This window comes from Anguilla anguilla, chromosome 10 (assembly GCF_013347855.1).
Source record: "Anguilla anguilla isolate fAngAng1 chromosome 10, fAngAng1.pri, whole genome shotgun sequence".
Lineage (NCBI taxonomy): Eukaryota > Metazoa > Chordata > Actinopteri > Anguilliformes > Anguillidae > Anguilla > Anguilla anguilla.
In genome coordinates this window covers 34112997-34177787 of record NC_049210.1, presented here as the reverse complement: position 1 = coordinate 34177787, position 64791 = coordinate 34112997, and the positions used below count along the sequence as shown (strand labels likewise).

Below are 64791 nucleotides of genomic sequence, written 5' to 3'. Positions count from 1 at the left end.
GAAAGATATTGCCCTACTGCCCTACAGTGCCCCTATTTCAGACTGACTCATCTCCATCTCCCCAAGATTCATAAGCCACAATTCCAGAAAACACCAAAACTGAAAAAAACAAGTGAAAACTATTTCCAGAGCCACTTACCTGTGTGCCAGAAAGTTCTGAAATGCAGGCCACACTTACGAGAAACCTTTACAGAGATAGAATACACATCAATGTATTGCAAATATATGGAATATTTTATATGTATATGCACACACACATGCACACATACTGTATATATATTTGTGAGTTGTACTGTATTTTCCATAATTTTTCATTAAGACCTTAATAATGAGAATTTGTGCGTACTGAAGGTGACGTAATCCGCAGCAATGGGTGGCTTCTAAACTAAGATGGTGGGCCTTCCCAAGATCTGGGTGGCTGGCTCATTTGCTGTTCTTTGAAGCATGTTAACTTACCTGCCCCCCACCCCCCCCCCTTCCCCCGTTTGCACTCTCATCCCTGAAAAAGACAATTCAGGCCCCCCGGTGCCGCCGTTCAGAAGCAAAATATTGAATAGTGAAATTGGTCAGCTTTGGCCTCCTGATAGCTAGGAGAGGGCATGCAGATAGGAGAACGTGCCCTCTCATCTGTTAGTAGGGTCACATCTTGCTGTAGCACCCCCCCCCCCACCCAAACTTGAAGTTCTCTTTTATTGTCCTGGAAAATCCCCCGCAGCTCTGTGGTTTAAAACAAGTGGAACGCATTCAGCCTTTCAATTAATACGCACCCCACAGCATCGGCCGTGCACCCGTTTCTGTGGGATAAGGCAGGAATGAATGCCAAGACCATTTCACCCAGTTGAAGTGCTCGCATTATTTTCTCCATTTCCAAGCCAGCGGTTCTGCTGCTGCTTTCACTGTTGAACCAATTTGACCATCTGGTGACATCACTGATCAGGTGTGACAGTTCAAGAGTTCATATATAGGGGGTCATGGTCAAGGTAGGGTGGTGTTTGGAAGGGGGTGGTTTTTGCATGGTTATAGCATTGAAAATATTAGGTACTGTACTGTACTGTATTATGTACTGAGTATGATTATATTTGCAGGGTATTTACATTCTGATTGAATTACACATGCAAAACCTCTAATTGTACCTCTGACAGATCTTAAAATGTAATTTTTTTCTGTGATTGTGCATGAAATTTTGGAATATTACTAACTGGAAATAAAAAGGTTTTTGTTCTTGATTTTAAGGGCCTAGATTCTATGTGTGTATGATACAAGTATTTGTGTGTGTGTGTGTGTGTGTGCGTGTGTGAGTGGCAGTGTGAATGAGTGTGAATTACTGTGAGTGTGTGTGAGAGAGTGAGTGTGTGTGTGTGTGTGTATGCGTCTGCATGTGTATGTGAGTGTGCATGTGCGTGTGTGCGCATGTGTGCATGCATGTGTGTGTGCGTGTGTGAGTGTGAGTGTTAATGAGTGTGAGTGTGTGTGAGAGAGTGAGTGTGTGTGTGCGTATGCGTTTACGTGTGTGTGTGTACGTGCATGCGTGTGTGCGTGTGTGTGTGCATGTGTGTATGAGTATGTGTGTGTGCATGTGCGTGTGTGTGTGTGTGTGTATGTGTGTGTGTACGTGTGCGTGTGTGTGTGTGAGTGTGCATGTGTGTATGAGTATGTGTGTGTGTGTGCGTGTGTGTGTGTGTGTATGTGTGTATGAGTATGTGTGTGTGCATGTGCGTGTGTGTGTGTGTGTAAGTGTGCGTGTGTGCGTGTGTGCGTGTGTGTGTGCATGTGTGTATGAGTGTATGAGTATGTGTGTGTGTGTGTGTGTGTATGTGTGCGTGCATGTGTGTATGAGTATGTGTGTGTGCATGTGCGTATGAGTATGTGTGTGTGTGTGCGTGTGTGTGTGTGTATGTGTGTATGAGTATGTGTGTGTGCATGTGCGTGTGTGTGTGTGTGTATGTGCATGCGTGTGTGCGTGTGTGTGTGCACGTGTGTATGAGTGTGTGTGTGTGCATGTGCGTGTGTGTGTGCATGTGTGTATGAGTATGTGTGTGTGCATGTGCGTGTGTGTGTGTGTGTGCATGTGTGCATGCAGCCGGTGGTCAGGCCAGTGCAGCCCCAGCTCTGTCTCTCTCAGGCCTGTGTGGGCAGAGGGGAGCTCCGGGGTGTTCAGACACGGGTCAAACTCCTACATTCAAACGGGACAATGAAGCCGGGAGGAGGCACAAAAGAGGGCCGTCTAGACACCATCCCATCTCCCTGCCCAAATTTGGACACAAATCCCAAAGGGGCTGTAATGCAATTGTTCTCCTGTTTGCTGCCACTCCCCCTGTCACAAGAGCAAACATAACTGTCTGTGAGTTTCCCTCAACTCAAACCACCAACGAGAGCACAGCTTTAAAAATTTAAACCATGCAAGACATTTATATACCATTTAACGGCAGTCAACATTTTATTTTATGAGAAGTTATTAACTTAATGAATGGATAATTAGTCCAATTAAAATTAATATGAGCTATTTTTCTTATAACATATTTTTCAGATTTACCTGATTTTTTTAACAGATCCAGATTTATATAAGGTTAATAACACTTTCTGTATAATCATATCTCCGCAGTCACATAAAAATATACGCAAATATTTCAAATACATATTTTTGAAGGTGACCTTAAAATTTTGGGGAACATAGACTTTAATTGGTTAAATTGTTTTGCTCATCTGTGAGAATCAGACACCGTGTTATGAGTTTATCCGAATATTATAATTCTTAAACCCCTCCCCCCCACCTCATAAATGACAGCACGGTGCCTGTCTCTGTGCAAAATTCACTCAGACGCAGACAGAGGAGGGGGGGGGGGTTCCATGATTAAGTAACTAATTATCAGCTGGAGGTGCGGTGTGGATTATAACAAAGCTGTAGACAGGGTCCGAGACGGACGCATTAGGCAGACAGTAGTAGACGAGACTGAATGGAAGAGCAGGCCACTTCTATTCAATCACCCACATGGGAACAGCGGGCTAGAGCTCCACTTCCACGGTCTGGGCCGACGTCGTGGATCCCGCGCGACCCCCAACTTGGCTGCCCCTTATGCAAATCTGACGGCGGGACCTTTGTGAGCGTCGGCCCCGAGACGTCATTTGGCTCTTTTCAGCCGAAACGAAAAACCCTTCGCCTCCCCCCCCCGACCCCCCCTTTGACGGTGGCGGGATTTGATGGAACAGCGGAGCTGAGAGAAGCTTCCTGTTTCCTGCCTTTGGGTGACGGACAGGATGATGCGTCACCGGCCACGCTCCCCCGGCACTGCGCACTTTAAAGAGCACAAGGAGGTCATTACGGCTTTCAACGAGGCACCTGATTTGCAGGAAACAGGATCTCTTTTCCCCTTGCGATTTGAACGCATTGGTGAATGAAAGCGAGCATGTACAATCATAGTAAAACAATAATGAACTGGTACAACAGATGGACAGACATTTTGCCACATGCTACCACTTCCTCTACACCTGATGTGGATGTTTTTTGTTTGTTTGTTTGTTTGTTTGTTTTTTTTACTGAGTCACGGTATCTCCATTAAAACAAAGCCCCAGAATCAGAGGGGGCAGAACGAGAGTGCTTATGTCAGGTTAATTCATACAACAGGAAGTGCACCATGGGGGCTTCCTGTTCTTGGCTGAAACACTGCTCTGCACAGAGAACAATACTGCTGAGTGGCAGCTGCATTGATATGTACGTGCATGGGATTGGCTCTGTAACTCCAAGTGCAAGAGATTCAGTTCATTTCCTGGAGCGGCCTGGGCCTTGGATATACACACTAAACACCTGTCTCTCCAGCTGTCTATTCCCAGATGGGGCGCAGCTGTTGTATCCTTGAGCAAGGTGTTCAGCCTGAATTGCTTCAGCAATGTCCAGCTGTGTAAATCGATTTATTGTAAAGAATGTAAGTCACTCTGGATAAGAGCATCTGCTCGATGCCCAAAATGTAAATGTCTGTTAAGCTGACCCTTGCTAAGAACCATGGGATACCTATAGCTAATGAAGTTATATTACATTTAGTACCTGGGCAGATACACTTAGCTTCCATCTGATGCTTCCATCCACATTATATACAGGCTATAACAGTCTGTAACTCACCTGAGATTAAAACTCTCAGATTTGGACTTCAGGGATCTGCTCACTGCTCTAGTAGTAGTCTGCCTTCTTTAGTTAAACCAGATGAACACTGCTGGATGTTTTCACAAAGGACTAAATGTAGGACACCTACCCATTACATATTTAACTATTTGTCCCCTCCATTTTGCACTCTCTTTGTAGATTTTTTGTAAATCTTTGTAGACACTGTTGTGTGGTGTTTCTCCTGTCCAGTATAGCCAATATATCTATATATAATATATCTGTTGCCATTGGGTTGATCCCCACTCCAAATGAAACCCCCTCACTGCCTACCACCCCCCACTTCTGGGCACCAGTACATCATGATCCAGGCTACTGACCAATCATACCAGCCTGGCAATCAAGGGAAGAGTTAGTCATCTTTAATTATGCCGATGTCTACGGATGATGTCAGGCATAGACCCCACCCCCCGCGCCGTTACTCACGGCGACTGGCCCGAGGGCCAGCCATCAGCAACTCATCACGCCAGCTCAGACACCTGCAGACCGTTACGACACTATGACATCACTTGGACACTAGTGACAGAAATACTGCATCGGGTGGATTGCGTCACTTGCCTGGGCAGAAATATGATCCTGCCCTCCCCACACTTCTTTAAAAAAAGATTCAGAAACAGAGGTGCTGTTCGGACCATCGAGGGGTCCCTGGTCCGTCACAGCAAGTTTAGAGACAGCTACTTTCAGATCATATAGGGACATAGTGGCAACACTAGTTTTAGGGTTTTACTGAACTACTGATTTTGCTTTATTCTGGCCTGACATCTCATTCTTTCTTTGCTTTGGTATCATGGTTTGTGAGGATATAGAACATGGAATTTGACCCTTGACCATAGGTCTGAATTCCAACCCAACGGAATAAATAAATAATTGAACAAATATATACATATTGTTCAATGAACATATTGTTCATATTGTGACAGCGGCGCTGGCTCCAATACACCAGCACTGGTCCAACACCCCATTGAACACTTTAGCATGAAACACCACATGAAAACAGAAGCACATGGAGCAAGGGAGGGACTGCAGAAGGAGATACGACAGACAGTGTGTTGGGGAACTCTCCTGAAAACAATCAGCACTCAAACAGGAGAATGACACTTCTCTCAGCTCAGGGACAATTCTTGCATGAGAAATACCGCTGCTCACCACTCTCTGTTTTCTTTCTTTAGATGCAAGTGAGTGAAGACAGGAAGACCAGCCACCAGGAAACCCCTCTTTGACTGCCAGCCCATTCCTCCTCAGTCCCTTTCACGAAACCTCTATTCTACGTCAGCGTCGTAAAGTGGGAATTCCCTCACGACAAACCTACACTTCCACAAACCAATGCACAGTCCCAGGGCATGCCAAATCCACGTTAGTCATGGAGAATGTGAGGTTTCTACGAAGGCGAGGAACTGCAGTTTTTAAATATTTTACATTTTTTCTTTTCTAAATTTACACAGGGTTGTTCTCTCTCTCCCACTCTCTCTCTGTGAAAGAGTATCTCATGAAGGCTTCTATACAATACAAATCCAACAAGTGACCCAGCAACTCATCAACAGCTTGGAGAAAGTCACTAAGGAGCTGGTGCAGCTGAAATAAGTAACAGCTCAGCAATCACCTTTACTGGATCCGAGAACAACTGCTCACCAGCTCCAACTGATGCCCCAGGATGACACTGAAGCCTGCTTCCACACATTTGAGTTGGTGGCTCAGCGAGAGGGCTGGGGCCAATGTGAGTGGGCTCAGAACCTTGGGCCCTTCCTAACAGGGGAGGCTCAACAAGCCTTTTACTCGCTTCCACTCGCAGGTGCCCAAGTTTTTGGACACAAGATCCACATTGGGCAACCTGATATTAGCACACAGGGCCCCCTCCTGTGACAAGCCCATGCCCACAGATCCTGGGATCAGTCTCAAAACCTGGTTGATGGGCTGCTCCATCTACAGCAGTGGTAGTCACCAAGCCCTCACCAGGGAGGTGAAAATAGCCAGGAAAAACATCAGTACCCTTCTTGACACAGGTAGCAGTGAAGGTAGCACTCCCCCATGTGCTTCCCCCAGGATACAAAGAGACTGGAAACCTGCCTGTGACATGTACATATGGCGTTCATCATGTACCAATCGCAATGGGTGTAATGGCAGAGCTGCCCATGCCCCTCCTTATCAATTGTGACTGGCCAGGATTCAAGGCACTGTGTGGCAGGGTATTATAGCTATGGAAACCTTGCACATGGACCTGGGAGAGAAAAAAATGACTATGATAATAAAGGACATCCAATCTTTTTCTTCTGGTTTCATTGGCACACCTCTGGTCCTCACATGTTGACAAACACCAATAACAGACTCCAAAGGCAATCAAAAGCCTAGAATCAAGACTAGATACTGAAAGCTGTTTTATACCTGCTCTACGAAAGCAATTGAAAACACCCGACTAATCAGAACAACCTGTGAAGCAATTTGTCCCAAACATTATGGTGCCCTAAAATGGAGGGACTATGCATGAAAAGTGCTGTAATTTGTACATTTGAAAACAAATCTCAATCTAACAGCAATGCGCTTTATGGGCCCTTCACATGACACATGACATTTAAACGCATTATGAAGGGGAAGCGGTTTTAATTTTACCTTTTGAAAAATAACAGTAAACAGTGAGAAATCTTTAGAAAATGATTTGGTCCATTTGCATGATAGTCATCGGTGTGACTTTTTCCTGAGATGAGGCTCAGGGCTGCCTGTTTTTGGGGGTCATGAAAAGGCTTCCACACTCAAGTTGGGGGATGGACTAAGAACCTGTTCACCCCCAGCAGCACCACACCACATTTTTTTTTTTTTGCAAGCTTCCTTCGACGTTGTTGATATTCGTAAGTTTTAATTCAGGAGGCTGAAGACTGCAGCTGTCTGTCTCGCCTGGATGAATAGGGGGGACCTTTTTTTGGTTGGGAAGGGGGGGGGGGGCGCGGGAGGGGCGGGGGGTTGCGCCGGGAGAATCTGTGAATGCTTTCCCAATGAGAGATCGGGCATATTGAAAACTATATTAAATTACCCTGATTAACAATTTAGCCACGAACAGGGGAGCTGTGGAGAATCTCTATAGACGGGACTGGGGGCCATTCATGCTAGCAGCTCAGAGGTCGAAAGGTCCCCCAAGTTCACAGGCTCCGGGCCTTTGTTATGCTAACGCACCATCTAGAATCAGCTGCCTAGTGGGGTGTGAAACAGAAATGATTCCTTGAGAACTTTCAGTAAGTTGTCATCCTGTCTCCCCCCACCCCAATGCCATGGCTGGTTCTTCAACTTGAACCTTTTTTTGTAAGGGGAAGGGGGGGGTGGGGGGGGTGGAGGGGGTATGGGGGTGGAATGGCAAAGCAAAACAAACGGTGGCCCTAACGAATGGTCCCGCTCTCTTTTTCCCAGTCGCACCACCCTCCCCATTGACTCCCTCTGCATTCGTAATTCACCCATGGCCTTGTGAGACTTTATTTCTTTCAAACTCATAAAGACACATTGCTCCCTCGTAGAGCTACCTTACAAAATGGCCCAACACATCTTGTTATGAGAAAATAGAAGTAAATACTCCTTAGAAAGTTAGTAACCTATTTATTGACTTGAACCGTATTCATATTTGCATACACATGCGGGACATCTAGGAAATATGCACATAATTAAGTGTCACAAATCTGAGAAAAGTGTGGTTTATTTGTTATTAACCCTGTAAGGTGTGAAATCACAGATCTTAACTGAACATTCTAATGCTGATGTAACAGTCACAACTGGTAACTGAAAGACATATTCTAGAACTTATTCTAGTAGACTGACTTAGAATTTAAAAAATTCCAACAAACTTACTTTTCAAAGGGTTAAGAGGCAATGAATTGTTCTACGATGCCTAGGAAGGTACAAAGGGTATGATGGAATGTATCAGGCTTTCAGAAATCTGCCTTCTACCTTCTCGGGTGTCCCACTAAAACGTTTTTTTTTCTTTGATAATCCTACTAGTTCATTCAAAAATTTATATTTGAGAGGAACGTTTTAAGTCTTGTGTTGACCATAATAAGTAAGCATATGATTGTTCAGGGGGAATCTAAATTCATAGGCATATTTTAGACCGCAGACTAACTACAAAAAGGATACAAAATGAATCCTGGCAACAAGAGGTCAAGTTCAAAATCAGAATTTAATATTAGAATACAGGAACAAAATTACTGTACAGTATGTTTTATCCAATGATCTCAACACGTCCACAAACAATTAATTTCTGTGAGAACATTATGCGATCAGTATACTGTATTTTTAATTAAGATCAATTAAGGTGGATCATGATGGATCAATACCTTTGACTTATACATTAAAATCAGAGAAAATATACAAAGGAAAGAATAAAAACATGATCCACATTTTAAATAGCGCTTAAAATATGCCATCATGCATAGGTGCATGTTCACCAGGCTTAATAAAAAGTAGATAACAGATGATATTATCCTAGTAGTTTAATGTGATCATTTAAACATTAGCATTCCCTGCAATGAATGAAGTAAAGCGCTGTCAAGTGCTAAAAACCAGAAAAATGTTATCCTATGAGGTATCATTCATGTTAATTTTGAAAACAAAATCACAGCAGGTCAACTACACTTATAGCTATGTAAAAATCGCTTCAAAACACATCTGACGCACGATACCAAAAGTTTTGATTATCTTCCAGGTTAAGAATTTAGCACAGCCTATTTTGGCCGACGTTCCAGTTCTTTTAAACCTCTTAAGATGTGTGTAGTCTCCGTAATCTCTCAAAATGAGGCTTTTTAATATAGAGCATAATTAGTTTCCTTTTAAGACATCACAGGAGGAAAACATAAAAATACATTAAACTTGCATAGGTTATAAATAGACGTAACAGTGTGATGAAATGTTCTACAGTTCGCTTCCAGATGTATATGTAGGCTATAGGCTATACGGCAATACTGAGGAAGAATAACTAAAACGCATAATTTTGAGCGCTAAATGGGATCAAGGTGATCAACATGAGTTCCATTATGCTGATACTGAAATTTCAACTGAAAAAGTATATGAAATAATGTTTTAACTTGGAGAATACTAAAATGATTAATGGCCGAGCAAATCTGAATAGTATTACATGATGGTATGACGGTGAAGGATTAGGTTACATTGTAAATTCAAATATTTAACCGGAAGGTACAGCATCAGAACAGACTAAGCACACTAATTAATTATTAGGCAAGTAAATTATTTGGTTTTAGCGACTTATGCTTGAACTACATGTGAAGAATTATGATTAACAACAATAATAAACTTTGTGAAAACAGTAAATCATTTAAGTATGTAATTTTGATGCATTTAATACTATAAATTGAAAGAAGCAAAAAAAAATATTTTTTAAATAATATCGCGTTCTATTTAGAGAATGAATCTGAAATGTACATAGGATAGGCTATTATATTGATGAAACCACTGAACTATTTGAAAAAAAATTGAACAGAAAAAAGAAGAATCCTGGCAATGAAAACAGCATTAATGTGAGTGTTACGTTTAACAAATGCGTCGTTCCTATCTGAACCCCCTGGGGAAAGGTAATCAATACAAGTTAACAAGCAGGGGTTGATAAGATAACATATATGAGAGGTCAAAGGTCAAATGGCGGTCAAACACTCTTAACCCCAGGGGTCACAATCTTTAACAGGGAAGCACACATATTGTTATTTATCGAAGATTAACTGAATCTGGCCATCAATAAACTCCCGAAGTTTCTTATTATTTTGCCTCAAAAATATGAATTCGTCATTAAAAACATTCTATTTTTTCAAGAAACCAATGATAGCTAAAAGTCAATGCATTGAATTTGAAATCATATGCCATTTAAAATGAATAAGCAATAATAATGATATATTCGACATGCTACTGTAGCATTAGTAACTACAACACGCCTGCTACGTCAATACATAAACGGCTTAAAATGTACTATCCCATAATTGACCAAAGTATAATATATAAATTAAAGCATTTAAATAGTTATTGGATACCTAACGTGTAAATTAGTTTCAGAAACAATTGTTTTTTAACATTTTTAAAATGGAACAATCTGATTTTTCGTCCAGATATAGAAGCTAAATGGTCAGGACATGGCCAGGCTATTCTAATCTAAACAATGCCTATGAAAAGATACAAATAATCAGGGTCTAAAATCAAAACAATACACAGAAATACATATTTGTGTAGTGCACCGAAGCACTTTCATTACAGCAACGTTAACCTACACTGGGCTTCTAGCCAAAACGATTTGAAACATTAATGAGTTTTCCATCTAATCTGCATATGAGAAGGGATGTGCATGCACTCACCTTCTTTGACAATTTGTAGTAGGCCTAATGGAAATCGGGAAATGCGTTGCTTACTCTAACGTAAAAAATATAAAAGAAAATGAGAGATTAGCCATAAAGGCCTATACTATATATTTCTTATGATATTATATATTTCTTTACGTACTTTATGCAGACGCGCACACACACGCACGCACGCACGCACATAAAACCTTAATGACTATGCTGATTGTGTTATCAGCTACCAAATAATTTAACAGACCCTGTTTTGCATTTCACTAATAACACCTCATGGAATTATCATCCAATAACATGTTGCCATTTTACGCTATTACGACTGGTCTTTATTATTAAAAGGAAACAAGTGCGCACACGCAACAAAACGTTTATTAATACAGGAGATGGATACGATGTCATTAAACAGATCAAATAATAATACATAATAATAATAATAATAATAATAACATTTGAGGCTTACATTTCTGCTTGATCGACACCAACTACTAGCCATCACTTTTTCTTACTCTACCATTACTATTTTTGAAGATTAATGTTGTTCTACTATTTATTTTTTCATTATAAACATTCATCATAAACAAACGTTGGTTACACATTTCTCTTGTTGCGTAGGCATCTTTGGACAGTTAAAAGGCATGTAAAACGATCTGAAAACATCTAAACTGCGTTTCCTTAACAGATTGTTCAAAATGATACAGTAATAGGCTATAGAAAATACCACCAATCAATGAGCGTTTCTAAAATTTTCCGCTCCCGGGCCAATTTTGGCCTCCTGAGAGGAGCCGCCACTGGCAGCCCGTCGTCTCAAAGTGGACATGAAAGATGGACTTGTGGCCAAGTTACTTTGCTAAATGAATCTGCCAGGTGCTCCTCGGTGTTTTTACTGATGAATGCAAATTAGCGCTAGTCTGCACGTCTCACACCGGGGGGCACCGAGAACCACTGCTCGCAGTTTGTCGAAAGCAAAGGGAATCATACAGATCGGTTTATTTGGCACAATGAACCCACAAATTCATATCAGGCCTACCTACAGTATGGAACTAAGTAGTCATAAGAAGATTCTCAGATTGCCTGTAGTCTCCTTTAAAACTCCCATACTGAAAACACAGAAGAGGTACATATTTGTATACATTTATGAAGGTGGTTAGTTCAATCTATTCCTGTCCATGGGAATGGAATAATTGTAACGTTGGTCTTTAACCTGGCACAACACACACACACACACACACACAAACAAAATTATTTTCATTCCCAAATTTTGAGACTCTTGCCATGTCACAATGTATGGCAATCATCTGTTCAACACGGGTCTGTTGAAGAAAAACTGAATCAGGTATTATTTTTAGTATTTTAAAATGATTATTATGACATTTTTTTTGTCAGTCGTTGCTGATCTGTTTCAGTGGCGTTTCGAGCACATTTTCGGAGGGTCACGCCGAAGTCCGTACCATTCAAAGCCGGCATGAAAGAGAGCGTGGGGAACTGTCCGTCTCAGAGATAATGTGGGTTCCACACACAGCCGAGGAGAAGGAATCTCAAGGAAAAGAGGCTCTCCAAAACTCGCGGCGCCTCCTCCACTATTAAGAATACACTTCACTGAAGCAGCGCATTGGGGGCGAAGGGGGGGGGGGGGGGGGTTTGGTTGGGAGGTGCGGGGGTTCTCAGCAGGGGTCAACCTGACCCAATAGGCCCACAAAGCTCCCCAGTCGTAGCCTGCCCGGCCCCCTTTTCAGCTCTCCACCATGGCCTCTCGAAAGTGCCAGGAGAAAGAAGCACGAGCGACAGAGGAAACTAATGGGGGGTGGGTCTAATTGCCATTGGACATTGTTCTAAAGTTTGAGATTGAATTTGAGAAACTGCTATATCGGTTGAGGGGTGTTATTCTATCTCCACACACAATTTTGGTCATTTCAGTCGAGGCTGAGGTCATAATTTGCACCAAATGGACACCGAGTACTTCCATTTGTCATTCAAATTTCGGAACGGAGTGTTCTGCAAGTTGGAATGAATCTGCACGCCTTAGCTCAGAGTGGAATAAAGCTAAAAAGAAGGAGGAAATTGTGATGTAGAGGATTTGTCTGAGAAATGTATCAGAAAGTTCATGATATTAGTAGCCTATATATGTTGTTCATTCTGTAAAAATGGGAAAAAATGTAAAATGAACCACTTGTGTCTCATGAAAATCAAAAAAACAGTGAACAAAAAAATCTATCCAAACAAGATCACTTTATCAAACATATACACAGTGGATGTAGATTTAATCACAGAAAAAGACAGTTATGCTTTTACTTAGATATTAAAGTCAGAAAAAACATGCTTTTGAATTGTCTGGCACATTGGAATACCACGCACTACTTTAAGCCATCTGTGAATGAGATCTGTGAATCTGACACTTTTTATACTGTAACTGAGGAGAAAAAAAAATGCATTTGACCTTTAATGTTTTAAAAGAAAAATCTTAAATATCAAATTCCATTACGTCCTATTTTCTTGCACAGCGTGTGCTCTACACAGCAAGGCTCTCTGGTTCCCTTTCCCATGTCAAACATGTCCTCTCACAGGAGTGGGCCTACTGTAAAGAATCCCTGCGAACAGAACTGGGCGCGTGCAAACACGTGCGCGTGGTGTGCGTCGGCATGTTCCCAGGCGGAGAAGAGCGGAACCGTGCTCAGCGGAGTACTGGCAGTCCCACCATTGAGGCCTGCAGAGCTGAACGGGAGCAGAGAATGACAGACAGAACATCTTTCTTCCTGGTGTGACACAGAACCCTAACGGTAATGCCACTTCACTGTTGCATCAAGTCCCTGGCAGATCCTCTGAAGCCTGTTTTCAACAAGATGGCCAGGGAACATCCCCCCTTTTGGACTCCTTAATGCGGAGGAGCAATTCACCGCGCAGCTACTGCAGACGAGTCTCAGAAACGTAAACATCTTCTAGCCAATCAGGGCCGTCTCTAATTAACACAGGCTAACGGAGGCGGAGTCTCTGGTCCGGACTGGCTGCACTTGGGGGAAACAGGCAAGCCTTTATATCTCACCAATGAGGACAAGTTATTAACTGGCGTAGTGATTTCGCCTTTGATGAAATCTTCTGTAATTTCTGTACTGCCTTGCAGTAGATGGCGTGGATGTGTAATAAACTACTCGATAATCCAGCATTTTTCACTGTAGAATGGAGAATATCCCCAAAGAGCTGGAAATTCTGCCGCTCCACGGCGCTGTATTAGCAGAAAGCATTAAGATGAAAGGGCCTAATGTAGTGTCGGCTTGATGTGACATTTACATTCACAGGGTAATCTAAATATAAATGGCAAAATATAACACTACTAGTAATATCGGTATAATAATGATTTGTTGAAGTGCACATATTTGAATGAATCTGGCCAGTTGTTTCAGATTAAATTTCCATTATTTCTTAGTGATCAAAACACAAATGTCCTCTGTAATATAATAACATATCAAAAATGGACATTGCAAAAGGGGAGGAATAGATAAACATACATTTTTTTCCCACCGTAGAATGCTTTTATCTGGGCTAATAAATATAAAGTTATAACTATGCATGGTTATGTTAGGTGCATAACAGCTCAGAGACAGAAGGGTTACTGTAGAGAGCAAAAAAATACCAATGACCTGACTGGACATTTTTGGAGGATTTCATTTAACACAGGCTGCAGAGTCCTTAACATAAAATAAAATTACTTGATATGTAATTGCACTCCTCTGTACTTACCATTCTATTTCATCAGCTTCAAAATTTAAATATATATGCTCATGTGAAAAAAAACCACTTTATTTTATGATATCCAATTGACTTTATTTTATGATATCCATATAATTAGGCTTTTTATAACACTGTAGCATTTCCTGTAATCTTCTCATGGAGATTCCCTTTTACATTTTTTTCCTTTTTCTTGTGGTGGGAATTTAAGTCTTTGGTGCCACAATTGCATATTTCAGGTTTTGTGAATAGTTGTAGTTTGGAAGCAACAGCAGTGCATAAATAATTCAAAGATATCTGCGTTTGCATGATTTGCATTCCCATAGATTATGGCGGAAAAATAAGAGGAAAACATACTAAAGAGACGTCAGACCGGCACTTGAAACTATTTTATTTTATTTTGTATTTTTATTAATTTTTTTTTTGCCACTGTTGGTATGAAGTTGACATCTTTTCTGCTCTGTGGTACTGTGGCACAGATCAATGGCACCCATGTCAGAATGTCTTTGATTAATAAAAGAAAAAAAAAAAAGATCTATAGTGCTCGCCAGCTTTAAAAAAAAAAACAAAGAAGTCAGCCATTAAATATGAAGTGTGACACTGTAAAATGAATGTGTTTTATTGATTATGCAGAGGCATTGGTGAAACATTTTTATCAACTTATTTGTATTGTACTTATTTATATTGCTGTGAAATTCAGAAGGAGGGGAGAGGAAATCTCACATGGATTGTGCGGAAATATAGCTGAAACCACAGTTGCATATACAGTATGCAGTTCTAACCTTTATGTTTCATCTAAAAATAAAACAGGCATATCATCTTAGCTTGCTAATCGGGAACATACTGTACATGTGTAATTCTGATTTTTCAGAGAGTAAATGCATTGCCATTGCTCCTCACATACAGTATTGGAACTAGATCAGGTGCAAACAAACATGTATGTACCAATGGCATTCCTCTGCCACTTCTGACACTATATACAACATATTCATATTAATGTACAGGCAGTGCCAGCTATTTACACGTGCCATTATTTCTAATAATTCATCATTTCAAAAAAGTTGAGCGAGCAAGAAGAGGAATCTTTCAGGGGCTGTGGCTACCTGTGTGGACCCCTTATCAGTGCCCCTTAATCATTCATCTGTTGAGAAGGTGAGGACACTTAGGCGAGGTCACTTATTCAGGGGAGCCCAGTGAGTGAGTGACTGAATGAATGAGTGCAGATCACCCCCGTTTCTAAGGCTACTTCAGCATTACCGGTGATGTCGATCTTCGAATGAAAATTACTGCTCGGACCCAAAGCATCAGCAGGTCATTCGGTTCTTTATTAACACTGTGAATAATGTGGCCCATTTAGACAAAGGTGTGACACCTCCTGCAATGTTTACATGTCTGACTGACACTGAGCTGCGCTCGAGAGTGATGCCATTGCCTCCCGGCGCCACAGAGATTCATGACTGAGGGGGAGGGGTGGGACGCAACTGAAGCTCTCTCTCTCTCTCTCTCTCTCTCTCTCTCTCTTCATCTTCAATTAGCTTTTACTGGCATGACAAACATATGTAAATACTACATTTTACAACAAATACACATTTTAGGAAAGCTTAGTATCACAGAATGAAAAAAAGAAGGGCAACTATGATGACCAATTAACCTCAGTAAGAAATAATCATTTAAATCTCTCTCACGCTCACCTTTAACTTAGTGTGATTCATCAAATATAACGCACCCAATCACCTATTACTCAGTACCTGCTTTTGTGAAGGTTATATACACACACACACACACACACACACACACTTACAGTTAAGCATAATTGGATAGATGAGTCTCATATTGCTGTATCAAATTGTAAGTGATGTTCCAAAACTGAAGAGCTGCTCTGCTCTTTACCTCCATTAAAAGCACTTATTAAAATCTGTAAGTTGCTATTAGTTTTTATGCTTAATGAAAGATGTTTTAGATCCTTACAGAAGTGCCTAATGACAAGTCATAGTCTAAAGCAAGAGAAGCAGCTGGTTAAGCGACGTCATATATCCATGGGCTGTCTGAGCCACAAAAACCATCTGAGCCAAACAAAAACACGCCAACCCAAAACTTTTTTGAACAGGGCTCATTTAACCGTTTATTTGTTTACACATCAGAAATGATGGTTTCCACCACAATAGACCTGGGCATTTAGCTTTCACTGGCTAACGTCTTGTAAACAGATAGAAGGGTGTGTGCTGTGCTTGCAAAACACTGAAAACACTGAGCAAGGAAGGGAAACAACAAGTTTGTCTGTATGGTCATTATGCACTGTGTTGGCCAAAAAAAATTATTCGGTGATTTCTCATTACTGCTCTATTCTACCAGATTTAGTGAACTGAACCTCCAGTATGGCCACGAAAACTTTGCTCTGCCACCATTACTTAAAAATTTTTTAAAAATCAATTTACACTCATTGCATCTTTTCATTCATTGTGCCATTTTCAGTGTTACCTGCAATGTTTATAAATGGATCATGTTGAATTTTGAACCTTTACTGTAATGAGTAAAAACAGATTGCACCAAGACTATGAGGACAGATTCATGTCTTGTTGAAAAAAAAAGGTGTGATATAGCCAATGCCTATTGACCTGAGGTACAGTAGTAGGTAAGATGGATCATTATTGATAAAGCATAATGTCCCCTTTTTTCCAAAGGCAAAAAAAACAACAACAACAAAAAAAAAAAACAAACAAACAAAAAAAAAAAACCTTTGTGGGATTATTATTGATAAAGCATAATCTAAATAACTGTATTTATATAAAATTACTTTTGTGGGAGCAAATGTAAATATGAATACAGTAAATAATTTAAATACAGTTATTAATGTATTTTTTGTTGTTGTTTTTTTATTGTGAGCTATTGCAATAGATGATTGCATGCCATAGTGTTTGGAAGCCGGCTGGTCCAGAGTTTAGCGCTGGAAAGGAGATTCAATCGCGATACATCTGTTTCAGTTTGGCTCAGTACACTATTGATTACAATCTAAACACTGACTTCGTGCTTTAATTTACCTCGTGTTTTAATCTGTATGAGATTATACAAGGATAAGATAGGAAATAAGATAATTCTGGATAAGAAACATAATTCGTAACTCCGATACAGTACTATGCACAACCGCAGCGTAACGGCAGCGTAACCAGATTCTCATCAACAATTCAGCATGACGCAAGGAGACCCCTCACAGCTAGCAAACCGGCAGAACAAAGTCACGTGTGTTCACCTCTGCTTCTGACAGTGGGGTCCTTCCATATTCACAGTGATATCAAAATTAATGCCTAAATAAAAAGAGGAGACGCGAAATAAAAATATCAACATAAAAGTCGTTAAAAAGAAAACGACTCGGGAATTTTTACTTTAACAGAGAAGGAGCCCATTTCTAGTGGAAACGTCCTTATAAATATGTTTTACGTCAGACGATGCAATGACGCTTTGGTGCTGCGCGACAGGCAAATGTAAAGGCCAGCTAAGTACCAGGAGTCTTAGCGTGACCTCTACATACAACAGTTGAAAACACTGGAGCTGAGGTTGAATCGATTGTGGAATGGGCTGTGAATTAAAATTGAGCGAGGAGGTGATTTGAATAATCAAACGTATTACTCCTAGGTATTACCTACGTCAAAAAGGCATATGTGCTCCGAGCCGCTTGATTTCCGACTCTGGGTGCTCAGTGTGACAGTCGGTGTTGAAGAGTCTGTTCCTGCAGTGCAACAACATGGTGAGTACATACAGCATAAGGCTAACGCTGGACAGGTAGCTTGCGAGATGGAGGTGTACCTGCGTGGTGGTATATGGCTAGTTCTCCAGCTAGCTTGCATGCCATGGCGAACTATATTAGTGCATTATTTCCTGTGTCAAGCAAATGACAATATTATTAAGAGTTATAATAATATGTGATTCGCTCTGCATTTTCTTTCTCTTTCATTGGCCCTAACCAAATGGTTAGCTAGCCACCTAGCTAGCAAGAAATGACTGACTTTTCATCGACCGTTAGCTAACATTCGCTGACATTACTGCAGCCAGCTAAACCTCTGTTTTGCTTTAAAGTGTGAAATGCGTTTTAATTGATAATCCGTTTTAGGATTATGATATGGGTGGGCTAGGTTGGTACGAGGCCAAAACTCCTGTGCAGAACGACCTGTGCATGCTGTGAAGGACGCTGATTCATGCTGAGGTGCGTTTCACCTGCACGACAAGGTGACGTGTGACCTCGACTTGCCCTCCACTGGAAGCCACAGACTTTCCTGGTTTAGGACATCCATGTTGTGCAGCCCTTGCAGTGTAACTATGTTGTGTTTCACCTATGCACATCTGTATCTTGATTAATGACTTGTCTTAATTTGGCCATGGTGAAAATAAGCATCAGGTGTTATTAGCATTAGTTTGTTTGCTGTGTAAATTAATTGTGAATTGTCAGGACTAGGCCTGTAATACCCCAAGGGGTGCAGGTGTAAACTGTACTGGTGTGGCCTTTGTGCTTTTCTGTGGAATTCTACAAATGGATTGGCTGTCTATTTTACGACCCAAACTCCAAATGAGCCTGTTTTATAATGTCTGGATTGATGTTTTGATAATGCAAAGCATCTGTTTGTTTGTCTTAATTAAAATAGATTTAATTTATGTTGTTGGATACTTTTTTGCTTATAGAAAACTTGCAGTGTCTTTGGTGGTCTGAGGAAGAAGGCTGTGCTCTCATTTCACTGCTATTTTCTCATTCTGCTGGTTGGAAAACTGTTGAACAGTGCCTTAGCGATTCATTTCCTTAGAGTTTGCATACAGTTAAGTGCAAAGGTATTGGGACAGTGACACAGTTTTTGTTGTTTTGCCTCTACTCTATACACCGTATTTTAAATTAAACAATGAATATAAGGTTAAGGGACAGTCTGTCATCTTTAATTTGAGAGTATTTGCATCCATATAAGGTGATCTGTATAGGAATTAGGCTACATTGATTTGTTGCAGGTACGTGGAGTCATTGCTCTGTTGTGTTACTAATAGCATCTTTTTTTTGTCTTAATGAGCATTTTTCAAACTGATTAGTCTGATTAATTGTGTCACTCCTTCACAGTCCTGTGCTCTTTAAAATGGACCTAAAGCATTAAAAGTGCAGTACAGGCCGGAGCTGCATTGATCTTAGCCAGGGTGATGACAGGTTACAGATAATGGTAGATAGCCTGCTTGTTTGCGACCATTCATTTTAACATTCAGGAGTTTAATATTGTAGGTCTTCAGCTAGCTATAACCGGGAGTCTTCTTCGCATGGGAGTGGTTAGCTTTGTCCAACACCTATTAGCTTCCAACTGCTGCACCTGCTCCACTTGCTCGCGTGTTATCTGTTATCATCAGTGAGTGATGCTCATTGTAGGAGTGCACATACCGCAGATCCTGTGACCTTGTGTGGGTGCAAGCGGTGCTGTTAAAAACGCGTTACGTAACTTTAAAGGTGCAGAAAGAGATTAATGTAGATTAATGGCACCTGTTGGATTATGGGCTGAGGTTTGCACCTGAGCAACCTCACAGTACACCCTGCAGCATGTGCAAACTGTGACCTCACAGAACAATGATTCTCTGCGTGTTTCTGTGGGCTTACACTAAGGATGGGTACAAGTAATTGACTGATCGATTACTCCACAGATACATGCCTACCTGACATTTTTTTCCCCTCAAAGGCTATATATGTACAACTATGTGTTGGGACTATGCTCTATTTATTAATTTATCATACAGTATTCATTCATTATGCTTTTGGTTTGTAGGCCTTTGTATATGAGCAGAATATACACATATATTTTGAAACCCACATTTTGACTGCAATGAGCATTACACAGTTTGAATGCCCTGCGCTGAGGGAAATCGCCCAAGGAGAATTTTCCACCTCCTTCAATTGTACAGTAACCAAAAATGTGATTCCATTGCAGTGGAAACGTTACTCCAGCCAATGTCCCTTACCCTATACCACTTAGCAGCTAACACGTCTTTCTAATGCCTCAAACGGGTTGCCTATTGAAATTCATCTTGGTTTTAGGTCAAAATGGTCTCGCAGCATGTTTGTTATCACAGATAGCTAGCTAGCCAACTACTAAATTATATTCAATACAGAGGCTAAACTATAAGTGTTGTCAAGCTGTAGTCATTCATGGACAGCAAGCTGACTGCTGCAAGTATGATACTGCAACTGTCGGTTTGCTAGCTCTTACAAATTTACACTTTATTTATCAAGTCAGACCGATGCGCATTCATTTAGAATGGAAAAGCTCAAAAATTGTAATGCTGTGTTCATGCGATGGGACTTTACAGGTGTTTGACTCATACATGTAGCATGTTGAAGCTAGCCATGACTCTTAGCCATGTCATTGGTCTGTTCTCACTCTAATCTGTGTAATTGTACAGCCGTCTCGGTAATAAAAGTGTGTGTTTTTCCACAGCAAAACATGTGAATGAATTAACCCCAAATTCTGTAATTCCTGAAACGAGTTGGGTGGAAGAGAAGTTTTAAATGTCCACATTTTTGAAACGCTGCAGATAATTTTTTATACCTAGTGACATTGGTGCCTTTTCAGTAACGTAGCTTCCAAAGTCTAGTTTATTTATTTTTTTGGGGGGAGATGGGGGTAGGGAGAGCATGGGGGGCACTGGGTCTTCTTCCAGTTGAGCTCATGAAGGAGATGAAAGTGGAGTGATTGAACTTAGGTGGGTGGTGGTTATCTTTTTGGGGGGCCCCCCTCTGGCCTCATTTGGCCCCGGTGTGTTTGGGGTCACGGGGGCCCCCCGAGAGATAAGTTGGCGCACACTGGTTTAATTTCCCCCCTCCTCGGGAGTCCGGCGACCGTCTTCAGCTCGATCGATGGAGTCCCCCCCCCCCCCCCCCCCCCCTCGCAAAGCGTGCAACCGCTGTCCCAACGCCCCGCTGTAGAAAAGAAAAGACTTCATTTCCAGCACCATCCTGAAGGTTTTCGGGTCTGAAAATAAATTGGCGCGTAAAAGCTCCCCCGTTCGTCTGAGCGACCGGCGAGCACACCGACCGCGGGTTTGAGGGCGCCGAATGACCGAACGCCGCCCGGGGTGGGGGGGCTCGACCGCCCCTCGCCCGCGCCCCTCGCGACGGTGGGAAACCGCCGGACCTGGCACGCCGCGCTTTTATTTTGCAGAAAACAGCTCTTTGCCAAATCCCTCTCAAATCCCTCCCGTACTCAGATGGGATTCGGGGAAGCAAATTACTTTTTACCCCCCCCTTGCATTACCGTGTGTTTTAACAGAATACCGCTGTTCCTGGAAATGTGCTGATGTGCAGAACGGGATTGTGGGGAGGGGCGGGGGGGTGGGGGGTTGAAGTCTTAATATGGTTGGCCAACGCAGTTGTTGGGAGAAACGGGTGGGAGGGGGGTGTAGGGAAAATGAGCCAATAAAAATGCACATCGGAGACATGATAAACCAACACTTACCTTCTCACCCACGTTTCTCCTGCTCTGCATGTTTACGGCTTTTTATTCCTTCTCATCGCGTGACCGAATCCGCCGGCCGTCGCTGAAGTTTGCCTCCGTCGCCGTGCCGGGGAGGCCGAGCGGCCCCGGGACGGGTCTTCCCGTATTTCCCGAACACCCGGCGGGGTTAACTCGGAGTGACGGCCCACCCCGGGGGGGGAGGATTTGGCGTCACCGGTTTTGGCGGGAGATGATAATGACATGTTTGAAGGGCTTCCGTGCCTTATCCCTGCCATCCTCTGAGACTTATCGTCTCGACGGTTTTGAGATGCTTTTTTACGTTTTTTTTTTTTTTTTCACTTGTAAGCAAAAGCGCCTCATGGTTATGTCAAACATTCACATGTTAAGATTTATTTTTCTGTTATTGGACTTACGGTAATATTTTTTTCAGCTGCTGTACTATATTTCAAGAGACAAGTAGGCTACTCATGTCTATGTAGGCTATGTCCTTCTGAGGTATGTCTGAGGTATTGTATAGCCTATGTCCTAGGTTATGAGCGGTTATTGCCATTTCTTTACTTATTACACTTTGTCAATGTTAAAACTGAAGTGTTACTGGGACCTGATGGTTTGCTTTGCTGGTTCATTGCAGTCATTCCTTTCACAGAATTGTTTCAGTTGTTTTCTTGGCGCTGATTGCTAGGCTTCGTTAAGATTTGCCGTGGAAGAGAATTGAAGCAGGCCTCGGCCTTTACACACGTAGCATCTCCAAATAGGAGCGCTTGTATAGGACTGGGTATGCCTTAGCTCATAACGGATTAGGTTATGATATGGACAGGAGGAAGCTAATACTAGGCCAGCCCCCCCCTACTGTGGAACGCCACACAATTCTCTATGAATACAGGCTCTGATATCCTGTGTCTCAAACGCGCATCACACAAGTGATTGAGAAGCTGCTCGGTTTGTGAATCATACTAATCAAGAGCAGCCGGACGTGCGCGAAGACCGTCGGACCGCGGCATCGACGTCTCGGACGACCGGAGCCTTCCGTGCTGTGCTGGCTCGGAGCCCGAGTTCACCTGCAAGGCGTGAGGATGACGAGGCCGGCTCTAGGGGTCTGCCCAGGCTCTCTGAAGGGAGGTGCCCCATTACTGTAGCACCTTCAGAAATGTGAAACCCGGGCGCTTTCTTTTGCCTACAAAGCCTCTGCTTTTTTGGGGAAACTCCAATCCAAGCGCGTCCAATGGATCCATCCGCAGTCGCTGAATTTGTTTTAGGTCCTCGAAGGCCTTCGGCAGCGCACGATAAATGAATATGACTATTATCTTGCTTTTTTTTTTTGCCTTCGTGTTTCTCATAGTTCGGTTTCCGCGCAAGTACCTGTTCCTTCAGCCGTTTCGACTAGACGCTCGATTTTTCCCGTCGCCGAGGAGACGAGAGAGGCCGTGCGGCTTTTTGTCCCAATTCCTCCGCCGCGGGAAGTCCTAATTTCGGGGCCCGGGAAAAAAAAAGCTCCCAGTCCCCTCTCCCCGGGGTGTTATCTGAGGGACGCACGCGGGGGAAAGGAGTCCCCGCTCCACTCCCGGGGGCCTGATAAAACGCCGTTTAGCCCGGCCGCCGCGTCCTCGCGCGCCTCTCTATCTGCGCGGAACAGGCGGAGGCGCGACGCGCTACGCCGACCGCAATTAGGCCTCCCCGAAGCTCCCGAGCCTTTCGGTGCGGTTTGGTGCTCGACGCCAGTGCGACTGCTGCCCCGACGTGATTGCTAAGCTACGGGGCTGTCTGGCGAAGGTAGAGTTCCGTGGTTACTGCCGGGTGGTTTAAACGTGGCGGTAACCTGGCGCACGGGGTTGAAATGTCCGCTCGTTTTATCCCTGTGATGCCGTTTTGAGCTCTGTGAAGAGTTTGTGCCTTGCGCGTTAGGCCTGGTCTATCTGGAAAAAGTGCAGCAGAGTTCCTGCATCGGTTTGTGTTTTAATGGACTAACGCCACTTTGGGAATTGGTGTCCTCAAACAGATGTTTAGCTTCTGTGACCAGTGTCGTCACTTTGGTTTGCTTACAGTAAAGCTTCCTGTCACTTCTATCAAAATCCAACAGCCAAACCTAATCACTCTTAATCCCCTTTCCAAGGGTATCTATGCAAACTCTGTAGCTGACATGAATGTAGTAATTGTCTAAGAACTCATCTGACTATCCTAATTACCAAAGCTCTCTGGGGGGTGGGAGGTGGGACGGATTGATTTTTTAATGGTGCATGTGTCCTTAGTAGGGCTGCATAACAGTAGTGATGCCAGATCATAACTAAGTGCTAACTGACAGTAGAGACGTCAGATCATGTTGAAGAGCTAACTGTCTGTGGGGATGTCCGAACATTTCAAAGAGCTAACTGAAAGTAGGGATGTCCGAACATTTCAAAGACCTAACTGACAGTCGAGATGCTTGGTCATTACAAAGAGTTAACAGATGGTAGAGGAGTCAGATCATTTCAAAGAGCTAACAGACAGTACAGATGTGCGGTCATTACAAAGCGCAAACAGACTGTGGAGGTGTCCGATCATTTCAAAGAGCTAACTAACTGAAGCGATGTCCGATCGTTTCAAACGACTTTCTGTCAGTGTTGATGAGGCCTATTTCACAGCTTGTTTATCTTAGCATTGCGGTTTTGGTGCCGACAAAAAAAAAAAACGGTTGAAAAAGCAAGTTCGGGAAGCCGTGGATTAGGCTTGTGCTTATGGACCTACAGAAGCCGCACACCGAGGGACCTCTTAGCCAGACAGAATGATACACACTCTTATAACGCGGACAGCAGCCTTCCGTGCTGCCAATAAACTGCTCACACTTCTTTGTTATTGTGGTAGTCAATCATATATTTTAAATTGGTGAAAAAAAAAAAGGCCCCATTTCCTGCTTGTTCTTATGTGGACTACACAAATAGCAGAATTATGTCGGTCTTGGGAGAGTATCTAGGTGCGTTTTGTTTGCTGTACTGAACGAAGCCTAGAGAAAGCGCTGTCTTAAATGATTATCTTTGAAAAAGCTCGGCCTAATTCTTATCAAAACACGCTTGAGCCGAAGCGCGGAGCTCCAAAGTGGCTTACAGGCGCCTGATGTAATTGTTTCCCGAATATTTTCAGTTAATCCTGTGGGGAACTAGTTTTATGGGTCCTCTCATATTCTCTCTCTCTCTCTCTCTCTCTCTCCCTCCCTTCTTCATCTCCATCCACTCTCCATCTCCCTGTCCCTCTGTCTCCCTTTTGCCCTTTCCTTCTCTGTCTCACTCTCATCTTGGTGCGTGTCAAATGGCAACTTTTGCAGTGTCTCAGAAGATTGGTTTGCAAGTTCAGATTTGTTGAGCCTTCCAAAAAGGAAAAAAAAAATCCATAACCATTTTTTTACAGTGGAGGGAGAAGAAGGTAAAGAGTAAAGGAAAGAGGAGATGCACTGAGATCTTGGTTTCTTGGAGTTCAGCATGAACTCTTTACTGGTCTACTTCAGCACAGCAGTAGCCATTGTTCTCCCTGTTAGCTAAACATTTAGGAAAAAGTAAAGCACTTCAGCACTTAAGTGAGTTTGGAGGTCAGCAGTGCTGTAGGTCATTTGTGGTTTTTTTTGTTTCCCATTTTTCATTGTTATTCCCTAATCTTATCAAAAATCAGTCGAGAGCTTTTGATTTCTTTGGTTTGTACCACTTGTGGAGTTTTGCAAAAGAGGCGCAGTGTAGTTGAAGTTGGCTAAATTTTTGCAAATGAAAGATGAATATAAATGCTGCTGTAATCATCATCTAATCAGTTGAGTGTCCACTTTATTCATCTTAAATAGCTGGGAACCCTTCAGTGTTTTTTTGTCTGATGTACTCTGTCAAAGTTGTACTGCATTAGAACTGGAATGATAAGAAATTTTGAGGAATCGATAAATTGGGATAAAATTTTCGATGAATATCATTATTTTTATTATTATTTTAATTGAAAATGTATTCAACAGTTCAGTATTCAAATATGTCTATGTTCATATCCTGTAGTTTTTGCACCAGAGGCATTAGTTACCGTGACTAAACATGAGACTGAAACTAGAAGAAATCTTCTTAAAACAATATCCTCTTCAGTTAAAGAATTATTAAATTCAGGACCTGAATTTGTTTACAGTTTGTCCTGACTTACTGAACACCTTACCAAACTTCTTTGCATAGCTGTGTCCATGCATCTGTGGTGATTTTTATTGATCCGCATTCAGTCAGAAACTGATGTGCAGAACATTTATTTATGCATGGGGGAAGAAAACGATAAGTTCTCATTATTTTCACAACATTAATGCTATCGATAATTATCAATAAATTGATAAGTGGTCCCAGACCTATGGTGCGTTGCTTTAAATTTATAGATACATGGCGTACTAATGTTTTGGACCTATGTCTCTATGTGACGGCAGGCCAGGCGACGCGCGATGTCTCCAAATAATACCGACGGTAAAATGCATCGGGTGGGCGTTCGGTAAACCTAACGAACCGCGCGTTGAAGTGGGTTAAGGCCAGGGGTGATGTTTACGGGGCCGAGCAGAAGTGTCGCTAAAACGTGCCCGAGCGCCGCGGCTCGTGGGCTGGGGGTCACGGGGTCACGGCGACGTGTCGACGGGCCCTCGGCCGATCGACGGTAGCCGTCCTCTCGGGTTCGCCGCGGCGACGCGTAATTGCAGCGCCGCACTCGATGCGACCCGTAGCGGTTAGCACACTCGAGCGCCGGCGGCTCCCGCCCGCTCGACGGAGGCAGCCTTTATAGAATTTTCAGTAGAAGCGTCAAATGAAGATGCTTTGGTTTCAAGACGGCAGCGGCTTTCGGTGTTAAGATTATTGAGCTGGATGTCTCTCGCATCTACAGCATCTGTCAGTACTACATTTCTTACTCGGTTGTAAAAACAATGCCCTATAAAGGTTATGTAGATGTAAATGCTTTTTGTAGGAGTCTCCATTAACATTTCACTCTCGTTTCATTGAATTTTCAGTTTGTGTGTTTTTCCTTTAAAAAATAAAATAACATTCATTGTTCCTCTAAAAGTGCTTTCCCCTCCTTGTGTTTACCAGGGTGTGATTGGCGTGCAGCTGGTTGTTACCATGGTAATGGCCAGTGTCATTCAGAAGATCATACCTCACTACTCCTTTGCAAGATGGCTACTCTGCAGTGGCAGGTAAATGAGACTTTTGGGGACATTAATGTCTTACATTTATGTGCCAGCATCGCTACAAGTCTTTAATGCTGAAATGCTATAAGCGTGTGTTTGCGGTTTCCCTTTTATAACCTCATGGTTTATTTCAGCCTAATTTGAAAGCAATCCTGACGATGTGCGACGGAGTGCTTCTTTATTTACCGTACTCGTGAACAGCCTCTTTCATTATTAGGCTGAGGAGGATTTCAAAAATTCATCATTAAGACGGGGAAACTGAAACCAAAGGGCATCATCAAATATTTGTAGGACCCCAAGAGTACGCAGAAGTAAAGTGCTAGCCTCATTTCCTCTAATTAGCGCACATGTGTGTATGTGTGGGGGGTTTTTTTTTCTTTCTTTTTCCTCCCTCCTCGGTAAACAGGGCTCTGAACGTGCTCAATAATTCATCAGTGCTTGTTTTGGTCTGTTAAACTATTTTCTGAAAAGTTTGGCCCGAGCCGAGGCCTGCAGTGTCACTCCGGAGGCTTGCCTAATTAAGTTTTCACCGATAAATAAATAAACATGAAAACCGTGAGACGGCATCAGTCCCCTAAAACGGCATCACCTCTGGCTTCTCGCGACTCGCGGGTTTCCTCGAAAGTTTGAGGTTTGAAAGATACGCAGCGTTCATAAGCTTCTTCGCAAATTAGTGTATTTAAGCTCAGCGCTAACGGATATCAGACTGCTTTGAAAAGCCACTATCTTCTAAATTGTCATTAAAAAATGTAAAGATATTGATTTGCCGAGTGCTGTGACACACACGTTATTTGCATTTTTTTTTTTTCTAAATGAATAATGCTTAAACATAAGCTTTTGTAATTTCGAATTGGTTAATTGGTGTGCCTAGTTGTTAATAGTGAACCGTAAAATTGAAATTTGAGCCGGCATATTGACACTGAGGATACTTGACTGTCTAAGAATAATGCTGAGGTTATTCTTTGTGCCCATATTCCCTTCCTAATCGGACGGCGATGTATTCAGACAGTCGCGTTTTATTTTTCTTTGTCTTATGATTGAGGCCAGGAAAGTACGGAGTGCTGGTAATTCCCCTTTAGTCTTGGTGGATTCTGCTCTGCAATCTCTGTTGAAAACATGGGGTACCACTGAGCCAGTTCATTGTTTCAGTATCTCACTCTGTAGAATGAGTGGCTGTCAGTAACAGTCAAATGCATAGAATGCATGCACTGCATTAGAATACACAATGGGTTGGCAAAATACTTTCATTCGGTTATTTAAGATTGTTGAATTATCCAAATTTTCTGAGGTCAGGTTAAACCGAAATCTACCCGATGCCATGTAGGATTTTCAATGACACCGTTAATATTACCTGCTCTTTATCCTTTCTGTTAAAGCTGATTTCCTCATCTTACTCTTCTCTCTCCCTGCTCAAACTAGTTCCTTCTCTCCTCACGTTTCTTTTTCACATCTCTTCCCCTTTTCCCTGCTCATCCTCTTCCCTTCTCTCTCTCTGCTCACTCTTTCCTTCTTTCTTCTCATTTTCTCTCTCCCCCTCTTTACCCTGCTCAACCTCTTCTTCCTTTCTGTACAGCCTCTTCCCTTCTCCCTTCCTACTCACTCGTTGCTTCTTTCTTCTCATTTTTTTACAACTTCCTTTCTTTCACCCTGCTCACTCATTGCTTCTTTCCTCTCATTTTTTTATTTATAATTTCACTTCTTTCTCCCTGTTCATCCTCTTCCCTTCTCCTTCCCTGCTCACTTTTTCCTTCTTTCTTCTCATTTTCTACATCTTCCCTTCTTTCTCCCGGCTCCCTCTCTTTTCTCCCTCCCCTCGCCGGTGTTCTGCTCCCTCCGTTAAAAGCGCACGCCGCGTGACTGTGTTTTTTTTTTTTTGCATCGCGCCTTCCTCCTTTCAGTCTGAGGTGGTACCAGCACCCGACCGAAGATGAGCTGAGGAGCCTCGCCGGGAAGCAGCAAAAAGGGAAGAACAAGAAGGAGAGGTAGGGAGCCGAGCGCTAGCCGCCGCCGCTGCGGATCGATGCGCCGCGCGCCCCTTTCATCAGGACGGAAACGAGAAGACGCCCCCCCCCCCCCCTCAGGCAGGCGGAGAGACGAGGCAGACGCGTTTGAGGGAGTTAGCGCTTAGCGCCGGGCTTCGAGCGTTTGAAGCGAGAGGCCCGGAGAGTTCCGTTGTTCTCGGCTTGTCCGACCACACCGCCGTGCCGAACTTCGGCGAGTGACCCGTCGTTTTTATAGCCCTTTTTGTTTCGTGAGTCCAAAGCTGGCTCATAATGGACTGGGTCTATAGAGAGGCTTGTGAAACTCCACATTTGAGTACTGACAGACGACTTCAGAAACTGTTAGATGCACAAACATGGCCACACAAATGCACACTCAGGAGCAATACTTTAGTCACGGAGTTTCAAGATTAGTGTTTGTTCCTCGTTCTCTCTTGTTGTCTGAGAGTAAAAAGGGCAAAAGGTCAAGCTGTCTGACAAAGAGTGTAAACAAGGCAGAAGAGTGTAAATAAGGTGGTGAAAAAGAGAGTTTGACAAAGTCGGAGAAACTAGAGCGTCTTTCGCCTTGCTGGGCCGCGCGTTTTCACAAAATAACTTTTGTCCCGATTCGCTGGGGTGCGACTCAGGTGAAAGCCATGTTTCGTGGGAGGTCTGTGTGCTGTTTCTGTCGCTTCGAGTGCCTTGGAAAAGCTGATTAAAAACCCATTCAATAAAAACTTTCTTCAAACGAGGGGAAAAAAGAATAAGACGGAAAAGATTAATTTCTAGGCTCTTGCCGGCATGCTGTTGCAATATGCATTTTTATTATGATTTTTTTTCGGTTAGCTTTTGTTAGCATGTAGCGACCCGTCGCCCACCAAGGGGGGGCTTCCAGCGAGATGCCCGGCGATGAATGCCGCCAGAGCGTGTTGTCATAGTGTCATAGAGAGGGGCTTTATCCTGAAAGAGGGGCCGCCCGACCCGCTAACCCGCCAACCCGCCGGCCGGCTGGGGCGCACGGGCTGAGCAAACAGTGCGCGGGAAGGGGACGATTCAGGGAGGCCCAGAAGAAAAGGGCTCGGGGTCCCAGGGACAGCTGCGACTCCGCCACGGGGCGCGCGGGCGCGAGGGCCAGCGCCACACCCTCTGACAAGGAGCCCCCCCCCCCCCCTCCCCAAATCGCATTCAGAATAAAAGGATGATGGGAAATCTGGTTCATGTTCGTGTTTTCCCCCCACCCCCCTTTTTTTTTCCTTGTCTGGATTCTTTTAATCCCCTTCCCCCCCATGCCACTTTACAAACGCAAAATTGGTTACCCTTGGAAACGGCTTTCCCAGTTTTTTTGTTATTTTTTTTTCCGCGGGGTTGCCCCACGCTGTCCAAACGCGAGGTCTGGTTGCCAGTCGTTGGGCAGAGCGAGGTTGCCGGTATCAGAGCTGCTCGAGGAGAGGCCAGCTCAGAGGATGCCGCTCCGTCCTCGCGCTCCCGTCGCTTTAACACCGTGTGCTGGGTTCGCAAGATGGCTGACAGGATTTCTAATGGCCGGTGACGGTAAACGGACAGCCTCGTTTGGGGTTTTCATCTTTCCGGCTTGTGACGGTTATTAAACGCTCCCGTGGTTTGGCAGCAGTTGGAGTCCGTCTTCCCCCGTCAGATTCGATCATACCTGGCCATGAAAATAACGAGTGAGGTTTTCTCTCGTGTGCAAAACGCATCGATTCTGCGGGCTCCTTCTGGCCGGAGCAGCCAAATGGGCCACAGGAAGTGGGCTTTGACAAGAGGAAAGCAGTATTCATCCTCGCCTCTTGAACGACACCACTTGTTAGTGTTTCCAGAAGAACATATAAGCATATTTCCATAGGCATCTTTTTAAATGCCTTATTAACCATTTACAGTATATATTTGTGATTTAGAATATTCTTGCCAGAACATTCTACTGCTGATGTAACAGTCGCTACTGGTAACTGAAGGCATTGGCGTTGTAGAGCGCTGGTCCCTGGTCTGCGGGAGAGTCGATCATCCCGGCTAGCTGAAGCCCTCCCACCTCTGAGCTGGGCTGGAGCCCTGTGGGGATGTCGGCTGTAGTCCGCACTGGCGCAGTCCGCATTCCATATGCAGCTGCGGGGCCCAAGGTCTGCATTAGAACAATGACTCAGCAGGATGAGAAGGCCAACAACCCCATACAAGTCCACCTTAAAATTGTTGCCCAGTTATGTACACCACCATGTTCACGTTTTACATCTTCCTTTCGTTTTGATGTGGGTTTTGCCTGCTGTTTGTTAAACCACTCTGTAGCAAGTTGTAACGTTGGGGTTGTTTGTCCACTTGTGCACACACACTATCTGACGGTTCTCCTTGTTACTTCAGCGAGAATATGGCATTTTCTATTTTTTGTGGGGTTTCTGTAATGGACATTTCTTTTTTTTATTTTATTCAGGAAATACAATGGTCACATAGACAACAAGCCACTCACCATTCCCAAGGATATTGACCTGCAGTTGGAAACTAAGACCATCTCGGAAGTGGACACATTAGGTATGGCGACCGTATTCGTTTTAGTAAAGTTGTGAGTACATGTTCGATTGAAACAAGTTTTTTTTTTTTTCTTCCCTGTACCGTGGCTTTCTGTTTTTTTTTTTTTTCCTTGTTGTTCAACACTGCAGCACCCATGGCGGCTCTCTCCCTGCTCCCTTTGAAGCGTTTGACTTTCAAAAAAAAAACACCCCAGTGCCCTCCCCCCGCCATAACCTTTTCATGTCCTCCCTGTTTTTAGCCTTGCACTACTTCCCCGAATTCCAGTGGCTGGTGGACTTCACAGTGGCGGCCACGATAGTGTACCTCATTACAGAGATCTACTACAGCCTGTTCGAGCCCAGCGGCGAGATGAACATCAGTGTGGTGTGGTGCCTGCTGGTTCTGGCCTTTGTGATGTATCCTTGATGAGACCTCCGTAACATTCGGGGTGGGGGAGAGGGAAAAGATTTCTGGCTCAAGGATAGCCCTCCATCCACTCCACACCCCTGCCCCCTTACCCTTTACTCCCCTGTTTCTTTCAGGACATGTAGACTGTACCTAGCCAAACTTTTTTTTGTGATGTTTTTTTTGCGAGGTCCCCTTTAGCCCTTTAGCAGGCCTGGTGACGTATGCAGTTAGCCATAAGGAAATGAGGGGATAGGAGGCACGTGCCAGGCTCACACAGGATTACTGCAACAACTGTTTCCTCAGGAAGCCATGCAAGGCTAAATGTAAACAGCAGTGGTTTCCTTGGGAAATGGGAAGGAACTATGCTTCAATATATTTGCGAATGTGACAAATGTATTTCACACGGACTTATGTGTACTTAATTTCTATAAGGGGCTCAGAAGACGGTTTGCAGTCAGGTTGATGTTATTAGTGGTTTTATTCATTTGTCTTTGGTTTACTTCAGTAGTGTCATTTTAGTGTCATTTTTAATGAATGAATATACATGTAGGTTTTGTGATGCGTTTTATTGCAATATCAAGATTTTACGCACATCTGATTTTGAGTGTTCACGGTACCATTACTATGAAGTTACACAGGAGAGATGGAAGATGTGTTATTTTTACACCTTTCCTTGTGTCGGAGGTCTGGAATTCGGTGCACGTGTCGGTCTTGGATGACCGGGATGCCTGGTTAACTGCGGAGAAGAGCCCCCATCGGCTCGCACCCGCTACTTTCTTCCGCCAGAACGTCGCTAGATCATAACCATTATCCTGGTCCGCCGACCCGAGGGCTCAATCTCTCCCTCGTCAAGGAGGCCTCCCGAGCCGCGGAAGAGACCGGCGGGAGTCGCGTCCTCCCCGCCCGATTTTCACGGCCCGCCAAACCCATTTTACCTGGGCGGGGGAGAAGGGGGCGGGAGACGACTCGATGATGCGGCCCCGGCGTCCGACGCGACCCCGCTCGCTTCCCGCTTCATTTCAGCCTCCGGAGCGCCTAACCCTCCCCGCCTGTATCCCAGAAGCCCCGGCCTCCGCCGCGTAAACTATATTTATGCCTGTCAAAGGAGCGTTGGGGAAAACGGGCCCTAACTACATGGTGCGGGACCTTATTCCCATTTGGGCGGTTGACCCAATTACCACCCTGCGAGAGTCCACTCTACTACCTGCGACGGAACAAACAGGCTAAATACAGCGAAGTGTGTGTAATGGTGCGGCCATTGCTTTAATAATCCGGCTCCTAGCCGAAGTCCTTGAGTGTGTCCGTACTGTATAATATACCTGGGATGGTGGGGGGGGGGGACAAGACCTTTTTTCTTAAGTTTTTTACAGCGGTAATAAGCGCTTCTGGAAACCACTCGAAAGAATTAATGTTTTGTTGACGTTGTTAAACCATTCCATTTCCCTCCCCGAAGAGGGGAAATAAGTCTTCTCGAGTGTTTTTGACCGAGTAAAAAAATCAGTTATCCTGATTTTCAGTTTCCCCCCACCCCTCTCATCCAAGTGTTTTTCCACCCCCCCCCCCCCTACTTTAATGAATTTCTGGCCAATAGCAGAAGGCTTAGGCAGAGTAGTCTGATATGCGATAGAGCCAGCCTGGCCCGGTCTCAATAGTTGGGAGACAGGGATAGGACAGGGGGAGTGGCTTTCCACGAGCTGTCTGAGCTGAACCTGCCGTGCCCTGTCCCGCCCGGGAAGCCACCGTAAAAATCGGCGGTCGACCCCCTCTTTAAAGAGCCGCCGTTAATGATCCTGGCAGGGGTTGGCGGAGCGGTTTGGGGCAGAGCGATTTGGGAGGGCTGTCCTCTTTGCTCATAATGGCCTCTGATGAGGGCCGTGTCCTCCACTGCCGTTAATGCATTTATGGGGCCATTATGAAGAGTCAGCAGATTCCCTGCGGTTTTAGAGGATGGCGCCCCTGAGAGAGAGCAGGGGAGAGAATCATCGGTCGCGGTGTCTAACGGGCACACGACCAGCTTCTGGTCTTTGTTCTCGAATTAGCCTATTCGCGTACTTCGCACGACGGTTTTCAAGTCATGAGCCACCGCAGCAAACTGCACCCGTGTCTGCACGCGGTTCGATTCTGGAGCCGTGGATTTTGACCTCTGACCCTGAGAATGACAAGACACCTGAGTAGAACATAAAGACTCCTGAGAATGACGATACGCACCAGAATGATGTGAGAAACACGTGAGAATGCCGTGAGACACTGCTGAGGAAAACACCTGAGAATGACAGGACACTCCTGAGAATGACGTGAGACACTGATGAGAAAAACACCTGAGAATGACAGGACACTCCTGAGAATGACATGAGACACTGATGAGAAAAACACCTGAGAATGACATGAGACACACCTGAGTACGATGAGACACTGCTGTAATTTGTATTGTGTATTTTCTTCCACTTGTATCACATCAACAATGGAGGACCTGAGTGTTTATTTGTATCGATTTTTTTTTTTTTTTTTCAGTTTTTTTATTTATTTATTATTTTGAGCTCTGCCTTTATGTGAGCATTGTTAAAGGGATGTCCTTGGGCTTCTCGTAAAGTGCCGCTGGTTAATTTATTTATTTTCACTCATTTCAAATTAATTCGTTTCTTTATATTTGTTGCAGTTATTGATTTGTTTGGGTCTGGGTCTTTATAGCCATTTGTAAAAGAGTCTTCCTTAACGCTGCCATCTCCCAGCAAGGTCCTGTTCTCTCTGACTGCTCACTACTTCAAGGTGGAGGAAGGCGGGGAGAGGTCTCTCTGCATCACCTTTGCCTTCTTCTTCTTCGTCAAAGCCATGGCCATCCTCATCGTCACTGAGAACTACCTGGAGTTTGGGCTCGAAACGGGTATGATAAAGTCGTCGTTGGCAACGAGGCCAGTGGCTTACTCGCGCTCTTCTACGCAGTGGCAACGTTATTGCATAATGATTATGGGACTATGTAATTCTGAGCTTGTAGGTTCAGTTTCCAGGTGGGTTCCTACCTTTCTTCCTGAGGTACTTCCGCAAGTAAATGTGCAGCTGTATGAATTTGTTGTATCTGAAGGGATAATTGCTGTATAAGTTGCTCTGAAGCCTTATTGGTTTTGTTTTTTTCTTTTCTTCTTTAGGATTTGCTAACTTTTCAGAAAGTGCCGTGCAGTTTCTCGAGAATCAGGGTCTGGAGTCGCAGTAAGTCCCCATGTTTTGGGTGCTTTGGAGTGTGTGTAAGGTGCAGGGTGTGTGCCCTTAGGAGCAGTCATAAAGTGGGGGCTTTTGCATTCTCCCCCAGGGGTCCCATCTCCAAACTGACCTTCAAGCTGATCCTGGCCCTCCTCTGCTCCCTGATCGGGGCCTTCCTGACCTTCCCTGGCCTGCGGCTGGCTCAGATGCACCTGGACGCCCTCACCCTGACCACGGCCAAAGTTACGCAGTGAGTGCTCTGTCTTCCAACCCTAACCATAACCCCTAACCCGCAAACCCTAATGCTTATTGCCTAGCGCGTAAGTCCTATAGCCTAGCCCCTGAAGCCTCACCTCTAAATTCGAACATTTATACTTGTACACGCTAACTCATACCCATAATCATACCCAAGTTGCTACAAATAAAGTAAATAGCAGCCTTCCAGACTCCGAGGTCTCTACAGCAAGGATTCCCAACTCAACCCAACAAAACTAGTTTTTTTAATTCACTTTTAAATCATCCCTGATTCATCCCAGGTATCAGATGAGGGGAGTTTATTGGCTAATCGATCGATTACGCGGCGAGCGAAATAGAAAAACTACCGCGCCCTGGAGTTCGCAGGAACCAGGGTCGAGGACCGTAGCTTTTCAGGAAACCGAACCACCGACGGTTTTTATTTTTATTTTCTGTGACCGTTTTTGCATTCCGTTTCACGTCCGTTTGAGCTGAAACGGGCCGCTCGCCTCGTTCCTGCGCGGTTCGGGGCTCTCCGAGAGGACGGAAATCAATCGCCGGCGTGGCCAAAAACGCGGGGCGCGGGGACGGAGAAGAGGATAATTCCGGCGTAGAGCGCGCCTCGGCAAAAACGGCGGTCCGCCCGCCCGCCCGCCTGAGCGCTTCGATCCGAAACAAGATGATGGAGTGAGACGCGCGGCCGGGCTCCCGCCCCGTATACGCGCGCGGGGAAGACGACGAATAGCGCTCGCCGGCCGCCGGACCGCGCGGAGGAGGAGGAGGAGGAGGAGGAGGGAACGAGGAGGGTGGGCTAAACTGGTGGCGGCAGGGGCCCCCACTGATCATGGATCGGTTTCCCTTTTAGAGCGAGCCGTGTTTGTTGGGGGGGCGTCGGGGGGCGTCGGGGGGGGGGGGGGGGGGGAGTGAGCGTGCTCAGTATGTGGGCCATCGCCGCGGGGCTCAAAATAAGCGCTCCCTCGTATCGTAAAACGAGGAGAGGAGAGCCAGGCGAAGCATTTTGGGCACGGCAGCCATTTTTTGAGTCGGCTTGGGCCCGCGAGTACCGCGGACATGCCCACCGAGTATCTTCCCGCGGGGGTCGCATTTCAAACGCTCCGCTGCCGGCTTCTTACCAAGAAATTCTCAAATAACTGTCACAATTTTTTCTCGCACTTGGAAATGACTTAATTTTAAGGTGAACTGCTGGTCATTTTTTGATAATAATTCATTTGGGGGGAACAGCCCCAGATATGGAATTTCAACCTCCATCCTCACCACGGTACTCAACACTATTCCCCCCCCCCCCCCCCCCCCCCCACTCTGGGGGGTGATGTCCAGAAAGACTTAAGCCGAGCTTTGGAGGGAAGAAGCTAGGGAGGAACTAACGCTGGAGAGAGACCTCCTGCTCTTCTCCCTCCTCCCTCACCTTATTCTGCCCCCACACCCCAACCCCCCCCCGCCCCCCCACCCCCCAAACCTTGCACAGCGAGCCGGGCGTCGGCGTGACCCCCTGCTAAAAGCATCCCGAATGGGATAGGCGAGCGCGGAGGGGGTGGGGTGGGGGGGTGTGGGGGGCAGTAGATTATTTTTTTTCCGTCCGGAACTGGTTTCCATTTGGCGACGCGTCAGGCGGTGTAAATATGATGCATGGGCCGGCGGCGGCTCTCGCTGCGGGGGCAGATAATCCACTTTACGGCGCGGGTCTCACTGCCCCCCCCCCCAACCCCCCCCCCCCCACCCTAGCCCCCACCCCACCAACACTCACCTCTGGTTTGGGGTTTATAAGCCTTCTTGTCCCCCCGGCTGGATTACCTCTCCCCTTTGCTCTTTCTGGAATATACTGCACCCCCCCCTTGTTGGAATGGGTTGAAAGGGCTTAACACCACTTCTCCCCCCCCCCCCCCCCATTTTTTGTGAAAATATGTGTTCCTTTGCACGCTTCAGTGATAATATAGAATTACTCTGTATACATGCATATATGTATGCATGTGTGTGTATTCTAAATTACGTTTTGGATTATGTATTATTTATAATAATGCCATTAATATTACTTAAAATGTATAATTATATATCAATTATGTATAAACTGAACGGTACAAAAAACTGGAACAAATATTGTTTATTGGAAATGAGATTATTGCAAAGTGTCACAATTCATTAAAAGCCACGTTATTGAAAGGTATCGTCAGCTGTGGTGGTGGCGGTTTTTAAATCGGGTTTTGTCTCGTCGTCGAGTCTGTCCCTCGAGATGGAGAACAGGTCGTGTTGGGGTACCCAAGGGCTCTTTTGAGTCCTGAGATGTGAGAACTCCACACAGGAGCCTTTGATGGTAGCGGGGTCACCTCCTTCGCATAATACCATTTTTTTTTTTGTTGTCCCTCTTCCAGGACCCTGCTGCATATCAACTTTCTGGCCCCGCTAATAATGGTGCTCCTGTGGGTGAGACCAATAACTAAAGACTACATAATGAACCCCACTCTGGGAAAAGAGAGTGTGCCTTTGTAAGTTACCTCTGCAGTCTTCTTCTTTTTTACATTTTCGTGTCCATTTTTACTTTGCTTTCTTTTTCATCCCGAGACCCCCTTTGGTAAAGCTGATCTCATTGATCCTAAAAAGTAGCGCTAAAAGTACACGGAGACAGACTTGGGGGCCGGTGCACTTAACCCAGTGTAACAAGCCCTTCAAATGAGAGGGAGGCCATTTTGATATCGCTGTCTTTCTTCAGGCTGTGAATTGCATGGAGGAGCGTAGAATTAGCCGCATGTGATTGGAGGGGGAGTGCTTTTTTTTTTTTGATTGGTTAGAGGCGACGGTTGTCCCGGGTCACGTGATGTGCAGTCGGGCTATGCCATTGGCTCACGTGGGTCTGCCCCCCCCCCCCCCCCCCCCCCCCCCCCCAGGATGACGGAGAACACGTACGACACGCTACGCCTTTGGGCCATCCTGCTGCTCTGCGCCCTCCGGCTGGCCATGATGAGGCACCACCTGCAGGCCTACCTCCACCTGGCGCAGAAGGGCGTGTCCCAGATGAAGAAGGAGGCGGGGCGAATCAGCACCGTCGACCTGCAGAAGATGGTACGGTGTGGCGGGGCGTGGCAGGGCGGGGCCGCCGCCGCGAGCGGCCAATCGCGCGGGCCGAGCGGAAGGGGTGGGATCCTGTCCTTGCCTTGCAGGAAATGGACCCGTTTGGATTTCCGCGATGGCCAAATTCATTTTTTGGTGCTGAAGCCAGTGTTTGTCTGTTCGTAGAATGGATATACCCAGACCCTAATGAATAACCCTGCATATAAGATGTGAGGCCATGTCTGAAATCAAAGTTGAACGCTGAACATGCACTCAGCCAGTACACACACTCTCTCACACACACACTCTCACACACACACACACACACACACACACGTAGGGAAGGAACAATGGGCCCCTTCATATTTCCAAGTTACGAGTGCGAGACACAAATGGACCCACGGCATACGCAGGAATATGGAGACATTTGATGTCCTCTCCTTTCATCTCCCTCCATATTGCATGTGTTGTGCGTGTGTATATGCTGTATTAAAGGAGGAGTTTCAGGCTCGGGGGGGGGGGGGGGGGGAGCTGCGTTTCCTCCATCAGGAGCATTGCTTTAGCATTTCGTAACCCTTTTTTGTGAGGTGTCTGCTGGCCCCCGTGAACCCTAGCCTTCAGCCGGCCAGAGGAGAACAGGGCTCCCCCCTCTCTCTCGAGTCTGGTTCCTCCCCAATCTTTCAGCTGTCTTCCTCCATGCTGTCCAGGGAGTATTTCTCCTTGCCGCCATCCCCCCCCTGGCTTGCTTTTGTGGGAGATCGGGGAAGGGGGGGGGGACATGGTGTGAAGGGTGTTGTGAGGACCTCTGTGTAGAACGCGCTGTAAGAATAGGGGTTTGATGTGATGTGTCGCTTTGCAGGTGGCTCGAGTGTTCTATTACCTGTGCGTGATAGCGCTGCAGTACATGGCCCCCCTGGTCATGCTGTTACACACGACCCTGCTGCTCAAGACCCTGGGTGAGTTACACACACACACACACTCACACACATGCAGGCACACACACACTGAGTGGGACACATGCACATACGTGCACACACACACATGCACTGAGTGGGACACACACATACGCGCACACATACATATACATGCACACACACACACACACACACACACACGCACTGAGTGGGACACACACATAGGCGCACACACGTACACACACACACAAACAAACATACTGGGTGAGTTTCACACACACAGACACACATACACTGAGTGGGACACACATACACATACGTGCACACACACACATGCACTGAGTGGGACACACACATACGCGCACACATACATATACATGCACACACACACACACACACACACACACGCACTGAGTGGGACACACACATAGGCGCACACACGTACACACACACACAAACAAACATACTGGGTGAGTTTCACACACACAGACACACATACACTGAGTGGGACACACATACACATACGTGCACACACACACATGCACACACAAACACACACACACAAACACCTGTTCCAGGTGGGTGGGCAGATTCACGACCACATCACCACGACCCTCCCTCCTTCCTCTTCGTTCTTCACTACTGCCGCTCTCCACGTTTCATGGTATGGCTCCTTCATCTTCTGTTATTTCCCCTTTGGTTTGGCACGTGCGCATGACAATATGTTTACCACCGCATGTTTCATACAGCGATGCTTTGTTTCGATACCGATAAAGTTATTTTTTGCATCTATATCGGTACTCGCCGAACCTTATCGTGTGCTCTTTCTCTCTTTCCCATTGAGAGCAGCTTTGCAGGTCTTTTTGTTGTCACTCTGCACGTAATTGGTCGTTAAAGCCGTTGATTACAAGGTTAACTGGCCTCGTCTCGGTTCTGAATGGGTCGCTGATTTTAAGGTGAAAATAATAAGCAAGAGACCCTGCGGCTCTTCAGGGGCGACCGCGAGCACCTCTGTCCCGTGCTTTAAATTAGCCTGGCTAAGAGGTGAACGGGCAAAATGCAGACGTAGAGGTAAATGCGTCAAATTTAGATGCGAATGGGTAAATTGCAGATGTAGATGTAAATGGGCAAAATGCGTATGTAGGTGTAAACAGCTAAATTGCAGATGTAGATGTAAATTGCGGATTTAGATGCAAACAGGTAAAATGCAGATCGAAACGCAAACTGGTAAAATGCACACATTGACGTGAACAGCTAAATTGCAGATGTGGACTTGAACGGGTGTAACACAGATGTAGATGTAAACGGGTAAAATGCAGATTTCGACGTAATTGGATAATATGCGGGCACAGAGGTAAATTTAAATATGCATATATATGTGTATGTCAGTGCTACGCTCTGACCACCGTTTCCCCCCCCCCCCCCTTACAGGAGGCCATACCTGGGGCGTGTACCCCGAAGAGGAGCTGCCCTGCGACATGAGCTCTGACCCGGCGGCGGCGGTGGCGGCTGCGGTCCAGCCCCAGCTCCCCCCCGCGGCCCCGCAGGCCCCTGTCTCGGTGGCCCAGCTCTCCATGGCCCTGGGCGGCCTGAGGAACGTTTTCAGCCCGCTGCTCTTCCGCGGCCTCCTGTCCTTCCTCACCTGGTGGATCGCCGCCTGCCTCTTCTCCACCTCCCTCTTCGGCCTCTTCTACCACCAGTACCTGATGGCGGCGTGAGGCCCCGGGGTCCCCCGCCCCCCGGTTTGTCCCAGCTCGGCTCGGCCCCGGCCCCGGCCCCGGCACGGAAAGACACGGCCAGCTCCGCGCTCTTCCTCGCTTGGGGGGCCGCAGCGTCGGAGCCTCCTGCCCACTGTGCTTCCTCCTGGGACGTCTCCCTCGCCCTCTCCATTTCTTCAGAGAACTCGACTCGCTAAACTCCATTAACAGTGCAGCGAAAATATATAATATTATGTGTGGGTGTGTGCGCGCACGTACACTCGCACTAGCGTTTAGTGCGCGTGTATGCACGCTGTACTTATGTATGTGTGTGTATATGGACCGCCAGTTTGTGTGTAAATATACTCACACGCACACACCGACACACATACGCGCACATACCCGTCTTGCACAGACTTACAGTGGTGGTTTCTGGGCTTTGCGGTCCGGAGGGAGGAGGAAGGGAGCACAGGTTTGAAAGGGCCGGCGGACTCGGGCTGTTCTGGACTACAAACGCCTGGGGCAAGCCGAGGAGAGAGAGAGAGAGGGGGAGAGAGAACACGCCGAGCACCAGCGGCCGCTCCGGGCCGTTAGGATATATTTAGGCTCCTCTGGACGGATGGAGGGAATGTGTTGAAGGGGAGATGGGAGGGTGGGGGCGGGGGGGAGGGTAAAAAGACATTTTTAATATAATAGTTTCTTAATGTGTTGTATTTTTATGCCCAGTTGAAACTGAGCCATATTCGACGAGAGTGGAACAATCGGCGTGTTTTTTGACTCGTCCCGCATAGCTGAGCTACAGGAGAGACGGAGCGGTTTCTGCTCTGTGTGTGTGTGTGTGTGTGTGTGTGTGTGTGTGTGTGTGTGTGTGTGTGTGTGTGTGTGTGTGTGTGTGTGTGTGTGTGTGTGTGTGTGTGTGTGTGTGTGTGTGTGTGTGTGTGTGTGTGTGTGTGTGTGTGTGTGTGTGTGTGTGTGTGTGTGTGTGTGTGTGTGTGTACATGTGCAGGTGCAGGTGCACGTGCGTGTAGGTGTATGGTCATGCATATATACATGCATACCCCTGTATGTGCACACGCATGCAGAGGTAATTGTAGGTACACGTGTGTGTACACGTATGTGTGTGTGTATGCGTACATGTGTGCGTTTGTATGTGCGGGAACGCACTCAACCCCCAGAGAGGCGGAGGCTTCTGTGCAAGTGCCCTCCAGCTGAGCAACCCCCGCCCACCCACCCCCACCCCCACCCCCCCACGCAGAGGATCGTTACTGAACAAAGAGGCACTTTGATCGAAACGCCTTCGCCGACAGGGCGGACGTGCACGCCGCCGTTAAACGCGCGCTAAAGAAGTTCCCACTCCACAGTCCCGCTTTTCACTTTTGGGTTCAAGGGTCAGGGGTCAGCGCCCCTGCCACGCCCACTACTCCACCTACATTTCACCTTTGTGTTACGATGAACGATGTATGGACATTTTTGGATGAGGTGCCAAGTTTGAAGTTTTTTTTATTTTTATTTTGTTCTTTCCGATCTGTGAAGATGCTGATTGGTGGTTTATAGTGTGACCCTTACAGTGGCGGTAGGTCAGGATGAAACCTGTGTAGCCGCCTCTCGATGTCAGGTTTGCGTAATAGTAGACTTTGAAGCACAGGAATGCAGAGTTTGTGTACAGTGTACACTCGGTACACTCGATGCTGTAAGTTATGGGTGTCTGTTTCTGAACATTCAGAAGTGAAGACGGTTTTATTCGGGCTTTGCGAGAACTGAGCCGTGTGTCCAAGTCCGTTTGTTTTAGTCGAAAACACGAAGTCGCTAACTGAGCTTGCTGAGCTATATCACTCGCCTGTTTCATCCGCCACCTTGCCATAATGTGGCCACCGCGAAGCATATCGGATGCAGGAAAGAGTTGAAAATCTAATCGCTTTGCTTTTTTTTTATTTTTCTCATTTCTCCCAGAAATCTCTCTTAGAACTGTTCTGTCCGTTTTAGAGGTTAATCCTGTCCTTTAGCTGGTGGTCATTTTCCTGTGTTTCCTGTTTTTTTTTTTTATACAGGGAATATGCACTGTAAAAATGTATCCGTCCTGCCTAATTTTTAATTATGTTGATTATATGCAAGTGTGAATTCGACCTCCCAACATGCGAGTGTGAATTTTAACCTCCCAGCACTCCATAGGCTGTTCCCATTGGCCCATGCACCCCCCATGTGAGACTGTAATGGCTAATTAGAGGCGAGCGTGCTCCGTGTTGTCAGTATCTTTCCTTGTTTGTGCATCTCGCTGCTCCCTACGTGTGGGGTACATTCCAGATTCCCAGTCAGTAGTAATTACCATCAGGAGAACGGCCACTCCACATTTTCTTGTTTTGTTCAGTCGCCCTCGGGTTCGTTCTGCTTAATTGCAGAAAAGTGAACCAATCAAAATCAGAATCTGGGTTGCTGTCTGTCGCCACACGCAGGCAGATGCCTCTGTAGTTCAGCCCCATTGGCTGGGTCAAGGATTGGGCCCGCCCCTTTATTAAACACAGGCTTGCCAGCCAATGTTCTGCGGGGTTACGGCTACCGTTTTCACCCCGTTTGCTTTCCCAGTGTTTCCTCTCTTCGTTGTGGACGAAGAACCGGGTTTGCCGTAAACCGTCACGTTCAATGGTTCTGGTTCACTGCTGAAGGGTAAATCAAATGGAATCGTACCGTTGGGTCCTGTTGGCCCATCATCGATTGGCGCACATCCATTGCAGTTCAGCTAACTTCACCCAAAATCCCGTTTTAAGAGTTTTATTTATTGTAGCCGTTATAATACACACGCCTAATCTTACCGGAATCAGCGTTAAGGACGGGTGTCCCCGCATGTATTTGTTTGGATTTGTTTAAGTCGAATCACTTGTAAATCAGACTGATTGTATTGGTTTCCCTCCTCCCTGTCTCCCCAGTCATTTAGAATGAAGGTTCCACTGTACCAATCTGCATTAATCATTGTTTGTCCATTAGCAATCACATTGGTTTTTTTTTTTACATCAGGTCTAAACAAAGCTATTTCTATTTTTATTTACTTCTGCTTGTATTTGTTTGTGTGTTTTTTCTCTCTTTCTCTCTGAAATAATCAGTCTTTGTTGGAAGGGTTTTTTATTTTAATTATTTTTTTTTTTTTACTTGATTTACTTGAAGTTCCCGATAAAACACTGGTTAATTTTCCTGTGATTAGCCTCCTTAATCCCATTGGTTAAGAGGGTGCGGTCTTAATTGATTAATGCCCAATGTATGGTATGGGACTGGCCACTGAGGATACACATTTAACGGCCCATGAGGTGTAGGCGTACGCTCTGAGAAACAGGTGTATTTTGTTTTAGTCTTGGCGGTCGGTCAGAATTTTATGGATCATACCGCACATCAGCAGTTCCTTACAATGTTATGTTTTAATTGTCAGTAATCACAACAAATATGAATGGGAGCACCAGTTGAGAATTTATAGCCATTTTAATTATCCTGAAATCAAGGTAATTTTGGTCATGTTAGAAAGCCTCCTCTTAAAAGGCAAAAAAAAATGTTAACTTACCATTAGAATCAAAATCTCTGGACTATCTAAAAAACTGCCTAATTTTGTGGTGTTTGTGTTTGAGGATTATTTATCCCACGACATGTGACTTATTTTAAAACGCTTCTTTTTAAACCGTTCAAGCCCACAATGTAAGCATATGATGGTACTTTTGGATTCACTTGTAATGACTTTGTTGGTTGATTGGCCACTGGCAGTCATCTCCCGGTTTTGCTGGGATACGACTGGTTTCCAAGAGCATTGCTCGCCGACGCAAGACATTCCTTCTGGCAACCTGCGTTACCGCAAGCGTAACGGTGTTAAAATTTCAGTGCACTTTCATCATCATCCTAACAGTCTGCCTGTTATGCCACCTTTTAATGGCGGACATTTTGATGAGCCCGGAAAGGCCACAGAGAACTGAATTTGATTTGACGGGGCTGTTCTGAATGGCCCCTGTACAAGCAGATTGTCAGTGGCGCATGGGTGTCTAACCATATCTCTTCATACTACAGATGTTTTCTTGTCTTATGGCAGCCTTTCAAACTTTAATGTCTTAACTACAGAAGAATGGCGAAAGTCAAACATAGCTCAGTATCCATCTGAACGTTCGGCTCTTGTTGAACCGCTGTGGTAAAATCTTTCAAGTCACAAAGTGGGGATAGTTCTTCGAAGGAAGCGGTTCCAATTAGAGAGCCCGAAAGACGTCCGCACACCGCTGTCGCGATGTCGTCGTAGCTACCTGTACTTGAGCCCGCTGCTTTTTGTCGATTTTAATCTCGACATGTCAGTGTTGGATCGTTCTGCATGCAAGTTATACGTGTTAACACTTTTAAGCTTAATTTAATTTAATTTAGTTTTATGCGGTGTGGACTGAAGTATGAGGCAAAATCAATTGAAGAAGGAGAATACCAAAGACAACATTTCAGAATAATATATTAAAGTACATTTTAGGTATGCTCCCCACTTCCTGGTTTGAAGTCATGAGATCCTGCTTTAGCACATGCATGACGTAAGTGAACAATGGATGATTTGAAAGGACTAGGATTGTTTTTTTTTTGTTTGTTTTTTTTGTTTAAGTCGTCGGCATGCCATGTGTTTTGTGACATAGCTCCTTGGACTTATTTGCTCAAAGTCAATGTGTTAACCAACAAATAATTACTTATTTTTACGGATTTAAAACTGACTGATTTTATACGTTGTCTGAAGTCTTGAAAGCTGTAGACTAACTTGAATAAAGTGGCATTGTTTTGTAAATTTTACCTTGCAAAAGTACTCATTTCAAGTATTAGTACTGTGCAGTATTTGGAGCCCCATCTCAGAAGTCAAAGTATTGTTTTGGCGGTCGGGCTATGGTTGATCGAAATCGTCCATCGTTTTCGATTGTCATTGTCCGCATTGTCAAAATGTGCAAGAATCACTAGTTGAATTACAAGGCAAAGCTAATATGACTGATATTATAAACTAACCAACTGGATGAGCTTCTTACTCTTAACATTGAAAGGCCACCTGCTACAGTCGGCACATTCCCATGGTACGCCATCTGAAAACTCCTCCAGGGGTTTGACCAAGGACAGTACTGTGGTAATGGACATTTCGAAATACAGGAAACTCCTGACACCATAGAGGATGCCATGCTGTAGTTTGGAAGACAGAAGAGCAATTGCAGCTGACCATTGTCTTTGACTATAGTTTCTGAAGTTATACAAGTGAACTACTCAGGTTGTGGAATGTTCCAGGACCGATGACCAAGTTGGCTCAAGTCGTTTACACTTTTATGTACAGTGTGTGTCAAGTTGCTCTTCTTTCTTCCATCTTCAGTTGGCTGCACTGTATATCCCAATTTTATTTTAAGAAAGCTAATAAACAGTAGATTGGGTCCAGGAGGACCCTTTTCATATTAAAAGTTTATTTTTGCAGCCATCTAAAACTTTGACCCAAATTAATATCTTTCTAATCAGTGACCCAATGTATATCCCATTGTGTTTTGTGGAGCGTGAAAGTCCCAAATTGGTGCGCACTATGAATGCATTACATACTGCGCATGATCACCCCCCCAACCCCCCCCCCCCAGGGAATTTATGTCTAAACTAACAGGACTTCTGGCTACCGTCACCTTGTAGCATAATTTATAACTGAAAATTATGTATCACTGGGATTGACTGTATTTTGACTGTATGTGCCTGTATAATGCTGACGATTTCTCTGTAATATTTACATCTGCTATTCAAGGAAATGTACAAGTTATTCACTTATTCTGATTCATTCAAAATGTTTTTTCAGGATTTTTTCTAAAACCATGATTTAGCTTTTATGCATCTTGTAATTCGTCATGTACAGTAATCCCATTTAAAATCTGCACTACCCTATTTGTCTCTATAAAAAGACGACTGTTGGTTCTATAATTTCAATCAATACTAACTGTTTCACAGCAAGCATCTTCACCGTGGGAGAGATGCATATATCTGTGCAATGAAATTACAACATGGATTTTTGGACCAAAAACTCTGGCGGCTTTATTGGTAAAAGTCATTCACTTTAGCAGTACAACAATGAAAATGACATTCCCTGGCTTGCACGCAGTACTTAGCTGTACGTAGGGCTGCATGTGTCCTGAGCTATATAGAAACCTGAGCAGCTGCTTCAAAGAGATCTGATCTGAAGACATGCTGGGGTGAGGCGAGGTCTTCAGGTCCATGAGTTATTTTCTTTGAACGTCAGTTTAACCCTTTAAGGTGTGAGATCACAGATAGGCGATTAGAATCTTCTTTACTGCCACTGTCAACTTCGACGTATTGAATGCGTGTCAAAGTTGACAATGAAGTCTCCTGAATACCAGAACTTCTACCTTCTAAATGTTATAGCTTTGGTCTTCAAGAAACCCCAACAATGCATTGAAATGTAGATGTAGGCTGTGAAAAATGACACACGTGACACATTTTTCAAAATTAAATATATGTATTTTTCTTAAATAAATATTTATTGAGGTTACATATTGTAAGTGCCAGAATTGGGTGGAAAATATAGCCTATACTGAAGGATGTATACATTGTAAGGGGGTCATTCTATGGAAATTGCGGTAGTTGGGATTGCAAGATGTCTTGTTTTTTTTGTCACTCAAAACTTAACTTAATGAATCCGTACAAATGCCAGTTTACTGTATTTGAATTACTTTTATACATTCACTCAAAGAATGTTTGCATCATCCGTTTTGGTGTTACTTGTTCCATTTAAGCAGCCTTGAAGGCTTTTCAGAATTTCAGAAACAGAGGGGCAAAAACAGTGTAGATTAATGATAATACAGTATCACATAATTTGAGTATTTGCATAGAATTGCCAGATCCCGAAATATTTCCCATCCATTCTATTGTAAAGAGATCACATATTTGCATAAACCATTAGTGCATATTTTTTTACATTTTCATGTCCAATTGTAATTAATAATGATCTATAAATATACGTTACAAGACAGCAAATGTGGCATAAACAAACTCACAATTGCCCTATAAAGACACAAAACCGCCAAAATTGACAAAGGTCTGCTGAAAATCACATTGATAGTGGACGCCTGAATGGAACGTGCTGTCTTTGGGCCTCTCCGTCTCATTATTTATTAAATTAAGCGGATTCTATTGTAGTTAATTTAACGTGTATAAGTTGCACGTACACTTGAAAACAAAACTTATCCTTGAAATGCAGTAGCCCATCATTCACAACCAAATTGTACCAATAAATGTCGGACTATTTCTAGTTGTCTTACAGGGTTTTTTTTTTTGGTTTTTTTGGGGGAGTGTGATTTCTCCTATAGGCAGCTTTGACAGCTTGAAAAAACACTTGGGGGCCCACCTATGACATTTCAATATAGGAAACCCCTGTTTGCTGCAGTTCAGTCTCACACAGACAGGAGTCGGAGGAAGACCTTTCATGTGCAGTTTAACTGACTTGCAGGCACCTGTCAGACCAGCAGGGGTTGCTGGTGTGCAATGAGACGCTGTCATTCTGGCTGACTGAAGCCTTCCATTCCCTGGGTGATGCTAGAGCCATGTTTCTCTTTGGGGTTGTTGGCTAATTTTTGGCATGGGGCACATTTATGCACTAGAATAGGAACAACATTTTTTGATCACTTTCTTTCCTCCACAGTGTCGATCCTAACAATGGGGCAGTGAAAACGATCTTCAAACAAATCCTTCCTTTCTATGAACAATTCAACTGTTGTTTGCACACCATCAAACTTTCAAATTTGCTGTTTTTTTCAGGTGAAAACAAATGGTATGTGTGACTTAATAATAAAAATTGATAATTCATTTCATTTGGTATAAATCAGTGAGATGAATCTTGGAACAAATTGGTGGAAAATTATTTTCTTTCTTGAGAGCACTCCAGATTGTTCGCATTCGACCAAGGTTCCCATCATTGCATTCAAAAGGCCAAAGCATTTGTTGTGTCCCAAAATAAGGGGAAAATATTGGAGAAGTGTCTTGGAGAACAATGTGTCTTAGAGAGTTGTAGAGAGCATCTGTCTCTGTTGAATAGTCGAAATTCATCCATTATTTTATTTTGATTGTAAAGGGGGAAAAGCACTCGGTGGTCTACCTGACCTTGTTCTCAGAAATTAACGGTCAAAAACAAGACTCTTCAATTTGCTGCAGCCTTTGACCTGTTTTATAGACCATTTAAGAATTCTACTTCACATTTGAATAACGTTTTGTTACTTCTTAATCAACTGCAAAGATTCAACCATTAAACATTGGGAGACTTTTTTATTCCCATTTTCCTCCCTTGTTTCTTAAATAAACGGAAAGCTTCTTTTCAAAAGCCACAAGATTTCAAAGCGTTCATCTATTAATGAAAAAAAAAAAAAAAACACACTATGATGTCATTTTCAAATAGCAGTTTTTTTATTTTATATAAATTAATTTGGAATGAATTTTGGATACCCTAAAGACTTGGACCTGACCTAGGACCTTTAGCACATGCAAAACCTTGTAGTACATATAAACCTATAACGTGACAAACGATTGGTCATGGCATTTGATTTGCACCAGTCATTGGTTGCGTTATTCATTTTGTGTGTGCTAAAAGGTTTTGCATGTGCTGAAAGCCTTTGTAAATCTGGCCCTAAGTGTGGGTAATCATGTCAAAATTATGTTTACTCACGCATCGGGACAAATTTCTGTATCACGGAACATTTTTAAATCCCACACAGATTCTATGTCATGCACATACTCTCCCTGTATAATCGGTACTCCTGTGACACAAACCAGTGAGATCCCACCTGTTAACACCTGTGTGCCATGCAGAACAGAAGAGAGGAATGGATGCTGGCTTCCTCCCGCATGTGACTTTCTAGAACTCTATGATTGGAACAATTACACCGGTTGGGTTACACTGCAACTCATAAAGTCTCTTTTCGAAAACAGCTGACAGATTTGGAAACAGGACTACTACTGATGCTATTTATGAGATATCATGCATCTGCATTTCAAAATGACAAGGGAGAAAATGAGTAAGTGAAGTCTTCAAAAGCTGGATGGAATATTTACCAAGAGCTCATTGTTTTAAGTAAATGTAAAATCACCAGTAAAATTAAGGTTGTCATTGTCCAAAAACCAGAAAAAAAAAGAAAAGAAATCTTTATTTCACCTTGTTTGAGGTCTTTTTTTCATGTCTTTAAGCACGAAGGAAAAGTCGACCGTAACCAAAACTACTTTATAAAATAACGAACTGGGATATTTTCATAGAAATTTCTGTTACTTATTTTCTAACTTTTTCTGTTTTTTTTTTTCTTTCCATGTTCAATCAACGAGTAAAGCGTTGCTTTGCGGGACTTTGACCAATCTTGAATTATTTTCCCGTCCAAACTGATTCACTCTTTGGTCTAGTCAAGTTAGAAGAAATCATTTAAAAGAAACTGATTTTTGGTTATGATCCATTTGCAGATATAAGAAGCAGCTGCTGAGTGGTAATTGTACAGTTTATTATTTTTTATACTAGCTGAACCAGCATGGCTTTATTTCCAACGACTTTTAAAGAATACAAAACAAGGCAAAGATCAGGCTTCAGGGAGGATACTAGACCTGTCAGTCTTTTTGATGGGCAGCTCCAATGCACAGAAAATGCTTTGGCCATCTGAACTGGAATTGGATGTTTAACATCCTGCTTTTAAATGCAACTTCCCTGGTCAATAATACTAATAATAGCAATAATAATGATAATTATAATACATTTTTTCACTAGTTGTTAATGTATGAACCCTGCTCATTTGCTAATGTCTAATATGAAAGTGGAAACTCAGTGTAAAAATTAATAAGGTTGGTTTATTTATAAATAAATAAATACATCAACAACAGTTCAGTTCCAGAACCTTTTTAATTATAAATACAGGCACTGAGAGAGGAGACACATTCATGGAGAAAAGGGTGTCGGACACTGTTTGTGTTGGCTGTGACTGCTTCCCACCCTCTTGTACCTCTAATGTAGAAAGACTGTCAGTATATTATGTGCTTACTTTCAGTGAGTGAGTGAGTCAATCAGTCGGTCAGTCAGTCAATCAGAACATGGAAACTTCTTTTTGCAGGCTGTTTCCTCACAGAAAAAAGCCAATCACAGCCAGAAGCAATAGGTGTGGCTACTACTTGTTACTATTCCTATCCTGTACTTGGAGACTGAGGTCCAGAATTAATTTAATGATTTCTATTGAATTTCTTTCTTTTTTTTTTTTTTTTTTTTTTTACCTCGCCATTACAAATGAATCTTTTCTGAAAATAACAACAAAAACCATTTGTACAGAAAACCACACATCTTTGGAATCTTTCCATAAAATTAAGGACATGGAGTTCATTTGGGGTTTGACCTTCTACTGAAACTGCTGTTAGGGATAGGTTTTGGGACCTACAGTTTTGGGTCTCTTTTTACTCAAATTCTGCTGTTTAATGTTTTTCAGAAGATGGAAATGTTTATCTTTTTTTTGACACTGCGGTTAAGAGGGAGAACAGAAAAATTAACATGTTTTTTTTCCCCTCTGGAGAGAGAAAAAAATATCTTCCTGGGACAAAAAATCGAGGGATCTGAGAAACGTTGCTATGCGCCCTTGCGAATAAAGCAAAGCGCCGTACAAGTTTCTCATAATTAGTAGCGATTTTACATTAATTCACATTCAAATGAACATCTCTCCTTGAGCGTATGGCCGCGTGCCAGCAAGTCCTTAATTAGTACGCTGCCCGTGGACATCCTCCGTTCGCCGGAACAGAGCCCCAATCTGGAATGCGGTGATGGAGTCGTTTGCACTCGAAGGTAGAATTTGTAAAGAGCTTATGAAAACACTCTCTGGCAAATGTGCATGTGAAATGGATGATAAAATGGCCCCGATCGATGAATCAAATTGTACACAATAAAGGTTATCTTGCATAATACGGAAGCGATAAGTAATAAGATGCAAACACTACAGTTCACGCAACTGCATTATAGAAGTGTCACAACCATCACTGATGCTAATTATTATTTTTTTAAATCCAAAAGAATTTAATAGTAGTGTGGTTTTGGAATAGTTGTAACATCAATGACGGTATTGACAACCAATGATTTGTATTATTTTGAACAAATGTTTACATAATGTCAAATACAATTAGGAAAAAAGCTTTTAAAGCTTGTTGTACTAACATAATTTTATCTCTGATTAATGGTGGGCAAGAATGTAATTTTATGAGGTCCTTTGTCCATACCCCTTTTATTCTACGTCTGTTATGAACTGCAGTCGAAACAAAATATAGAGCACATATAGATCTGATGTAATCACCTGTAAATGTAACTTGGGGATGATGTGTAAAAATCAGCAGTTTTTTTGTCTGCTTGCATATACCATAGATTTACTGCGAGCAATACAATACATTACAGTATGATCTTTTGAACTTGCAATGTACTTTAATAAGCTGCATGAAAGCACATGTTTCCTCAACATGGCCACAATATGCAAGCTAAACTGTGTAGAATTCAAAGGGTCTCAGTGCATTACATGGGGCTCGAATGGCACCGCTCCTCTGCAGAAAATCAACAGGATTTACTGCCCCCTGCTGGTTTGGTGTGTAACAGGATCCTCTGGAAAAGGGTTGGTGAAGAGACTAACCATCAGCTGATCAGCCTGACACACCCCAGCCTCACAGCCCACCAATGGCAAGCAACTTATAAAATACCATGAAGGGCCGTGCCCTCTCAAAGTCCCACATTAATCAGTGTAAATATTTCAGGCAACTTGCAGAAACTTGCAGAAATTAATAATAATAATAATAATAATAATAAAAAAAATAATAATTATTATTATTATTATTATTTTTATTTTAATTTTAATTACTTTTTAAATTCAGATAATACAATAAGATTTTGCCAACTGCGAAATGATAAAGAGAGGCTTACTGTGGTGTTGCCATGTCTGTTTATTGTGTAACATTGAATTAAGAATGAAAACAAAATATGGAAGCCTGTGATAAGAGTGGGGTTTAGATAATAATATGATTCACCAGTAGTTCTGTCCTCTCCAATAACTGTACCTTTGGTCTAACTCTGTGGATAAGATCCTTCTTGTGCTTCTCAAAACTGGACAGACAGATGGACGCACACAGATTTTAATTAAATTCTGACACTTGCATCTCAGTTGCACACGAGACCCACATTTCTGCACTTACACCGTTCAGATACCGCAAGCCCGCCGACCACAGAAGTTACTTATTTATGAATATAGTTATATCCTGTCATATTTGTACACGTTCGGCATACGGCCTCCGTCGTTCCAGCTCGCACACAGTCGATTAGTGCCGAAGACCCCTTGTTTCCCCCCATTTCCCTTCACAAGCAACTCGATTTGCGACAGTGCATTTCATTAAGCAGCCCGCGTGAGCTGCAGGATCCTGTAATCATAAATGCACAGCTCGCTAAAAAACAAAGGGATTTGTCTGGGGTGGCAAAAGCAGCAGTGGCTTACGTTTATTACAAAAGCAATTAAAAAGAGAGGAGGGCAAAAAAAAAAAAAAACTGGTTGAAATTAAATATAGTCACTGCAAGAATAGTAAAGTCTCCGAGCCAGCAAGTGTAGAAGAGGATAATGAAGCGATAAGGAACTGTGGTATGCTGATCCCCTATACTCAATTTTAAGCACAGGTTAATTAAGCATTTTCTGGTAAACTATACGTTTCATTAGCAAACCCCGAGATTATTTAAAATAAGAAGATGGAAAAATAAGATAAAGTAACATTTAAACGCTTTTAAATAATTACTGACCACGAGATTGAGCAAGCAAGTGTGATTGTCTACTGCAAAGATGCCAATGGGGGTTTTTTTTTTTCAATTTCTAACATGCCTTCTTTTGGTCCCTGACACCTGTTCAAACACTGGCCATTGGACTCGGTGGATCACAGGTCATTAGGTAACCGATGGTATGTTTCCCCGTCCTGGGGCATTGTGGGATTGGAACGGCAGGGTCTGAGAGTGGCCCGGGAGGAAGCCCCGCCTCCCCGGTCCTGGCTGAGAGAGAGAGGAGCAGAGCAGGTCTCCGGGTTGGTGATCGAAAGGGGCCGGCCCTCTCAGACGACCGCACGCCCGAACAGAAGGTTCTCCGCCGGTCCCAGCGCTCATGATTCGCGGTCATGGTCGACGCAGGGGCTGCTCTTCCTCTCCTCCGTCTCTCTCTCTCGCTTTCTTCCCGGCGCCTCACGCTGCTTCCAAACCGGGCTGTAAAACAAAGAAAGCGCGCGTTAACGACGCTAAAGGAGACCCCGCGCGCGCTCGTTGACCGCACGCGCGGCGGGAGACGTCTTCCGCACACCGTGCGGCCAGAAAGTAGCGCGCTATCGATTTCCCCGTACATTTTAGGACAAAAATGGCAATGATAGCAATAACAACATCAGTAAACGTACTTTATATGCTTAGAAAAGAGTAGTCTTTGAATAGCATTAACCCAGCAAGAGCAAAAAAGGGGGAAATAAGAAGAAAATAATTATATTTCTGTTTCCCCCCATCCTCATTTCCCCATTAACGGTAAATAAGCAGTAAAAAAAAAAAAGGCAAAATTCTCTTTGAGTGCGTTCCCATTCTATTTCTTACAAAAAGACTATTATCAGTTAAAGGCTACTGCTTATTAAGTGTAAAAGGCAGACATCATTCATCTGGCTGAATGTGCGACTGTAAATTATGACACTCAGGAAGGATGGGGAGAGAGAAAAGGGAGAGAGAGAGAGAGGAGGGGAGCCGGTGGAGGGACGGGGGACGGAGGGTGGGGGGGGGATCCGGACTGCGGTCGCTGGGAAAGTGAGGGCCGGGACCTTTCCAGTAAGACCCGTCAGATTTACTCCCAACATCAAGGGGCCGGGTTGCATCACTCAGCCCAATCCATCAGGAGGCTGTCTGGGGTTTATGCGGCCCGGTCTGCCGGAGACCCCCCTGCTTCCAGGGCCGGTTGCCAGAGCACACGGGGCGGAGACGACTCCCCCCTGCCCCCACCCCCACCCCCACCCCACCCCAACCACCCCACCCACCCCACCCACCCCCCGACCACCCCTTGTTTGGTGTCCCGGAGCGACGACAGAGCTGTGCTCTCGGTAAGTCACGGGCGGAGGTAAAAAATCGCTGTCGGCGGGATAAAGGCCTCCTCCTCTGATCTCCGGGAAAAAAAAAATAATAACAGCAAAAAAAAAAAAAAAAAAAAAAAAAGAGGGAGTGGAAAAGGGGAAGGTTGGAGGGGGCGGGGGGGGCTCACTGTACCTTTTAGAATCTGAAACACTCCCATGTAGGGTGAGCGCAAAAAGGGTTTGGGGGGTTCATTGTTCCACCAGCGCCGCCCTGCACTTACCCCACCCCACCCCGTCATCCTGCGACGTGTAACCTAGCAACTATTTAATTAAAACCGAATAAGCCATTTGAAGGGTGTTTATATTTTTCTGGATCAGGATGTGCTCCAGTCTCAGTATTTGCTGTGTGCCACCTGCGATGGCAATTTCTATGGTTTTATTTCCTTCCCAAGATCAACTTATACCGTATATAGGGTATCTGTCTGTATTACATATTTGTCCAGTTTCTAATGAAATGAACTTTACTCTCAGCATATCTGGGTATTATTGTTTGCAGTGCTTAAATTCTTATACCTTAAACATTACATTTGTTTGCATGACAAGTTCATTCGGTGCTCTCCCATCACCCCAGAAGGCCAAATGACTTTGTTCTTAATATTCTACTAAATTGTGCAGGCCTGGTTACATTGTTTCGTATATGTTTCAAATATAGATAAAATATGATATTAAGGCCCCAGTCAAGGGGGAGATGATTTAGTGGTTAGTTTTTATATGAAAACTATATGCTTATGAAGACTACATGCTTGAACAGACTCATTCTGTTGCGCACATATTGCTTTCATACATTTTATGAGGTATTGGTAGGTTTGAGTTGTTTTTTCTTTGAGGACATATATTCATAGTTGGTGTGTGTGTGTGTGTGTGTGTGTGTGTGAGGCAGAGAGAGCAAGGGAGAGAAAGATGATGGGTGTGTGTGTGTGTGTGTGTGTGTCTGTTTGTGTGTGTGAAGTCATGTACTGTATATGGGCGTCAATGTGCATGGGTACTAATTCCTGTTTTATACGGTTGTATTTTCTTTGGTTTAAAACAAGCCGTGCACGCAGTTTTCCGTCTGTTCAGTCGTTTATAAGTAGCGTCGTCCTTTTTTCCTCTTCGGTAGTATTCTGCATTTATTATCAACACGGCCCGTCTTTTAACCAGAAATAGCTCCTTTGCCGCATTATATCCTACCGCAAGGAAGCGCGAGGCGACGACGCTATTAGTGGAAACTCAAAGCAGCTCGGAGTGTGGGAGCTGTCACTCAGACAGCACGCGCGGCTCCTCTGTTCAGGAAATGAAAAGTTGCACAGCCCGAGTTTGAATCTGCCGATGGGGGAGTCAAAGTCCTCTCCCAGGAATTAAAAAAAAAAAAGATCGCGTTCTAACCATGTAGAACAAGAAAGGAAATCCTTTCTCCAAATGATGTAACCAGTCCTTCCTGCAAATAAAGGCATCCTTATGGGATTTGTGCCATTTCAAACCGTTTCTTTTTCATGCTACTGCTTCTGAGGGACCCTATGTAATTACTGCAAGACTGTATTTTTTTTTTTTTGTAAGTCACGATAAATGGCTTAAATGATCATAATTCTAAATTAGTGCAAAATGGAAATGGCCTGCACTTAAGGTGAAGACAGTCTTTCCAAAGTGTAAAATCTCTTTCATATCCACACAAGCTCACTATGTTTTTTGTTTTTGCTCAAACTCAAAATAATTTAAGCATTTGAACTAAAATATGGGGGGCAATGATGGTCTGTAATGGCTACAAGTAAGACATGGGGTATATATTCTACACATATTGACCTTCAACCTGTTGTGTTTCCAGCTTGGTACTGCAGCAAAGATCATCAGTCATTTTGTGTGACAACATTTGGATCTGTTTCTTTGAACACTGTGGGATATCACAATTAAATATACCTTATGTGCTATATAATCTCAGCATAAACCATGCAAGGTGCCCACTATTACTGTAATTCAAAATATCAAAACATACATGTGTGGTTGTCCTTCATTGTCCTATGAGAAAATTGCTATTTGTAACATATTGATTGTCAATATTAGGAAATCAGTAGACCAAACCAGTCATTTAAAAAACAATTAAAATAATATTTTAACCCACAATAAAATACTTTACCAAAAATGTTTGCTTATTTGTGTATGTGCTGTATATATTTATGAGCTTTCCCTATAATTATATATTATTTGATTTCAGCAAATGTAACTTTGGTAATGTCATTATATTCATTATTGTAGTTACATGGGTTGCATCTATAGCTACATACATGTGTAATGTGCTTTATCTACTGCTTATACATTTTATCATAATTTGTTTTTAAAATGTAATGTTACTGAGGAAAGAAAAAATAATTTTGAATACAAAGTATTGGTGAATTTACATGGAAATCTGTTTTTGAAAAAATCATTCCTAAAAGAGATTATTTATCTATCTATCTATCTATTTTAAATGATTGTGCAATTTCTATGCACAACACACACACACACGTACACATCTGTATAAAACTGCAGCAACGTTACCTTTAACACACACTGGGTGTACTGATGGTGAATATTTGGCCTATTTGGCTCTGCTCTACCTACTCTGAATGTTAGCATCTTGCTACCATGTTTTGATGTCTTTACCATTGTACGCCACTCAGAATGTAAGCCATTTAAAAAAACGGATGCTTCAGTGACGTAAAAGTCACAGGAAGTGCAAAGTGGCTTGAATAAATTGATGCACTGCAAGTGCTTATGTTCATAAGGCCATTTACATAATGATGCATAATGCTGGCATGGATTTTTTTTTTTAACTCTAGGCCTCTAGTTATTTGATAATGGCACACTGGAAGCAGTGCATATGGAAAGAATAGAAGGGAAAAGATTATGACTTTAAATGGGGTCAACATCAAATACGCTGTGACCTCAAAACACATTTCTTCTCCTGTCATCATATTTTCTGAATATTTCAGTATTGTTCACTGAGAGGGGGAAAAAAAAGTATCAGGAGGACCCAGTTTCTGATGTTACTGTAATCCCGTTTTATAATTGCAATCACATATTTTTCCTCTCTTTTTTTTCTTTCTAAAATACACCCTCCCTTTTCCAATTTGAACAAATTAAAAATGGATCATCTTCCGCCAGAGGCATTTCAGTGACCTAGAAAGGTGAAAAAAGGGAAATTTAAGATCTATGCATTTACGAGGCACCGACAAGGCATTACAAGTGATTGTTGTCAGGTCGTCTGAGACGCCTTAGTGTGTGAACTCCCAGTGCGAGTGGAATTAAAGGGCCTAATTATGATACTTACTATTGATTTTTCACCTGTCGTGTTGCCGCAAAGTCGTATTCATGTGAATCACAATAAAGCACAACTGAACACTGCCCAATGAAATGCTCAGATTTTCATATTTGGAGATAGATGTCTAGTTATGTAAGGCAGTTACAAATTTTAAAACGGAATAATAAATATTTATCTTGAATCGGCCCCTACAATTGTACTCATCAACAATAGTATCGGCATTTAAAATAATTTGCTGTTAGATTGATCTCTGTCATATATTTTTTGAAGTAGTTTTGTGCCATTGTAATTGTTGGTGCTGAATTAATTTATACATGAATATGTATGAATATTTATATATTTATATCAATTAATGGAGCTTTAAGAATTGCATTTTAAAGGGAAATCCAACAAATTAAATCACCTTCAGTTATAAAAGATTGCCCCGATTTAAAAAGACAGTTGACTGCTTGCACCTTATGGTGCCGTGGTCCACTGTCACCCATTGTGTGGAGAAACAAGGCTGAAATCCTGGCCATGCTTATATCCGCACACCGAAATGGTTAATTACTCTGAAATTGTTGTTATGGAAACAGGAGTGCAAAGGAAAGCATGCTGGGAGTGGCTCTAGTTCATCAAAGGCAGTACATGTGACGATGGGGGCATTTCCTTGGAGAATGGCGTCGTCCTGTAATCACAGTTTTCACCCAAATACTCGAGCTGCTTTCCAGCTCCTGCCACCTATTCACTTTCTAGCTCCTCCCATCTATCCACTCTTTTTTTGAGGCTCGGGGTGAGACTCCGCCCTGGCGGCATGCATTAATTAGCCTGCCTATAGCTAGCTGGCTCCTCCATTCACACAGCACTACTTATTAGCATAACAGTAACTGGCTCTCCTCCTGGGCCTCTGATTAAACAGACCCAAACCCCCATCGAACAGCCATTTCCGTTCATCACTGCCTGGAACAACGGGCTTGTTGCAGGTGGCAAACCGTACCTGACCTGCTCCATTTTGGGCCTGTCCTCCCTGCAATCTCCAGCTCAGTCTGACTTCCCTCCATTCTCCTTAAGCTCTCACACTGTCACACCTTGAATGGGCTTTGACTACAAACCCTGTGTGCGGTTCGGTAAGGATGGATCAAAGTCAATCAGCCTGTATCCCACCCTCCCCCAAAATAACACCGTATGGTATGTTCCAAGCCATGACATGACAGGTAGCGTTGACCATCTCCGTTTCTGTCATCGCTGTTATCATCGCCGTGGTTATTATTACGATTTTATTTTTTATTTTTCGGACAATGTCTCATCCCTGACAGATGGGACCAAAGCCGTCTCTGTTTGACCCGCCCGACGCAGGACTTCCAGTCCCCTTCAGATTTTGAGACGTTTTCGTTATATTCCGCCTCTTGAAGGAGGCCCGCTCCGGCCTTTGTCTTGCTGCACGTTTCCTTTGAACGGGAGGGAAAAAGAGCAGGAAAAAGGCTGATCTCCAGCACTGGAAGAGAGGAGGCCCCACGCAGATCCAGTCATTTAATGCAATCATTACTACCTCTAACCAGGGATTTATTCTAATGTCGTTTTGAATGGAGCTCTTTTGGACTAAAGCTAATCTTTGAAGAGAAAAAAACTGACAGGTGCTTGATTTTTTTTTTTCATTATTATATATTTTTTTTCTATTAAAACCATGAGTGCCATGTATGTCTTTGAAGGTGAGAAGAGTGCAGTTGGTGAGGCTCTCATACAGAACATCACAAACAATTGAATCCTGAAAATATTTCATGACGGTGATTTTATTTTATCGTATATTAATTCATTTTAAATGTATAACGTGCCTGGATTATGGAAAATCACATTACGTTTTCTGTGGGTCTATAATGAAATTAAATATATTCCATAATTATCATATTTTCTATATCAGAATGAGGTTAACACTCTCCCTTGCTTTCGCCCTCCCTCATTGTCTCTCGCCCTCCGAATTACCGGGTTCTGTCATTCTAGAACACTCTATATGAACACACAAGGCTAATGGCAGTCCCATCCATAGCTAAAGAGGTGACCCAAACTAATTACAAACGGCAATGAACGAAGAAATAAGTCAGTTTGTCATTAAATAGCTCAAATTCATATTACAGCACCTATCTTAGTACCACAATGTTTTCCACTGCCAAAGAACACAGCCTCTGTCAAATGCAACAAACCAGGGCCATATTTGAACTACAATTAGTTTCAAACTTCCATATTTTTTGAAGAGCAAAACAAAACACAGAGCAGAGAAGACGTGAGATACAGCCAGAAACAGACCCATGAGAAATGTATAAGTTTATAATGGAGGAAAGAAAGGCCATGGACAGCAATGGAGTTTCTTTTGTTGGCTGACGTATGGCTGTCTTTGCTGTTCTGGGGCTTTCAGACACTACCTCCCCCTAACTACTGTGGGCCCAACAGATGCAGGAAGCTTTGAAAAACATTACCATAGCCACAGGTCCGTCTCCCATACAGGAAACTGGGAGTCCTTCAACTTTGGGTTCCCTGTGGTTGGCTCAGAGCTAAGTGGAGAGGTGCATTTTGAGGGTCAGCAGCACCAAAATGTGTTTAAGCATTTGCACGACCTGGAGTTGGAGTCCCGGTCCTTATCTTGGGGCTGAGAGTCCCCAGATTTAAGAGGATGGGAAAGCTGCCACAGATCCAATGTCACCGCTTAAAATGACATCTTTCACCATTGCTGGTGGGGATGGGGGTGACTGCTCGGTAAAAGGGGGTTCTAAGGAAGACTGGCCAGTAAAGAAGGACGATTAAGGTTGAGAGTGTGGGATTACCCTGCTGGTCAAAAGACAGCGAGCGGTGTAATCCAACGGTGTATTATGTTCCAGGGGCAATTCCCCAAACTGCCGTCACTGTCAGGTTGAATGACACGCCCCTGGAAGTCAGATTGGTGGGGCCTCTTTAATGAGCGGTTGGGATTGACCTATCACCCCACTGTCCTCCTTCATGTGACCCGATTAGAGGCTGGTATACTGGGCGGCATTGTCCCACCGGTCTGTTGTTTGTGGCATTACCTTCTCCGCCCCCTGTGGAGGCACTGGCCCGGGACGGGATGCTGCCACCTGTCCACCGAAAAACATCCCCCTAATGAAGACTTTAGGGGGCAGCCTGGGATGAAGGGGTGAACGTGTGGGTTTAGGGGATTAGGACACGGTCTCTGCCAGACACTGATCTCCTCAGGTGAGGGAATGGGTTTCACCTTCTCACAGGTCACATGGCCTATGTCTTTTTCATCACCGTTTACTCAAAGATATATGAGAATTTTTAAATAATAGACATTAGCTCCGCAAATGAGTATCAGGTTGAAATAAAATAATGGGTTCCATTCCTGCACATGCTTTTTACGCACATGCTGTAGAATTGGTATAATAATTATAATAATACTATTAATAATGTTAATACTATCACTAATACTACTAAAACTAGAACTACTACTACTTTTACTACTGCTATTACGACTAATACTACTACTACTAATAATAATAAATAAATAATAATAATAATAATAATAATAATAATAATAATATAAAGAGATTGAATTTATATAGCACTTGCCTCATGATCTCAGATTTTGAAAGGCTACACAGTAAATGGGGTGAGCTTGCCTCAACTACCACCTATGCCAGTGCTCAAGGCAGCACCTCTGACCTACCTGTGAAGAATGTAAATAACGTTCACTGACAGATTTTAGTGCCGATCATTGTAATAATTAGTATTATATTCATGCCCTTGATATGATTTATATTTACCTAATTTATTGAAATGAGTTTAATATGTATTTCTTATGATTGATCCGCATTGACTTGTACAACCAAATTGTTTGATGATGCAAAATATGATAATTGTGTATTTTATATGACGCTCTTTTCTTGGGTGTAAACACATTTCCCGTCCCGAGTAAGCCGTTTCTCTCGTTGATGAGGATATCCGAACGCGGAAATCGTCCGATCTGTTTCGTAATTGCCCTCCGCATCACGTCCGTTGACGCGCGCTCCTGCGCAGGCGCGCGGCGTTCGCCGTTAATCCCGAGAACCTTGACTGACGTTCATTTTCCCCGGCGTTCACCAAATCCTCTCGACGCCGAGCGCGAGATCGGCACAGAGACGCGCGGCTGATGAGAGGGCGCTAATCAAACGGCGCGGGTTGAAGTGGCGAGATACCGAGGTAAACGCTCCCGCCTCGCGGCGCGCCCGGGGGCTAAGCCTTCCGTTCGAGCCGAGATAAGAGCGCGGAGAGACTCCGAGGCGAAATAAAGGCTTTTAAACGTCTCGCGCAATCGCGAGGGCGGCGGCTGCAACCCCGCGTCGCTTTTTTGACGCGCGTCTCGCGCGACCCGGGAGCCGAGGTGGGTCGGCGGCGGCGCGGTGACCTCATCCTCGAGGAGGAAAACATAGGGCTCGCTCGCCAGCTCGTCAGATCTTACCTGACACTTTTGATGGATTGCAGACAGGAACTGTGCAATACATATATATAGATTTTGCCCTGCCCTGTATCTCAATGATGTAAAGGATCATTGCCAAATGCTTAAATGCGTTCACAGTTCCCGGAATATATCCACCCTAATTGTGCGCTCTTCTTAATGATTTAATTAGCTTAATCGTGTCTTCGTCTGGCATTTGTAGAAGTGCACAGTAAAACTTACAGTGTTAATTCCACTCCAGCAGAGTACATATGGTCCTACTGTATGCCAGAGCATGACCATGAGTAGGCTACCTTAAGAGGTGATTTAACACTGGACATTTTACAGTGTATCAGCAAAAGCTGTTCAGTGTATCCTAAAGATTTTACTGTTGTCAAGTACAGGAATGAACCCGCATAGTTTATAGAGCTGTCTGGAAAGTAGGGCTGGAACAAAAACCAGCATGCAGACCAGCTCGCCAGGACTGGAATCGTGCACCCTGGACTAAAGTGTATCAGGGGAACGTTACCTTAACTCACTTGATTAAAAATTTCCCCTGAAACAGAGTAATAGTAAAAATGGCCTCCCTTCTTTTTTACCCTGCCTATGCTTTCAAGTACATTTTTACTAAAACAAAATTTGAATGATTAAAGTCCATAATAAATTCCCATTATGCAGTGTGTCGTTTTAATCATCGGATTAAATCACACGCTTGTTCTTCAGACCGGAATATCAATTTACTCCTCAGAATGTCCATTGCAGTAATTTTTTGAAATTTGCTTTAAAAAAGAACAGCAATTATGTAAAATGATATTGTGGCGAGATCAAGGGTAACGTTGTGGGCAGAACATTACCACAGTGTGGGTCTGCCCCACCGAATATAAAGTCAGCAATCAATTAAATCATCATTGGAACCTGTTAACTGTGGCCTGCAATCAATTAACTGGTGGATAAAAGTTCACCAGTGTCGCAAGTCTTTGGAAGTGGGCGTGGAGGTGGAGGAGAAGGAGAAGAAGAAGAAGAAGAAGAAGGAGGAGGAGGAGGAGGAGGAGGAGGAGGAGGAGGGGGGGGGGTTAAGAAGAAGAAGAAGAAGAAGGATTAACAAAAATGAGAAGGAGTTGTAGAATGAGAAGAAGATGGCGACGATGACAATGACAACTGCTAAGTGTTTTGACTTATATAACTAGATATAACTATTAGTGCAGTTGAATGATTTGGAAACTGGCTTAGTGGGCTAACCATAGTCTATTGCACATGGTGGAGGCCAGTAACATTAGTCTCCAAACTGGAGAGTAGATTTTTAATTTTTTGTGGTCCATCACCTCCTGGCTGACCTTTTAGGTTAAACTTCAGCAATTTAGTAATGTTTTATTGGATGACCCTGGACAATACAACACCAAGCCCTGTTATCATATCTATAATTAGGGTTGCCAGATGCCGGGTTCAAAATAATTGTTCAAGTCCGCGTGAATAATCAATTGAAATTTGTTTCTAATAAATTGCTGTAGTCTCCACTATTACACTTTTCCACTATTATCCACTATTACCTGTACTCTCCCTCCAGTCTGCAATCTGTTCCGACTGTGATCCCCCCCCCCACCCCCCCCCCCCCGCCTCTAGTCCAAGATCGGTTCTGTCAGCGTGCACGTGGGTGATGTCTGGTTTTGAAAAGTTATAAATCTGGCAACCCTGTCTATAACATCTATATCAGACCAACATGTAAAAATTATTCTGAAGTTTCCCTGTTGGAGGCTGATTGCAAATAAATGCTATTCTGAATTTATCTAATGAGGGCAACGGTGCAGGGAATGAACACAGGTGGTTTTATGAAGAACAAAATGGCTTTATGAAGATCCTGAATTTTCACGGACCAGTCTTTAATGTTCTTTTGCAGTGAACTCTATGCAATCCTGCTGCAGTCAAACTGATGACATCCCAATGGTCTCCCTGTGCAATGAAATCTGCCGCATCACACATGTACATGTATTTCAAATAAATTCTAATTATTTGCTCAGGAAAGAATTAATAGCAAATGGGGAACTCAATTGTGAGAGTACATTTTACACTCACAGAACACATTTCTATTTTGTGTGGACTCATAAAGGAATTTTATTATGCTTTGCAATTAATATCCATT

At 43.8% G+C, this 64791-nt stretch overlaps 1 protein-coding gene across 1 annotated transcript; it reads left to right on the top strand.

Annotated features, from left to right (window-relative positions):
- Window positions 1–17692: 17692 nt before the first annotated feature.
- Window positions 17693–41717, top strand: tmem161b (transmembrane protein 161B). Its single transcript, XM_035435839.1, has 12 exons — window positions 17693–17941; window positions 26720–26823; window positions 28716–28799; window positions 31234–31331; window positions 31570–31726; window positions 34448–34599; window positions 34862–34922; window positions 35023–35163; window positions 37535–37648; window positions 38048–38222; window positions 39070–39166; window positions 40556–41717. The coding sequence occupies exons 1-12, from the start codon at window positions 17939–17941 to the stop codon at window positions 40840–40842; spliced, it is 1473 nt and encodes a 490-aa protein (XP_035291730.1). The 5' UTR covers window positions 17693–17938; the 3' UTR covers window positions 40843–41717.
- The last annotated feature ends 23074 nt before the right edge of the window (window positions 41718–64791 follow it).

Excerpts from the sequence above, each read along its gene's own strand:
- tmem161b (XM_035435839.1), top strand. Across the intron at positions 26,824-28,715 it reads TGGCTACTCTGCAGTGGCAG|TCTGAGGTGGTACCAGCACC; the intron begins GTAAATGAGACT and ends TCCTCCTTTCAG. Across the intron at positions 38,223-39,069 it reads CCGTCGACCTGCAGAAGATG|GTGGCTCGAGTGTTCTATTA; the intron begins GTACGGTGTGGC and ends GTCGCTTTGCAG.